Below are 72,089 nucleotides of genomic sequence, written 5' to 3' on the forward strand. Positions count from 1 at the left end.
TCTCGCAAAAAAAAGTATCACATGCCTTTCCCTCAAAAAAAAGTATCACACGCCTTTGCAAGTACATCTTTTACAGAAAAAAAATTACATCCAATTCTTTAGATGTGCCGAAATTTTCTTCGTTCTGCCTTAAGGCCTCCGCCTCACAAGAGCAAACTTGTTTAAAAGAGCGTATCTCCATCCATCACCAAAACACCAACTAACGGGCTGCGAGCTAGCAATCGTTTGTCGACTGCTAATCCCGCGCTACGCAAGTACTTCTGTAAACTAATATAAAAACATTTACATTATTAAAATAGTGATCTAAACATTTTTATATTAATTTACGGAGGGAGTAAATTACTAGTAGGGCTGCTTATTGAGGTCACTTGGTGCGGCAGCAAGTAGAAACGACGTAGAAGCACAAGCACTTTTGCAAGAGTAAATTAACACTACTGATGATTGCACTAGCTTAACTTAAGTGGCATCCATCTCAACGATCGATGTTTATGTTAGCCATATCGAACAGTACATACCACTCACATGACCGTCCCTTAATACAATATATTACACGCTCTCTTATTATTTGTTCATGGACTAATCTATATGTACGCCTGCCTCTTTCGGTAACACCGCGTATGATATCAATAAAAAAGCGGCGGATCATAATGTATGTCTTACTAATCAAAGCAGGGCGCACACTAAACTTTGATATCTCAAGAGTAAAATTTGATATCTCTATTGATCATCGTCTGACGCTTTTCGGGTCACCTTTAGGTTACTTTATTCTTTTCTTTCCAAGGACACACTTGCCGGAAATGCATTTTGTCTCTAGGGAGCACATGCTCCTGCGCGCCCAAAATGGATTTTACAAATATAAAAAAATGAAAAATAGATGTGTTCATTGTCACACCCAAATGGTACATGTAAATTTTTAGAGAAAAAACTTCAGCATTTTGACTTGTGCAAGAAAACAAGTCGAACGCCAAATGTTACCTACAAATGTTACACTTAATATTTTTTTTGTTTCACCAACAAAGCACTACTATCTCATATGGCATGAACATTGTCGAGCCCATTTTCTACACCAATATGAACATCTAAAAAAAATTCAGAATTTTTAAGTTATTTACTACTCCCTCCGTTTCAAATTACTCGTCGTGGTTTTAGTTCAAATTTGAACTAAAACCACGACGAGTAATTTGGAACGGAGGGAGAATTTATTTTGATTTCACTGTTCATTGGGGAGCATATGCTGCCAGAGCCAAAAATCCGCATCCCGCACTTGCATTATATTTCTTCAGAGTGAGTCTCAGTTTTTACCCTTCATTTGAAAAAAAAAACTGGGTTAATTACCCTATTTAGCAAATTTTCATCCGAACTACCCCATTTAATTAAAAAAATGCTAATTTTACCCCTTATGTATTTTCGAGAGTGATCTAGCGAGTGTGTCCTAGCCGTCGGTACACATAGCATGCCATATGGTGGTTTTCCTCCTAGCTTTTTTCCCCAGAGTATAAACCTGTCAAATGGCTTTGTCGGACGCGAACCGGTTCAGGTGTGAGAAAAATTGCGAGGAAAATCATAACATGGCATGCTAGTGTACCTAATGGTCGAGATCATGGATCACTCCAAAAATTTAAATGGGGTAAAATTTGGTAAGACTTTTGCTAAATGGAGTAAAAATTGGCAATACATTCACTAAATTGGCTAACCCAGATGAAATGCCGTAAAATGGGCTAATCAGCGTCAGAAATGTGAAAGTGGCAAATAAAACTGGAATTCACTCTTATTTTCACGTGGTCACTTTTAAATTAGTTAACGTAGGGGAGCTCATCATGCATGGGACATGGGAGCGTCAACGATGATAACATAACCCCACCATTAACATACTGCCACTTGTACTATGGCGAGGCATTATATATGCATATTTTTTGTTGGTTACTTCATCCACAAAACTGCCCCTAATTATATATAACCTAACTAATGCACCCTTTATCTAGCTTCCTTATGTTAATGCAAAGAGCCATATGTGCGCCACATGCATGTAGATCGTGCTTCATCTGTGCTCTCCTACCAAAATAGATCTGCTAGGCCTCCACAATGCTTCTGTTTGGGAGATACTTTTTTTTGCAGCAACTCACCTTGGAAGACGATTAATTATTATTATTTGTCTCAAAAAATTATTATTATTTGAGAGATATGACATCAATTGGACAACAATTTTGCAGGAAACAGCTGAGTCCCCACTTAAATTTCTCGTACGAAGAACACAATACATTGTTCAAGCCAGCAAAAGCTCCGCTAAATAACTTCCACATTAATTAACACATTGGACTCCACATTGGTTAACAAACTAATCTGATGGCAGTACAACATAATCTTCCTGGGGTGTCCCTGTCAATGGGCCAGGCACGCATGCATCGACCGATCTCACCACCTTATTTTCAACTTACATGACCACTGAAAAGAAGAGAAAATAACAACCAAGCAGATCAAATCGCATATGAATGTAAGCATCAGTTCAAGCAGATAGACAACCAACCCATGATGACCAATCCCCTTTAGTCTGCTCGATGATTCGCTGCAGATTAAGAAATAGATTTGGCCGTGACACACGTCAAATATCACGCTTACCGGACAGATTAGGCGACTAAGGAACAAATTAGTGAGTGTCTAACCAAATCACTAGCTAGCTAGGAGCTAAGCTATCTGCTAGTGAGGGGTCACACAGTCTAGACACACATGCTAATTACTTCCAAATTCTAATTAGCAATTTCTTGTTAGCTTGCTAACTACTATACTACTTTGATCTTGATGATACTCCCTCCATTCCACAATGTAGTGCCTATAGATTTTTATGAAAGTCAAACTTTGCCAACTTTGACCAAGCGTATAAAGAAAATTGTCTACATCTAGAATATCAAACATGTACATTTTGAAAATATAACTCACGATGTATCCAATGATGTACATTTGGTATTCTAGATGTATCTATTTTTTTCTATAAATATGGTCAAAGTTTGTAATGTTTGACTACTGCAAAAATCTATAGGCACTACATTATGGAACGGAGGGGGTAACTCTTTATATATGTGCACCTGTCAGTCTAATTGTGACACAAATCTGCAGAGAAAAGGATGTTTGAGGCAAACATGATGCAACGCAACTTGTTGTCTTCACACATAAGTGATTAGTTGTCAACTGAAGGCACAGAAAGGCAACCCGTGATGCATCAAAACCCACCATGAATCATGTCTCTTTTTTTTTGGTGTGGTGTTGATGGATGTCTTTCTTCTTCCAATGATCATCTTAAAGTGACATGTTGAGTGGAGAGGAGAGAACTTTACAGGGAAAGCTAATCAAGCTGATAAACAAATCATAGTACTTGCTATAACACTAGTTGTTTAGTTATAAATTTGTGCAACATAAGAGCCTCAATGCACGCATGCATGCGTAAATGGTGCAGCAATAAATGGAAAACGTACATCGCTGCCACCACTATGACAAATTGACACTCCACCATTGTAAGGACAAACTGATGTGAAATATGGAAATATTTGAATAGTGCTGTTTGACCTTCAGTGCTGTGTCAGCTTCTAGCACTGGTAAAAGTTGATGAAAATCATAAAACTGTGTCCGGACCAGTAATGGAACATAACGTTCCGACAATCGTATCACGGTATCACCTAAATCACCCAAAGGGATGTATCACCAGATATGTTCTCAAATTAAACTGACACCACAAGATTCTCAAATTGCCGTAAATTCATCTGATGAATCACACAGCAGAAACACTAAGGAAGTCCAAGCTCTGGGGAGGTGCTTGGGTGGTGGTGGTGGTTGGTTTCCAAGAAGCCAGCAACAGTTAGTGAACTGATCATTGATCGTGATGCAACGCCTTTAGTTAATTAATTAAATGGGTTCACATGTTGAGATCAACTTGTGTGATGGCTACTTGCTGCAGCGATCAGTGCTTTTGTGATGGCGATGACCTGCGGCGATTAGCAAGTAAACACGGCAAAAAGGAAGAAAGAAACTGAGCTTGCTTGCTCAAGGCATACATGCATGACGATTAGTGGCTGATGGTCGTTGGTTCGACGGCCATGTGTAGTACATTAGCAGGTTTCTTATTTACTCAGTGCGCATGGACGGTGCTGATTGATAAAACTATCGATCTCTACTGCTCTTGTTTGTTAGTGCCGGTACGTGCAACACATTCGCTAATTATGATCTCTTCGATACGAAGGCGCTGCCTCCTCGGCAGACAAAGGCGTGCCGTGCAGCATTGTGGAATGTTCAGGCTTGTGGAACTGAAGCCAGACACTTGGGAGTTTTCTGGTTCTTGTAGGAAAACATCTGCTAAGTAACTACTCCAGTACGTGTCTAGTGTTCTGAAAGTATAGAGCACGTCTGACAGTGTTTTATTGCTGTGAACTCCCTGGTAATAACAGGTTAAGAAAGAACCTGGAACTGCAGGGCAATACGTCCAAGCAAGTGTCACGTGAGTCAGTGGGGGGGTCTCCCTAGCTAGTGCAGCCAGCGGCGGATGAGCAGGGGAACCCGATCTGCAAGTATGTCTTGTCAATCATGTGAATGACTCATGATGCCTACGGGAGTACCTCCTGGTCAGATCAAGATCGGGCGAGCAATAAAGAACCAATTATATCCACACATCCATTCTTGGAGATTCAGGCCTCTTTTGGTTCATAGGATAGGATTATCGTAGGAATAGAAATTTTGTAGGAAATGAGATGACATGTATCTCAAATACTATGAGTAGAAATAGGAAACGAGATGTCATTTGGTTGACGCCAAAGTAATTTTTCCATTGAGTCTAAGCTCATTTTTATTTTCCTATGAAATGTAGAGGATAGAAACCAATCCTATGTAGAAATAGGAATCCATTCCTATGAATCAAAAGGCTCTAAAGGAAAAAATCCTATAAGAATCCTATCCTCTAGAATTCCTATAAAATTCCTCCAAACCAAAGGAGGCCAGCATGTATACAGTACCAGGCATGTTCATGCAAGGCTCATTCGCCCAGACCCAGCTGCATCCGGCAGCTATATATCGTCTTGAACAAAGGCCGCAGTAAGGCCTACATATTGCATAGCATAAAAAGCAAAATTAAACAAGTTTGGTTCCAAGCTGCAGTTGCATGGTAACAGGAGGGAGTCCTTTAATACCTCATGGGGCGGTTTCAGTTGCTGCTTCAGTAACTGTCCGTCACACTCTTGGATAAACATGCTGCAGTCTGGTTTGCTTCATAGCATGCAATGTTCCCATTGTAACTCTTCTGGCTGCAAATCCAGGCGGCTTAGAGTATGCGGCGTTTATCAACCAACTGCCACATGTGTTGCATTCCTTTTTCATCAAACCAAGTCCAGGCAGGGTTCTTGTGAGCCTAGATCGAGGTCCAGAGCGATTTGCAGCTTGTACACACACACACACACACACACACACACACACACACACACACACACACACACACACACACACACACACACACACACACTCACACACACGGTCATCCTTAGCTAGGGGAGCATCATTGCTAGTATGCCGACAACAAGATCAGGGTCTTTCCTTTGTTGATTCTTGTAACTGAACCCAGATAGAGGTCTAGAGTGCTTTGCAACTTGCACACACTGAACCAAGCACGAACAAGCAGTCCTCGTGAGCTGCGCGGGGCTGCCGAGGAGGAGCGAGACTGACCGCGGGGTCACAGATTTGAAAATGTGTTCATGACATTTTTTAAGAAGGTCATGAAAATATTTAAAAAATCGTGGAATGTGTAAAGAAAAATGTTCGTGCCGCTGAAAAATCTATCCATGACATTTAAAAAATGTTCACGCATTTAAAAAGAATCATGACATTTAAAATTTTGTTCATGCAAATTTTATATGATATTCAATGTGTGTTTAAACGTTTTCGCTGTGTATTTATAAAATATCTAATGTGCATTTTACAAATTTTCAACATTTATTCTGGTAAAAAATTCAAAATATTCAACATGTATCTAAGTTAGACATATATATGAAAAATATTCATCGTGTATAAAAAAATAAACATACATTTTGAAAGATGAAAAGGATAAAAAAAAGGGAAGATGAAGAAATACAAAAGAAAAAACGATGAAAACTGATAAAGAAAGGCCTATGAAACTGATAGAGAAAAACACATAAGAAGACAATAAAAAAACACGTGTGGAACCTTCCCAAATCTGATGGAAGGTTCCACGAACCACTCTTTGAGGCTTCCCAAAACCGCTCGCTAACACACTTATTGGGTCAGCCCACTTTGTCTAGCAATAAGGTTGACATAGTTTTGTGATGAATATCACGTTAGTTAGCTAGATTTATTCGCTTTATTAATTTGAAGTCGGGCTAGGTTTGAGCCTTTTCTCAATTTCAAAAAAATTGTGTGTGGGCCGCCATTGGTCCTGATTGGGCTTGCACGATTGCTGGTTCCATTGACCCGAAATCGCTAGATGACGTGCCTCTCGTGCAAGCAAAACCATGTCTCTCGTGAATGAAAAAAAAAGTGTTTCCAAGAGGCACGACAGCGCCTCTCACGAAGTAAAACCGTGCCTCTCATGAAGGGAAAAGAATAGAGAAAATATTTTTTTTCGTTTTCGAGAGGCACGTCTGTGACTCTGCGGAAGCAAAATCATGCCTCTCACAGCAACAACGCCGTGCCTCTCCTGAAAGAAAAAAAAAGAGAAAACTCATTTTTTTTTGTTTCCGAGAGGCACAGCCGTGCCTCTCGCGAAGCAAAACCATACCACTCACGGAAGAAAAAAAGAGAATGCACATTTTTTCTATTTCTGAGAGGCACGGTCGTGCCTCGTGGAAGCAAAAAAAACACGCCTTTTTGCAAAAAAAAATCATTTTTTTGTCGAAAAGCTAAGAAACGCCGGTGAAAACCGAAAAAAACATCTAAAAAGCAAAAAACACGTGCAGAAAAATAAAAATAAAAACAAAATCTAGAGGAAGCGCCCAGAGCGCGACACGCGGTGCACTCTCAGCCCACTCCAAATGATCCTTGGGGATGTTCCCGAAGAAGCGCTCCTCAGTTAGTTGCTCCCTCACCAAACATTTGGTGGTGTCCCTGTGAATATCCTACTTCATGCATGGGTCATCAGATAGTCAGCAAGTGCGCGGTCCAACGCACTTCAGCAAACCTAGTGGGGCAGGGTGTCCGTTTTTCCCATTATTTCTTTCTTCTGATTTGTTTCCTTCATTATTCTTTGTATTTAGATTTTTGTTTATTGTTTATTTAAAAACAACTTACTTTCAAAAATATAATGTTCTTTTATAAAAATTCATCAATATTCTCATAATAAATAAATTATCAAAGTTTTATATTCATTAATATTTTAAAATTTTGAATATTGTTATAAATTTCACAAACCTTTCTTAAAAAATTTCAAAAAATATATTAATTTGTTAAAATTTTAAAATTCCATAATAAATTTAAAATTAATTAACATTTTGAAATAATTGAAACGTCTTTTAGCAAATATTTTTGCGAAAAAAGACCCAACCAAGAGCATCTGCTTGGCCACAGGCAAAGATTTTTTTTACAAAATATATTGTTATCATATAATGGAGAAAATGTGCTCAAATAGTTTAAAAAATGTTGATGTAATTTTAAAAGTGCCCACTTTCAAAACTATTCATTTATTTTGAAAAGTGTTCACACTTTAAGAAAAATAGATGATGAAAAAGTGGTCACACCTTTTAAGAAAATGACCGCATACAAAAAAAAAGGTTCAATACTTTGAATTTTTTTTTGGCACTGAGGATCTCCATTCAACAATTTTGCCATCGCTCCATTCGGTCCATCATAAAAATGGCACTGTCAGACTTTGCCATCTAATCAACGCCCGTGACCACATAATTTGTCTAAAATGCCCTTGGACCCACCTGTCAGTAAGTCTTCTCTGTTGTGGAGTTATCAGCTTATTACAAGGGAGGCCCACGTAGTCAGCGCACAATTTTAGCTGGGCAATGTCGAGCCCTAACTGGTAATAGACAAAGTATGCGAGGTCAAAAAAAAAAGAATTCATCACTTGATCAAAGAGTAGATAAATAGGGGATGCTCAACTAGAGCGGAAAGACCTTGATATTTTGCTAAACTAGACTGCTTTGTGATGTGCCATCAGTGGTCCCATTATTTAGCAGTGTCCCCTTTCATTCGCCAATTCCTCTATTATATGTTAACATTTGAATATTCTAATATGAGTTGGTATGGAACGTAGTTAGGTTGTTGATAGCTAATGGTCAGTCCGTTCATCTGAAAAATCTGAGATACTAGAAAGCTAAAGTTTTTCACCATCTTCACCTAGACACCTCAGCCACGTGGATACACTGTCCATGATTATTTCGGTGGTTATTTTAGCAAAAGCAGGGTCAGGGCATTCTCCTCCGTGAGAAATGGACAGACCTGGAGCAACCTATGACAGGGACGTTGCAGGCCAGGGGGAGGGCACGTCTCCTCAGCGCCGCTACAGTACAGCAGGGAGATCTCCAACTACATGGTGTACCTCATGTTCGTGAACCCGGAGATGCTCATGACCGGCACAACCTGCCATGGAGTCAAGCACATGCTCGATGACGGCGATGACAAGACCCCGCTGGAAGACACAGAGATGATGAAGAAGATAATCCAGCGGCTGGAGAAAGGCACACGATGTCCAGCTGGTATCATTCTCGAAGCTTGGGAGCTATCCAAGTCCCTCGTGGGTCTGCGTGACAAGAGGATGTGGAGGGTGATGCAGGGCGTGTGGGTGGAGATGCTCTGCTTCTGCTTCTCCGCCGGCAGATGCAGAGGGTACTTGCACGCCAAGAACATGGGAAAGGGCGGGGAGTACCTCTCCTACGTCTTGCACACCGATTTCAAATACAGTGCCTTCTGGAGGTACTGCTATCAACTTTTCTGATCACTTTGTAGTTGATTCGTTGTTGCTAACGATCAATCAGTACCAGCATTTTTTTTCTTAAGATAATTAAGTTTCTTAGACAGAATCAAGTTGACAGAGGCGGGTTTCTCTTGTACTGCGAAATGCGAATGGGGGCCCTAAATTTCTAGAATATAGGTTGCTTCATGAAATGAAAATACTAAAACAAAAAAGATTGAACCTGAATTTTAAACGAGCAACCATCTCACTAATATAATCATTCAACGGAACAAAATAGTCTAAATTAAATAGGGTTTCGGTTTGAGCGCACCTGGTGGACAGATCGGTGGTGCCCTCGCCTTGGTATGGGCCACTGGCTGTTTCTACTTGTGCATTTTTATATTCAGAATATGCAAAACATTATGTTAAAAATAGAAAAGACTATTTACACGATGCTGTTATAGCGAAGAAAAACTGGATGGCCTACACTGTCGAAACTTTACATTAAGCAACCCCTTGAAGAAACCTGCCAGATTGGGTCACCCAAACGTCCATTCACCATGACCCTTGTAGTAGTAGCAGAGAGGAACAAAGCCGTGCATCGAATCCAATTGTTCCCAAAACTAAAACGCTGCATAATTTCAATCACCGTGCGGTGGCGCCACACGTTGTTCGTCTCGGGAAGATGGATAGGTCGATCGATCGGCGGCAGGCTGCGTCAATTCGGAGTCAGGAAAGGGTCATTCGGGAAATTGAGGAGAAGGCCCAGCTGGGGAGAGAGCCATGGGCCTGTGTTAGCTGTAAAATTGGCCCAAAATTAAGGAGACATAGGCCTAGAATCGGGGGCCCTTGGAATTTGGGGCCCCTGTGCGGTCGCGCAGCCCGCACAAGCCCCTGGACGGCCCTGCCGAAGAGACCTTATCACAGTACTCCATAAGACCATCACTGCCACCACCATATCATCAAGGAAACATAACCTATATAAGAAAAATAAACGAAACAGAAGGGTCCCTACTCCTCTTTGCCATTGACGAGACCATCAGACATGGGAAAGGAGAGGGACCGAGGCGACGGTCTGCAGAGGCCTTTAGTGGCGGCGGCTAGGGTTAGGAACGGTAGCTTTGCTACATCTACGGTACAATTCTCACGGCGAGGAGGTTACGGGCAGACATGGACCAGTTAAAATCAAGAGGTGGGGTCAGTTTACAATCACAAGGGAAAGAATTTAAATCGAGAGGATGACGCATTCTCCCGTAAGATCAGTCCGTAGTGGTTTTCCCGTAAGTGTTGGATTTTCGTAGGAACGGCGGTAGCCTCCGAGTTCAGTCCCCTTGGCCTCGGGCAACCAACGTGTGTGTAAACTGTGTTTGCGTGGTCGGCTGAATACGTCATAACGAAACTACGTCTTCGTCCTTGGTCAGCGTAAACATTTGGCATAGCGTTCGTAGCGTCGTGGTTGCGCTGAAAATTCCCCAGAGGAGGACAGCCGCCCGAAAACCCCAAGCAAAAGAAGCCCCTTTCCTCCTCCTCCTCCGCCGCCGCTTGTGCCGCCATGGCCGACGAGCTGGACGAGCTCATCGATTTCCTCTCCAACAGCTCCCCTCAGGTGCGCGTGCCGTCCCCCAACCCGCGCCGACTCCCGGCCGCCACCGCCGGCTCTAACTCGTTCCCACCTTGCTCCCCCGCTGCAGGTGCGCGGCGCCGCGGCGGACATCGTGCGGGGGCTCACCGGGGACAGCGACGGGCTGCGCTCCCTCGCGGCGCGCGCCGACCGCGCGCTGCCGGCGCTGCTCCGGCTGCTCGCGTCCGTGGGGGGCGGTGGCGCGGGCGAGGCGGCGGCCGACTCGCTCGTCAACCTCAGCCAGGACGGCGACCTCGCCGCGCGCCTCGTGGTGCTCGGCGCCGTCGCGGCCGCCATGGACGTGATGGTCAAGCGCGGCGGCGAGCAGCCCAAGCTCGCTCGCAGCCTTGTCATGCTGCTCGTCAACCTCACCCAGGTCGAGTCCGGCATCTCGGCCCTCCTCCAGGTTCAACCCGCCTGCCTCTCGTCTTAAATTAGCTGTGAAATTGCTGTGTTCCTTTTTGTAGTTCGAGTCCTCACTATGCATGTCAAACTGTCAATTATTATCTTTCTATACGGTGGCAATCTCATCCATTCACCATCTTTTCGAGGGCCATTGAATTTGCCCGATGGTACAATGCTTGTAGCTTGATCATATTCCTTTCTATACTTAATAGAATGTGCAGAGCTCCTGCCAGCTTCCAAATAAGACCCGCGTTTACTCATGTACTCCCTATGTCTTTCTAGAGATTTCACTATGAACCACATACGGATGTATATAGATGCATTTTAAGTGTAGATTCACTTATTTTGCTCCGTATGTAGTCTATAGTGGAATCTGACTTATATTTAGGAACGGAGGGAGTAATTGTTACTGTTCATCATGGTGCTGTTCAAATGTTTTATTTTGGACAAACTTGTGATCACTGTATGATTTAGGAGCACTAGCTTGTCAAAAGAAAGTAAGGAAGAAAGGCTTGAATTCTGATGACTAAATAGAGTTGCACCGCCTTGGACTATTTGGATCACATGTGCTGTTGTCAGTTGTTCTGATGACTTAATCCTTTTGTTAAAATTCTACCCATGGTGCTGTTCAAGTCTTCATGCTAGGGTAGTCGTAAAGTGCTCTGTTAATAATGTGTATAAAAACAGGGGAGGTTTAATAAGGTGTATAAAAACCCCTGATGCTGTTCAGTTTATTCAGCTTACTGGTTATGGCCTGACAGTTGACAAGTGATGAAGTTACATGTGAGACTAGTTTGGATTAGTTGAGTTTTCGACATTCCTACGTTAGTGTGTATGGCACAACTCCCTTCTTCACTAGGTGTTACTACATTGACAAAGAAATAGACTTTTGAGTTTTTTTCTTCCAGTAATGATTTTAGAATTACATTGGTAAACTATTATGCTTTTGTTCAGTTGAATTTGGAGTGAAGCCTACTGTTAACATCAGTACATTCTGGGAAGACTAACTCAGAGAAAAGCATGTGGAATGGATGTACTAGTTTTTGTTTCTCCTTTGCATTCAAAATGAACATAGTAGTTGTCAATTCACTGAGAATAGCTCTCTTCTTTCTGAAAGGTTGGTGATGAAAAGGTGCAAGGGTTGTATGTTGCAAAGCTTGTGCGCTCATTCTGCAGGTCATCTTGTGACTCTGAAGGTGAATGTGCTCTATTCTTTTGTTTCTTATTTTCGTTGGTCGTGTAAGTACATGTTATTTCTGTTGTGAGTTAACAACTATGCTTTATCTTACTATTGTTCATCTGCCAAATTCTTCAAACGTTCATCTGTCAAATTCTGCAAATGTTTAGTTTGCAGAGTTTGGAACATGGAACTCCTAAAATTTTGGCAAACCAGTATCACAATTGTTGTGGGAATAGCTAATTCTACCCAGGGTTCCTGCCTAGATCTACATGGTGTCTACGTGGCAAATTGTCAAAGTCAAGTCAACAGAAGTCCAAGCAACTAGTCATGTTCAACAAGTCAAAGAAGCTTAAGTGGAAACTCCAAGAATGATGAGCCAAGAGAATTAAGCCCATTAGGTGGAGGGATATGTCACCACCTCCTATTCCCTAGTCCACCATGGACCAGTGGACCAAAATTTACCGTTGTACCGAGGATACCTTATCATTGATCAGTGCCATAGTCGAGATGCTCCCTTCGTCGACTCTCCGACTAAGTCACGCTCCAATGAGGCGGCCAAACCTATCCGAAAAAACATCGATGTGTCAACCTTGTCTTGGTCTACGACGACCTTTTTGCATAAGGCCCCCGTACACACCCTCGCTAACCTTACATTGCACTCACCAATCGACTATATATGTTAGAGCAAACTAGCTAACCACAAGTGCATTGCTATAGATCTGATTAATGAACACCAACACGTTGAACCATATGGTGCTCCATGCCACATTCTTGGCCAGGCTTCACCTTGAGAAAAACTGGGAGTTGTTTATGAGGGAGGAACACCATGGTTGCATTTGAAATTTTAATTTAGAGTCGGTGGATGAGAAGGACTGGAGTCTTTGCATGGGCATATATGGTTACCAAAATGTTGAGATGGTCCCACATATAAGAAGAGAAAGGAAAGGTGAATGACCCGCCATCTATATAGGAGTAAAGATAATGTATGGAATATGGCTGGCATACCGCAGCTTCGAGGGGACAGGGTACTGGAATAGGTAGAGGTGAACCAATTGTGAGGGAAAGACTCGGGTGAGGGGGAAACTCTTATTTGTTACTGTTTTGCCTCGCGGTACAGTTCCTCTCTTTATATGGATGAGGTTAGCCCATAACAATAATATCTAATAACTAATGCAGTCTCGTCTCAGTCAAATGATAGCAATGCAATCTTTCTACTACTAATCAGTCATCCATAGAAAGGTGCAGTGGTTGTGTCCTGTGCCATTTAGATGGAATGGACTGGTATTCCTAACAATCTGGTCTTTTGACATGTTATTGGATACCCTTTTTAGTGTCAAGGAGATATCTATATTTTTTTGCTAACTGATCCATTTTCTATCTTTCTGATCTCTTTTGTATTCTTTGGCTTGGGTGAGGAGTCATCATCATATTCACCTCATAAATTGTTTTAGTTTTGCCATTGGTATGCAGATGAAGATATATTTGAACACATCGCCTCTATACTTGTGAATATCTCAAAGGTTGAAGCTGGACGGAGAATACTGATGGAACCTAAGAGAGGTCTTCTAAAGCAGATTATAGGACAATTCGATTCAACAAACCAACTTAGAAAGAAAGGGGTATGTGCAGCTTATTTCGAATCTTAATGTTGATGCTGGTGTTAGTACGACAATATAGACAGCCCCTATATATAGGACTATCAGTCCCTACGTATCAGTCCCTATATATAGGACTAATTTCCTGTACTCCCACATTCAATATATACATACTCCTGGGAGTATGTACTACCACATTCAATATACCTCACACAGAAACCTATTATACCTCTTTATCATTCCAATATACTACAGATATTCAAAAGTTTTACAAAGAAATATCATCAAAGCCCTTAGTTTATGCAGTATGGTTATTTTATGTGCAAATTACTATCAAATATATGGTCTAAAAGACTAAAACATATATTTCCATGAAACTCACTTTGGGTATCTAGTTATTATATTAAAAGTAATAAAGAGGTATAACTGATTCATCTACTCCCTCCGTCCCAAAATAAGTGTCTCAACTTTGTACTAGCTCTAGTACAAATTTGTACTAAGCTCACGACACTTATTTTGGGACGGAGGGAGTATGTGGTATATGAGCAGTGACAGTACAGAACCATTTCCCCAAGGCAGAATATAATGCATATAACCATGTGCGCAGCGATACTAGCGTGTAGTGATGGTGGTTCAGTTTGTAAAATAAAATCACATTATTTTGTAACTCTTCATGATGTTTGTTCACACATTTTCCATTTTAGTACATTCCCAGTATATGAATTGATTATGTTGGACTTCAGTGTTTCCAGGTTCTTTGCAATCTAGATCTGCTTATCGCATCTTGAACTATATTCATATGCTGAGCAACGAGTGTGTTCTGTTCCTGCGTAATTCCTTTTGTAAATATTTGCAGGTTGCTGGCACCATCCGTAACTGTTGCTTTGAAGCTGATACCCAGATACAAAATTTGCTTTCTATAGCAGAATATCTTTGGCCAGCTCTACTTTTGCCTGTAGCTGGAAAGAAGGTGCAGTTCTTTTAACACGGTGGAATCATTATTTATGTGAAATTAGCTTTGAGTACATTTCCTGTCCCCCTTTTGGTAATTGTCATTTTTATGTGGTAATTTCTATGACTATGCATTGGCTCTGATTACCACTTTTCGTTGTGCCCCCTGCCCCCCTCTGCCCTTTCAGAAGCACCCAACCAAATAAAATAGAACTGTCTAGTTTTTATACACCTTTAGCTTGTTAGCAAATAACAACTTATATTCCCATGGAGCCATAGGCTAGTACATATATATATATATATATATATATATATATATATATATGTATAGGTGAAGGAAATATGCAGAAGGCTCCTTATACAACAGGAAAAATACAAAGGCTGCATGGCTATGTACATATAACTCTGAGGCTCTGTTTGGAACACTGGACTAAAAACGTAGGAACAGGAAAACACAGGAATCGAGATGCCACGCATCCTGGATTTCTACATGAGCTAAAACCACAGGAAAACCCAAAAAATTGTGTTTGGATATGATGCAGGAAAAACACAGGAATTGTAGACACAAAGAGAAGAAAACATGAAGTATGACCTCATGTTTGGTTTCCTCCAAAATTCCTATGGAATAGCCCAATTCATAGGAATTTCAAAGGAATGTAGTATAACATTTCCTTTGTTCCAAACCGTACCTAAGGAATATTTCCTGTAGGAACCATATCCTCCAAAACTTCTACATTCATGAACAATATCAGAGCTGGACGTCCAGGAACTTAAGTGCTCAAGCCTCAATTACACACTATTCCCTCTGTTCCTAAATATAAGACATTTTGCAGTTTAAATTGAACTGCAAAAACATCTTATATTTAGAAACAGAGGTTAGTACTTGTCTTTAAAACTAAACTGATGTAGAAGTTAAGGTACTCCAGGACATCACTATGGCATACTTCACTTTGCAGGACAATCACTTGCCTATTTGAATTAATGCAACTGAAAGAAACTTATAAAAAATTCTACTCCCTCCGCCCGGAATTACTTATAGTGCTAAGATACATCCGTTTGAGTGACAAGTAATTCCGGATGGAGTAAAATACATACAGCCACCCTTGTGGCGCAAGCGATCAAATTGAGAAGTTCAGAAATGCTCAGCATTACAGCTGAGAAGGCAAGGGAAGAAGCATACTTTTTTTTTTGAGTGGACAAAAGTCATGATGTTTCAAGTTAGCCATAGTTTTCAGAAATTGGTAAAACAATTAAGTACCAGCTATATATATAGAATTATAGAGGCATCAAAGCAAGAAATAATCAACACAACTACACACGTAACCTCCATGAACTGTCCTTTGAATGAAGACAAATACTGTGTAGTATTTTTCCTAACCATACTGTCTGTACTATGAACTCGCAATTGTCATCTCTCTCAGATATTAGTAGCTTGGCCAGTTACTGGAAAAGTTAAAGAACATATTCTAGGTCTGTTATGGTAGATGGCTCCATGGCAGCACCAGCCACCAGGAAGAACCTGGACTGAAATGTCTTGTCTAAATGAGAATCCATGCAATAGCATGGCAACATCAAAAGTATGCATGTTCTCTCCACAGATCTGCACCATACAAACAATATGCTCACAGATCTGGGAAGGAAGAGGATGAGAAATTTGACTGCTCACCTTCCTGAGTTCGCTGAGTGGGACGCAGGGGGCAAACCCTAGCGCATCCATAGCATGGCAGCATCAACAATATAAGGTTGCCAAGGAGCCCTAGCGCTGCCTGATCTTAGGGGGCAAACCCTTGCATGCCACGGGGGATGGGGCGATAGATGACCATAAAGGGTTGCTGGTTGGGGTGACACTAGGGTTTGTTCGCCTCAATCAGGTTAGCAGTGTTTGGGGTGTGATGAGTTCAGCTAGGGGCATTTTGCAGTGGCAGGAAGCAGGTAATAATGATGGGCACGAGTCTGGACAGAGGAACCCTTTCTCAGCAGCATGGAAATGTACTAGGGCTGGCTCCACTTCACCAAAATTAAAGCTGGTGTGTTTCGGGAAGTCTGCACCTGTTCCACTGAAGGATTATGGAACTGGAGCCTCCCTTCAAACAGAGCCTTACTTCTATATTTTTAGAATGCACTGTCGTGTTGTGATGCTCCTTACTCATTCCATCCTTCCATGTATTTACTAAAGCACAAACGTATTGATCCATAATGACAAGTGTGAATCTGCTGTTTCGAATGGTACGTCCCTGCAAAAGTATTTATGAGAATATCTTGCTTTTCACCATGTTTCTGTGTTCGGTGATGAATGTTCATATGCTAGCCTACAGCTGTGGCTTATACTGCATGATATTTCAGATCTATAGCGAAGAAGATAGATCGAAAATGCCTCCCGAGCTTGCAAATGCACTTTCTCATGAACGAGAAGCTGTTGATGATTCTGAAATTCGTGAACGGGCACTGGAGGCTATCTATATGATCGTGATGCAGGTGAGTCTGATATTCCAAGGGAATGACTTATGTTCTACTCCCTCTGTTAGTAAATACACGCAGTTTTGGACATTGGCACAGCCTCCAACACGCAACTTTCACTAATATACTTTTCGTACAAATAAGTTAGTAATATACTCCCTTCCTTCAGAAACACATGTTTTGGAAGTCGGCAGTCCCTGAATGCAACTTTGATAGTCAAAATTTGAAAATTACAATTTTATAAAAATATTTTGCATGTCAAATTTAATTGTATTATTTTCAACTGTTAGATCATAATATTTCCTGTATGTATCGTGAGTCAAAGTTGGTGAAGTTAGACTGCACATATTCTAGGAGGACATGTATTTACATAGTAGTATAAAATTATCTTACTACACTTTTTTCATGACAAAACTACTGATGATATTGGACATGGCAGTTAGTATTTTGCATATCAGTAAAAGGTAGAAAGTTTGACTACACACTTTCTAGGGCGTCATCTATTCTGAACAGAGTAGTATTTTGCATGCTTGTGTCTGAATATTTAGACTCCCACATATTTAAGTCTATCAATATACTATAAGTAAACTCCTTATCCACCCTACTAGCTCTTTTGAAACTGCCTGTATTTTACAGTGTTCAGCATCTCTTGTGGAACCCGATGAACTGAAACAGTGATGGGATAACGATTATCTTATAAAACACTCTTAATAATGATCTGTATTACTATCTCTTAACGAATGTGATGAAACCTACATGCTGCGCTTAGTTGTATGTTTGGAAATAAAATTCTCAGCATAATGAAGATCTTCATGTTTTGAGCTATAATGCTTACATTCTAATCTTGATCTGTTGATGTACTCTTCTCTTACCAGGATGATGGACGAAAGGCCTTTTGGTCAGTCAATGGGCCACGGATACTGCAGGTTGGTTATGAAGACGAAGAGGACCTGAAAGTGATGGGAGCATATGAGTTGATTGGTTCTTTGGTATTACCACTGAACTTTGGAATGTCTATATTTGCTGTACTGCACTTAAATAATGAATGCTTTGCTTTTAGAATAACATATTTTGTTTGCGCGCACCTTCAGTCTTCCTGATGTTCAATTCAGCATGTAGAATAACTTTTGGCCATTATAAATTATGAAATCGATTTCAGCATTCCTTCACATGATTCTGTTCAAGGGCACTCCTACCATTTCTTGGGGAAATACATTTCTTTTTTGTTCAAGTTCTTTATTTTTAAAAGTGATATTTGTGAGTTTTACCCAGTCTTACAGATTACTGGAGTTTTCATACCAAGTTCTTTATTTGTGAAAGTGATATATTTAGAAGTTCTGTTCAAAATCTTATTTATTTTTGTTAAACTCCAGTAATCTGTCGGCATTCTTTATCTCCGCCATAGTACTTTATGTAGTTCAAATTAGTTATTTGAAATCCATTCCAGGTATCAAAATTTCATGGTTCACTATCTGAATTACCCCTTCTATATGGTTTGCCACCGCAAGTTGAACATTGAAGATCTAGTGTTGTTTTGTTCTTGAGCTAACTTATACTTTATTGCTTGATTGGGTGTTAACAGCTTGTCGGTAAGGGTGAAATTGAACAAGATCAAGAGCAAGGAGAAGATAAGCCTCAATGATGGGCTCAACTATGTACAATTTGTAATCTGTCTTATCTACTTGCTGCAAGAAAACAGGGCTGTATCGCTTCCAATCTTAAGAATGTTCTGTCGTATGGATCCAAATTTCTTGCAGTAGCTGGCTTGTTCTATCTCCTGGTTTCAGTTTTGTTGTCCACAATTTCAATGCAACTATGTAAGAGCATTAAGAACATGTTCGGTTTTTGCCTCTGATGGACAGATTGATTTACAGCATAATGTGTAGGATGATAGATGTGGCCGACTAGACCTGTGTTCTTTTTCTTCTTGAAATATATGTGCTCATGGTGTAATTGTTCAGAGATGTGCAAATTGTGTTCTCATCAGTTCTAAAGGGAAAGTAGAGATCTTGATGTTGCATGGATATGCTTAGTTGTGGATATAATGCACAATTCTTGCTGATTTTACAAGATACATCCATTTGAGCACGCGACTAGTAATTGACAGTAAATTTAACAGTACTAATGCAAAAAGTTAATGTTGACTTTTTGGCGCTTTGAGACGACGTGTCCCTTGACTACGAGATGCTCATGTTTTAAAAAGGGCTAAAATGTTAATGTATTTTGTGTAGGTGCCAACTGAAAATCCACAATCAGTGAAAACTTGAAACTTCTATGTAGAGCATTGGATCAGTGATGGACGATGGCAGATCACATGTGGTTTAAACCATTCATCTAGGTTCCTCGTCGATAACCCTGTCCTCTTAATACTGAGATTATTCGAGTGTCTCAAGCTCCTGTTTGTTTCTACTACCTCCATTCCTAAATATAAGACGTTGCCCCAACGTCTCTCTGCCCTGACTTGGCGGCCACTCGGCGGTCGTCGATAACCCTGTCCTCTTAATACTGAGATTATTCGAGTGTCTCAAGCTCCTGTTTGTTTCTACTACCTCCATTCCTAAATATAAGACGTTGCCCCAACGTCTCTCTGCCCTGACTTGGCGGCCACTCGGCGGTCGTCGATAACCCTGTCCTCTTAATACTGAGATTATTCGAGTGTCTCAAGCTCCTATTCGTTTCTACTACCTACATTCCTAAATATAAGACGTTGCCCCAACGTCTCTCTGCCCCAACTTGGCGGCCACTCGGCAGGCGGCCACGGCTTTGCCCACATCACGGTGGCCTCTTGCTCGCAGAAGGATCCTCTTCTGCCTAGATGAGCTGCACAAACTTTTCTTGTCCTTCAGATTTGGTGAAAGCCTTGTCGCTTCGGTAAACATGGGTATTGAAAATCTTAAAACTTAATAGGTTCCCAATTTTAAAAGAATTCCAGACATGATGACAGATCCAGCCGTAGACCCCCGAGGGAAAATAGGGATGTCTCTTACGTTACCCGCGATATGTGGAAGTATCGACGTAATCAGCCTCATGAAAATCTTAATATTACCCTGAGGTGGTTCACCACGTGGAAACACTCTTTGTTCCATTACAGTTTCTCCAAAAAATAATAATCCCGAATTGGATTGAAGATTGACATGAAAAAGGAAGGAGGTTGCAGCAAAGCATGAAGATAGAGAAGAAGCTAAATCATTCATCTTGCAAAGAGATGATTCAGACAAATTAAACTACCCTTAGTTTCATAAAGTAAGCTTTGCCAGCTTACTGAAATTCTTTCAGAGTGCAAATTATACAAGGCGACATGTCTCTCCCGAGAGAATGTTGAAGCTCTTTGAAGAAACATAGACGAGGCATACAATTGCTGACTGCTTGTTGTAATCAACTAATGTAGATTACATGAATACTCCTACATATTACAGTTGTCATGTAAGAATATACTCCCTCCGTATCAAAATATAAGAGGTTTTTTGACACTATCATATTGTCAAAAACGTTTGAATGTCACAGAGGTAGTACTTCCAATTTGAACTAAAACCACGACGAGTAATTTGGAACGGAGGGAGTATATCACAAGAAGGACTTCTAGACCACCGAAACAAGCATCAAATGTTGGAGCTTCAGTAACAGGTTGCCGATCAAGAGAACCTGTCATGCATAGTTCATAAAATTTACATAATCAATCATCCAGCGAGAAATGGCTCATTCGGCCTGGGGCTGAGCCGCGGCTGGCGAGTCGTCGTCAAGTTGGGGGCAGCGGTGCGGTTCGCTCACTTCAACACCCGCGAATGGCTCGCCCAACTCCTCGAGGGCGGTGCAGCAGCATTCGTCGGTGGCGGCAGTAGCTTAGATAGGAACGGGCGCATGGCATAGCCAAACAATTTGTCTATAATTATCTACAAAACAGACTTAAGTGAATGGTTAGGAATCCCACCTGCGTTCTGCCACCGTACGTCGCTGATCCAATGCTCTACTTACATAGCAACTTCCCAAATTTTCATTGATCGTGCATTGTCACCGGATACATGGCCAAAAAACAGATCGGAATTTGACAGCGCCTCGCTTGTTGGCTACAACAAGATAATAATAAATAATAAAACAGAAGATCCATCTTTGCCACGGTTCAGTACAGCCTGCACAAATGATTCCTTTCTTTGCTACCACTCTAAAGTACAGTAACAAATCTCACCGCAGACGAGGCTGTCACAGTTTGAGGTACTCAACACGGTGGTAGCAGTAACAGCCCTCAGTTCGTCTTCCTCCCTGAGGCCTGAGCTCGGAGCATCATGAGCGACTCCAGTTCCCATGGCGACGGCGGCGGCGGCGGCGACACGAGCGGTCCTCAGTTTGAGGTACTCAACACTGGGCTTCATCGTAACCACGGGTTAGTCGACACTGACCTTCACTTCAACAAGACTATATGTACTACTGCGCTTCCCACACGGTCGACTCCCACGGCTCCTGTATAAGCAACACGCTCATGGCCAAGCTACCACTTGTGCGGCCACTGCTGCCCTCTAACCCTGGCTCATACGGCTATGTTCCGGGGCTCGTGGCCGGTGCTGCCGTGCCGCCTTGGTGCCCCATCCTTCCCGAACCACCATCACCGTCCAGCTGTTGTCGTCCTGGCCATCCCTCTACGCCTGGAGGGCTTCCGGTGCCGTCGTGCCCTCGTACCAACCCCTAAGGGCCCCTTTGATTTGCAGAAATCTAAAAACGTGGGAATAGAAAAAACATTGAATTGAAATGTCATGCTCATGTTAGTCCTATGGAATTTTGTTTTGTTTGATTACATGCTGAAATCTGAGATGGGCTCTAGGCCCATATTGCAATTTCTGAAAAATCTCTAAGGGCCCATGTGGGTTATATGGCACTAGGTGTAGTTGGAAGTTTAGTCCCACACCGGAAGTGAAAGGAGAGTTGGAGTGATTTATAAGGGTTTCTCTTCTACATGCTATTGGAGCTTAGAGAAGAGAAAAGGCCCTCGCGCACTCCTCCTCCGCCGCCCGCCGCGCCGCGCCGCGGGAGTGAGCCGAGCCGAGCCACGAACAGATCACATCTGCTCACGCGCACGCCCACCGTCGTTCCTTTGCTGCTGCTGCCGCCGGTGACTCCAGCACGGTCGACGGGAGAGCAGGTCTTCGAAACCACGCCCTTCTGGTTCCTGTACGGGGTGAGGGGCGAATAGGTTTTTGGGCAGCGATTACGCGACTGCTCGCTTCCGATCATCTACTTCCTCTACGTCCGCGTCGCCTTCATCATCACCATGTCCACCAACGCCGACCGTGCCGCCGCCGAGAAAGCTGAAGCCGACAAGAAGGACGCCACTGTTGCCACCAAAGCCGCGGCCTCTGCATGGCCTACTGGAGGGTATAACTCGTTTATCCCGCTCCTGATTATTTTCATATTAGCAGTACTAGCAGTATGTGTAGATTTGTCTACTGTTTGCCTAGTACGTGCATGTTTAGATCAGAGTCAGTACGTCATCAACTTAGTCAATGCCATGCTAGTGATTTACTCATGGATTAATTTAATCGAGAAATTGCCTATTTACTCAACATTACATTATAGGAAAAACGAAGGATTTTTTTAAGGATGTTTGAGTGGATGCTAAAATTCCTATGAACTGTGGCATAAGATAATTCTTAGGAATAATTCATATATGATTTAATCCTATGAATCAAATAACACATCTAGAAAAAATTCCTAAGGATTCTAATCCTCTAAAATTCCTATAACAATCCTTTGGATTCAGTATAGCCTTGTCTCCCCCCTCTCTCTCTCCCTCTCACCTAATCTTTTTCTTATTTTAGTATTTGTTAGATCCACTTTTGCTCATTTATATTAAGTCTCTTTTATAGAAGACTACAAAATAAGCACATCATAGCAAAATTCATCGAAGCAGACTGAGCCTTCGGATAAAGACAAGGTTTGCTGGATAGATAGTGGGTGGGCCCACAAGGCATCCAATTTTTCACGCCGTATCATGCTCTCGTTCTCACCCGCTTTGCTCCAGTCGGTTCGACCTCACTACATGGCCGACCATTCGAGAGAACTCTCGCATTGCTTCTGGTAGTGTCAGCCACAATGTTTCACAATATAAGAGAAATTGGGCCCCGTTGATGCAGGCCCTCCTTTGTCTAAAAGTAGTTACCAACATTGTCACTGACAATCATGTTAGCAATGTCAGCGTAATTTTAATCATAACGCTACATTATTTCGATGTTAATTTTTTGCAGGATTTTATGTTAATTTTGTAGAGACGTGATTAAGTTTTCACTGCCAGCACAAGAACAACCTGAACTTAATGGTGCCCTCTCCAGGAACCTCCAAACGCATACAAGAGGTCCAGGTACATAACCTTCTCCCTCCCATTTTACCCAAACAGAAGTGGATATTTGACTAGCTTTGTCAGATGGCTAATATAGTTCATGATTTCTAATTAGTCTAAATTCCACTATTCATGATGTCCTTTTCCCTGCGATGGGCATAAGAACTATACTACTACAAGTTGGCACGTTGATTGAGATCGATCAAACAGGTGGGGAATCATCCATTTGCTCAACTTTGAGGGTTGAAATTTCCATGTTAATTAATCAGGATAAAAAGGAAGAAAAACCTAAATGACTTACTCCCTCCGATCCATTATAAATGTAGCAGCTTTGAACTAAGGTTGAACATGCCATTGATACCGAAAATCTGCTTCTGAGCTCGGGCTCAGATGATCCCGCAATCCACACCCATGGTTTTGCATCAGGATTTGTGCTTCTTTGGGTATTTTAGGCCGTATTTTCGTTGTCTGGCGCGGCGGACTGTCAGCATTTATTGCTACGGAGCGTTGGGCTGCCGTCGCGGGACAGATAGAGGCCCGATGGCTCGTCATCTTATCTGAGCTAACGTCGTCGCGGGACAGCTCTACGATAGATGGCTCGACACTTTACCTGAACCACCCTGAGCCGTATGACTTAAGTTTTAACACCGACGGCGTCAACACGTCTGGAAACATAAATGCATTGGCCTACCCTCAGCCCATCTGCCCAACGCTCTCATTCACTCTCCCATTCCCCCAGTCTCTCCATTGTTCACTCATACCCAGCTCCGTCCCCATCTCCGGCGACATGTCCGCTTCGTCTACATCATCTCTCCCCGTCCCGGCGGACTGGCTGCTACCCCTGATGGCATGTCCACTCTGCGGCGACGAGGTAGTGACAGCCGTCGCAAGGAGTGGGAACCAGGTTGGGCATCATTTCTACAAGTGCATCCGTTATGATGCAAGTATTTTTTGATCCGATCTTGTCAGGTTTTTCATATTGAATCAAGATTTCACACACATCTCACCGGACTGACATAGAAGAGTTTTCACACACATCGTTTCGATGGACGCATGTTGTCCAAGTGTCGCTACGTCAGACGCATTTACATGCCACGAAGAAATGCTTGATCAAGGGAAAAAACAAAGGCCTCAACATCCAGACGACGCTGCTAGTCCCAGTCAGCATCAGCCAAAAAAAACTGCTCAAATGAAGTTGTTTCGCTCAAACATATTCAGTAACCATGATCATGGATACAAAACGCAACTCAACAGGATGCAACCACTGTAAATCAATTTTTAGCTTTCGAAATGCCAAGGCCTCCCATATAAAATTATGTATGATTCAAATAGAGACGGCAGGAATATATTTTTTAGAAATCAAATAGTGCAGAAACAACAATGAACATGGTAACAATACTAAAGTTTACGTGTTGATATCATCTCAAACAGCAGATGGTAAATTCAGACTAGCTACCAAATTTTTCAGAAAACCATAAATCCTTATGCGTGCTCTAGGACACAACTCTAGATCGTTACAAACATGGACAGTACATCTCAGACTAGCTATCAAATTGTTCTCACAACATCCCACATTTTTTTCTGCTTGCCCAAGGAATGCAAGACCATGATATCTCATATTGGAACAGCATACAAATCCTGATCCGGGACGGACTGCAGATCAGACCTCATGAAAAAGACAAATACATATTCATCGACCGAAAATTGCACAGCTCAGCTCTCGGCAAACCCAAGAGGCCTCTTGCATGTGTTCCCCGGTGTCCTTCTATTCCGCAGTTCTGGCATCTGCCGTTTCCGTGGCTTCTTCGGAGCATCCCCTCGCTCTGGACATGTGGTCCTCTTGTGCCCCTCGCGGCGGCAAATGCTGCAGAACCTGGTACTTTTACTCAGCCCTTCGTACAGTGCCTTCTCCCTGTTGCTTGTCGGCCTGCCAGATCCTCTACGCTTTTCTGGTGCTACGAGGCACTGAAGTTCATTCATGCCTCATGCCGACAGAATTCACAGCACTGTTGCATTGGTCAGCCTCCTGATCAACCAAAGCAGGATCGCGGTTGCAAGTTACACTGGCATTTCCATTTTCAATGAGACGATCCTTGAATGCCAATCCATCCCGCGCGACCGCCAGAGGCGCTCCACCCCGCAGCAGAGTCCAGCCCAGAATGCATGTAGTCATAGCATGCAACACTTGCGTCCCCATTCACACAACTTCCATGGCTTTAAAATATAATGTTGCATGCCTGTACGCACGACAAATTATGCGATTTGTCGTTCTGGTATTGAACCAGGTGATCCGGTAGTATAACCCTCGCATCTCTTGTCCACCTTTTCAGGATATGGTACTTAGGGATTTCATCAAGATGTAGAATCTCCATCACCTACATTTTTTTCATAATTAACATATGTTAGTGAGACATGTCCTTTTTTTCCTTTGAAAAACTGAATTATGTACATCAATACACTTATGCAGATTACCCTCAAAGCATGGCAGCAAAGCATTGATTTCCTGTGTGCTCAAATTGACCACATTCGCATGTGAACATTGATTTGTCTTCGTTAACTGTCACCTCTTACTCCACTCTACTCCACTTCTCTCTCTTTGCTGCATTATTGTGAGTTGTGATGTATTTCCTCATCCTTTCTACTTCAGTCACATTGTATGCAGTTCCTTCTATTAGGAGGCGGCCAAATTCCTCAAACATATTCCTTGTATATATTTTGCTGGCATGGCGCTCTATCGCAAGGTTAGCCTGCCGCACGGCGCCTCCCTGACATAATGAAAGTATTAAAATAGATTTCTGTTTTTTACTGATTTCTACTCAAGAACTGATCTTTTTTTCCCGCAAAAAAAGATCAGTTCTTGAGCAGAAATCAGTAAAAAACAGAAATCTATTTTCTTGAATGGGAGCAACATATTTACAATCATTGTCCTCTTCTCCTCGTAGCTTTCATTGCGCTCACGGTCAAACTGAAGCCTCATGTATTGCCGGACAAAAACATGCATCGGGCTTGCGGGGGGCATGTATGACTTCAGCATATGGTTTGCACTCTCACTCCTCTGTGTACTTGTCATTTTTTGCACAAAACACACCTCTTAAATATGGTTTTGCCCATTTATGTCTTGTCTCATATATTTGGGTCATATAGTTAGGCCCCCTCAAGTTGTACTTATCAAGCAGCGCGTCCCAGGCTGTTTCAAATTCCTCCTCAGCTAACATGTGGTTAACAACTTTGTGAAATTCAGCTTGGAAATCACACTTTTTCGTGTAAAACAGCCCCAGTGTTTCCTTCGCCTTCTTCAGAACATGCCACTTGCACCAACGGTGGACAGTGTTTGGATAAATTTTCTTGATCGCAACCTCCATTGCTCTGCATTGGTCTGAGCAACCAAAAAACAGTTTCAATCAGAACCATAATTCAAGACTTATTTCCTTGCATGTTTTTATGTCATAATTCATTACTGCGTCCAGTGCAATTTGAAGGGATCTACAATAAAATATGTACAAGCAAGGGACATTTTTAGTGTTCAAATCAATCACCTGTTAGTATTGTTTTTGGTGCAGGTCCGCCCATCATGCGAATGAATTCTGAAAACACGCCATTCGAAGCTCTCTTCCTGCTCGTCGCGCATCAACACTCCTGCCAGGATGATACTCTGATAGTGATTGTTAACTCCAACAAATAGACCGAATGGCATGTCGTACAGATTTGTCCTGTATGTGGTGTCGAATGTGACCACGTCACCAAAGAACTTGTACTGCATCCTGCTGCTCCCATTAGCCCACATGAGATTCTTCACCTTGTTGTCTTTCTCGGCGAGCACCACAAAGGAGAATCCAGGGTCACTCGACCGAATGTAGGCAAACACCTGTAGTGTCTTCCGTACATCATCTTCAACCTGCTCACGACTAATCTTCTCACAAATGTTCCTCAGTGTCCTTTTAGTGAAAGGCACCTTCTCAACCGAACCAAAGAAGCTCCCAATTATGATGTATACATTGCCAAGGTTGACGTTGTTCTCCCTCAACTGCCTTATTAAATCTTTGGTATAGACGTCTATGTGTTTATGAGATGGCTAGTGCACTTTCTCTCCCATTGTAAGCGACATCGAATGATTGTGGCTCGCCCGGTGCTCTGTTATGTACCAACTGTTGTCTGATGCACGTAACAGTCTGATCAGAGCCGGGCACTCGCACATGCACGATCTGCTGTTTTCAGCGTCTGGTTTCCCCTGCATACCATACAACAGAGCTAGTCAAAGAATATCCCAGCAATTTGATATGTACAACCAAATTCACTTTGTACACTTTTTTTTCATTTTAATCTGAAACTGAAAGGCCGCTCACCGAACAACCACAAACTATCTCCTGTATGCTTTTGGTTCTCTCGGCGTTCAGCCTGCTTTTTCCATATCTTATCCCAAAACAGATTTCCCAAGAATACAAGTTGTAGAAATCATACGCCTCGCCCAGTGAATCAAAACTAAGACCTAGCTCAGGTCGGACCACATTCTTGTCAGGTTGCTCAGCGTATTTACTTGATAGCTCCAGGGCGCTCATCCTTGATGGACAGGGCACACGGTCCGGTGGCACACTCCCGAGACGAAGCCTGCAGCGAGTTGCAAGCCCCACAATTTACATGCTGGATGTCTATGAGATTATCAAACAAACTGATTGTCACGAACAAATGTCAGAGAACCATCTCTCCCTGTATAGTCTTGCAAAGCACAGTTTTTCAACCTCCCTGTGTCATCATATTATTTTCTAATCTAAAAAAGGCAAAGCCTAGTTCGTCTAGAAACAAAAAACACAAAAACCAATTTTGACAGTTCACACCCGTACCATCAATTTTTACATGTCTGCATTTCTATGTGAGAGAAGATTGGTGAAACAAGTAATTACCCCCACTCCCCCCCCCCCCAGCACACACACACACACAAGATTTGTTTCATCTGAATATGTAACCAAGGATCAATCCGGCGCCTACTTGTAACGGCAGTAACAGAAGATACAGATGGTCGTCGTCGGAGCCTCACCTTTTAGTCCAGCCGGGGGCCTGCCGATTTACTCTTCCCGTCGACTGGGCAGACCTCGTCGGAGATTCATCACGCCTACGCTGGCCACCTACCTGAGCGTCGGTGAGCACACCATCGCACACCATCTCAGTTATCCCGGAATCAACATCCCCCTGGCGAATATCCTGATTAGCAGCCCCATTATCCAGAAGGTACATCAGCGGGACTGGATCTATGTGGTCAAGGTTGTCGGCAAACTCCTCCCACACGGGGAACCTGCGTACAGAACGGCGAATCAGTCGCATAAGATTAGTTATCTTTCACAGATCAAGCTTATCCTATCGTCGTTCCTAGGAGAAAAACGGACCAGATCTGCACGGGAACGAACCTGTCGACCGCATCCAGTAGGAATTCCATTCCCTCGATGTCCATCCGCACCCAGCTTCACGGTCAAGCACCGTCGACGGCACCGGCGCCGCCACCCGCGACAGCAGCCTCGGCGAACTCTCCTCCTTTTTTTCTTCGACGGCGGCGAGGGGCCTCTAGAATGAACCACCGAAAGGGATATCTCTTTCCTATTTTTTCATAACACACGGACGGGGTGCGGCCGACAAGCGGCTCAGACAGCGTAATCCATCTTGCACTCCTTATCTGATCCAGGCCCAGACTAGAAAAGCTAACGTCATGGTCCACGGCCTACTCAGGATTGCACTTTCCTGGTCCACGGCCCATTTCGACTACCCGCGACGTCCGTTCGACCGCGGGGGGCCAGCCCCACTTACGGTGCACTGTTCCATACTGTATTGGGAGGTTTTCTCCATTTACCAACGCTCGCACAGGACAGGCCAGCTGGCTTTCTCCAAATCCCAAGACTGCAACGGACGACGCAGATTATGGGTGCAGCTGAGCCCGAGCTCCAAATCGACGCACTCCATTGATACCTCCTTCATTGTGCATGCCGTTGTTGCACTATCCGTGCTGATGGAGTACGTGATGGGACCCAACAGAGTGTGAGATGGGTGTCAGAGGCATTGTTAGGTGCTGCTGACTGGTGGTGGTGAAGAGAGTGGAGAGAATGCTGATAGGTGGGACCGGCTGAAATGTTTACTTTACTTAATTAGTTGGAAGCAGCTAGCAAGCAAACGTTGGCTACCTACTCTATTTGGGCACACACTAAAAAACAGTATGTTCCTGCCCCCTCTATGTTCGGGGTCGAGTCTTGGCAACCTGAGGTTTGAAATTCCTTTCCTTTACTTAGATAAGGCCTAAACATAGAGTAAAGAACACAAAATAAAATTTCTCAACTCAATTTTGCCGAAAAAGGTTCTTGCTCTTACAATTTAGATTTGAACTGTATGCACTAAGTGTCTAATAAACACACTAAATGACTACTAAAGGAAAAAAAGAGGATGAAGAAAAGAAAAGAAAATAAATAAAAATAGACTAGGCAATTAATGGTGCGTGGCAGGAGCTCGACAAACGTGCAATTTGCTGAGTGTCGTCTTTTTGCCTAGTGTTCTTTCTTCCTGGTACTAGCAAATGTCATGTTTGCCTAGTACGCGATGAAATGCACTCGGCAAACAACCTGGCACTGGGCAAAGTTCCAGATTCCAGTATTGACATGCATATTTGAAATTATAATTTGTCATCTTTATTATGATTGTTATACATTGATTATTTATAATATAAATATCAGATCATTATGTGAACTGTGACTATGTTATAACAAACTAAAAAACAACTATTGATATTGCCCGTGAGACATTGTACTAGTTAGACCAATAGTACATAATTTAAATGCCATAACAATTCTACTATTGAAAGTTTCATATAACTAATAGTTTGTTAGTCAAATTGATGGTTGACTTTGATGATTGCAGCTGCATTCTTGGCATAAACATGACTTTTGAGGGTTTTTTTATTATCTATGTGTTTGTTGGTGTTGAGCGTGCACATCATGATTATGTAAACGAGTGTGCGTGTGTGCGCGTGCTCATGGTGCTCCTATTCTCTTGATGCGACATTACAAGTCAATAATATCCATCATTTATTGGAAAAAATGTGTGGTACATAGGTGCTCCACTTGTAGGCAGTTGTAATTATTTTTACATATTCAAGCTACATGTTAGTTAATGAGAGGAGGGAAGAAGGATCTTTTGCCTCTATTTTAGAAAGAACAGAGAAAAACTTACAAATTTGGTTTTTCTCAGGAAGTGGCGATGTCCATGTAGGTCCAGGCTATTTGATGAAAATGTTGGAGCAGTTGTGCGGCGCGGCTCCTGCAGAACACGGTGACTCGAAGCACCAGCAACCCATCATGTACATTATCCCCGAGGAACTTAAAAACTCGGATCATAACCCCAGCGGAGAATATGAGCCGGTTGCTGTTCGTCTGGGAGGGCCCAAGGGACGAAGAGGCCGAGGCGACAGGGACGAAGAACCTACCCCGAAAGGGGCAAAGAGCACCACCACCGATCCATTCGACGGCAGCGCGCTCACCGCAAAGGGGAACACGCGACCGCCGAAGGGGTCGGCAGGGGCGCAGCCGCTCCGTCCATCTAGGTCGTCCTCGGGTGGCACCTGCCTCTCTCTTCTCTCAGGGGAGGTGGTGGATGGAGAGTTGAAAAATAAAGGAAGAGACAGTGGCCGGGCTCGCGCGGCGCGGTGGTGGATGCCGTCGCCGGCGGCCGGCGCTCTCGCGCGGTGCCTGGACGGCCAGAGCGAGGACGGCACTGCAGGTGTCTCTCTCTTTTTCTTCGTCACAGGAGGCGGATTTAGAAAGGAATGGAGAAAGGGGAAGGAAGAGGAGGCGCGCGCGGTGTGGTGGCTTCCGCCGCCGCCACCGGCGGCCGGACAGGGCGCCCGGGGCGCAGCCCCGTGCTCATGCGAGCGGGAGCGGAGAGAGCGAGAGCGGCACGTGCGGGAGAGAATGACCCTAGGGTTCGATCGGGGCGACCGGGCGCCGGTTTTTGATCCAGCTAGAACCGCGGATGACCGTCGGATCGCGATGGACGCCTCAGATCTAAACCCTAGAGCGCCGCGGGCCTTCTGGGCCGAAAGTGGACCAGGCCGGCGGCAGAGTCGCGCGCGCTGGCGCTGGGCCGAGGCCACAGCCGCAGCTGGCATGCAGGTCAGGCCGTGGGCTGGCCTTTTCTGTCAGGCCATGGGCTGGCCTTTTCGGTTACGGGCCGCGCGCGCTGGTTTCTGCTGTGGCTAATTTTTGATTTTCCAGAAAAAGAAAAGTCTCTGAAAAGTAAATAGAAACGTTTCTGATATATTCTTTGATTGTTCAGAAAATATAGTGTTTCTGAAAATGAAAATATAAAATTTTCAGAAAAAGAAATGTTCATGAATTTTTACAAAGAAAATAATAAAGTTCAAGAATTTTTCTTTAGTAAAAGAAAAAAAGTTGCTGTAAAGAGTAAAAGTTCGTGAATTTTTATTCATGATTTTCCGCTGCGTAAATAAATAATTAATGCTCTTTTACACAGAAAATACAAGTTTATATAGTATTAAGATTTTAAGAGCATGTTAAAGTGATTATTAAAATGAATATGATTATGTTATTGTTTATGACCAACGTTATTAATAACATGATCATGTTTTATTATTGAAATTTAAAGGTGCATTTATTTCTAATATTTTGCCCAACGGTAATATAGATTTAATTGCATAGACAATTATATGTTTAATTTGACCAACGTTAGATTAATGCATATGATTGTTATATTGATGTCATTTAAATTGTGATTTCAGGAGGCTTTCACTTGATGAGTTGCCTAAAAGAAGTTCCGACACTCAGAGGTGACGATCACACTGAGTGGAGGAAGAAAGTTGAGCTGGCATTTGTTTGTGCTGATTTGGACTGGGTTCTGGATGAACCACAGCCGGTCAGACCTACAGAGCCAGTAAGAGAGACCACTGATGATGATGCTGCATGGGCTAAAAAGAGGGGGGATTATGCTCCTTTGGAGATGTCCTACATCATAGACAACCAAAAGTGGGTCAATGCAAACAAAAAAATGCATGGCCTTTATAAAGAATACAATTGAGAGCATCATTGTGGGCTCCATTGCAGAGTGCAATTACGCAGGGGAGTTGCTCACAAAGATAAACTGGCTCTTCAAAGATATATGCCACCCAGGTGTTAAAACAACTGGTGACAGAACAATACACAGGTGGTGGAATAAGAGAGCACATCCTCAGAATGAGCATATGGCAGCAAAGTTAAAGCCCGTGGATGAGGATCTGGAGATCAAACCAAAGCTCCTGGTCCACCTGGTCATGGCTTCACTGTCAAAGGAGTTTGAAACTTTTGTTGTGAACTACAATATGTCACCTGGAACATGGGACATTGAAAAGACAATTGCAATGTGTGTCCAAGAAGAGGATAGACTAAAAGCCTCACATGGTGGTACACTCAACTATGTGAAGGATCACAAGAAAAAGAACTACAATCAAAACAACAAAAGTTCTCCTTCAACGCCACAAGGAAAAGCTCCCTATCAGCATCAGCGTCAGCAACAGTCTTTCCCAGTGGACAAAGACACTTGTCTCCACTTTAAGCAGACCGGGCATTACAAGAAAGACTGCCTTGTTTGGCTGAAGTCCTTAATGGCAAAGCAAGGTAACAACATTGTTTCCTTTGTTAATGAATGCTTGTACACACAGTTTTTGAAATCTACTTGGTGGATTGACTCAGGGGCAACTGTTCATGTTGCAAATTGTTTACAGGGATTCCATTCGACCCGGACTACGCTAAGAAGAGAAGGAGGCATTGAAGTAGCCAATGGAATAAAAGCGGAAGTTGAAGCTGTCGGCGACATCTCCTTGGAGTTAGCTGATGGATTCAAGCTTCTACTTAGAGATGTTCTTTATGTTCCTTCATGTAATAGAAACTTAATTAGCGTTTCATGTTTGGACAAAGAAAATTATGAGTGTTATTTTGGACATGGCAAGTGTGCCATATGGTATAATAATGCTTATGTGGGTAATGCTTTACTACATGATAAGCTTTATTTGTTATCACTTCATGAAAAAGTGCATTCTGTATGCAATGTGAATGAACATGTTTCCGCGTCGAATAAAGAACAAAAGAAAAGAAAGAGAACATTCGACTCATCGAAATTATGGCACTGTCGCTTGGGCCATATTTTGAATGGGAGAATAGAAAGATTAGTCAAAAGTGAAATTATTCCTCCGTTAGAATTCTTAGACTTAGAACAATGCGTAGATTGCATTAAAGGAAAGTATATAAAACAAATCAAAAAAGGTGCAATCCATAGCACATGCACACTAGAAATCATCCACACTGACATTTGTGGACCATTTCCGGTGAAAAGTGTGGATGGATATGACTCGTTCATAACATTCACAGATGATTACTCTCGCTATGGTTCTCCTTATCCAATCAAAGAAAGATCTGAAGCGTTGGATAAAAGAATAAAGATAGTAAGGTCCAACCATGGGGGAGAGTACTACGGTCGGCACACTCCATATGGCCAAGTCCCTGGACCTTTTGCAAAGTTCTTATAGGAGACTGGCATAGTAGCCCAGTATTCAATGTCGGGTGAACCTTAGCAAAATGGAGTAGCTGAAAGGCGCAACCGTACACTTATGGATATGGTGCGCAGCATGATGAGTTATTCCAACTTGCCATTGGAATTATGGATGGAGGCGCTTAAAACCGCCATTCACATTCTCAATAGAGTACCAAGCAAGTTGGTGCCCAAAACACCGTACGAGCTATGGACAGGAAGGGTGCCCTCCCTACATCACTTCAGGGTGTGGGGGTGCCCTGCTGAGGCCAAAATGTTTAATCCAAACATTGCAAAGTTAGATCCCAAAACAGTAAGTTGCCACTTCATTGGCTATCCAGACAGATCAAAAGGTTTTCGTTTCTACTGCCCAGACAGATATACAAAGTTTGTAGAAACGAGACATGCAATCTTCTTTGAGGACGAAATGATGAGGGGGAGTTTGGTAGCTCGGAAAATTGATCTTGAGGAGAAGAGGGTGCATGCACCTAATCCGATGATTCAGGAGCCATTTTTCTGACTACCACTTGCAACTCCACCCATGACAACTATGGGGGTAGACCCGGAACCTGTCCGTCAGGAGCCGACTGAACCCGTTGTTGAGCATGAAAGGGAGGTGCAATAGCAAATTTTAGAAGAAGTGCCAGAAGTTGAGGCACAGAATGTGCCAGAAACTAAGGCCCTTAGAAGGTCTACAAGACCAAGAAAGTCAGCTATTTCTACTGACTTTAAAGTTTATAACACAGAAATGGTTCATATGGAAAAAGATCCCACCTCATATGAAGAAGCCATGAGAAGCTCTCATTCATCAAAGTGGATGAAGGCAATGGAAGACGAGATGAAATCGATGAGTTCCAAAGATGTTTGGGACTTAGAGGAAATTCCTAAAGGAGCCAAAACAGTAGGCTATACATGGGTCTATAAAATTAAGTATGACTCTAAAGGGAATATAGAAAAGTATAAAGCACGACTTGTGGCAAAAGGATTTACACAAAGAGAAGGGATAGATTACAATGAGACATTTTCTCCCGTCTCATGTAAGGATTCCTTCAGGATCATAATGGCATTAGTTGCACATTTTGATTTAGAGTTACATCAAATGGATGTTAAGACGACATTTTCTGAATGGTGATTTAAAAGAAAAGGTCTACATGAAACAACCCAAGGGTTTTATCATGGAAGACAAGGAAAATATGGGATGCCGCCTGAAGAAATCCATTTATGGATTAAGACAAGCCTCTCGGCAGTGGTATCTAAAGTTTAACCAAACGATTAAAAGTTTTGGATTTAAAGAATATTGAGGATAATTGCATTTATGCAAAGTTTAAAAATGGGAAATATATTTTCCTAATCTTGTATGTGGATGATATCCTGCTTGCTAGCAGTGATGTCAGTCTACTACAAGAAACAAAGAAATACTTATCCTCAAATTTTGACATAAAAGATCTTGGTGAAGCATCATATGTTTTGGGCATAGAAATTCACCGAGATAGGAACAATGGAGTCTTAGGACTATCGCAGAAAGCATATTTAGAAGAGGTTCTTAAAAAGTATAATATGCATGCGAGTAAAGCCACGCCTGCTCCCATAGTCAAGGGCGATAGTTTTGGGAAATTCCAATGTCCCAAAAACTAGTACGAGATCGATCAAATGAAAGCAGTACCATATGCTTCGGCAGTTGGCAGCTTACAGTATGCACAAGTGTGCACTCGCCCTGACTTAGCTTTTATCACCGGGGTGCTCAGTAGATATCAAGAGAATCCAGGCATGGAGCACTGGAAGATGGTAAACAAAGCATTGCATTATGCGCAAGGCACGAAGGACTAAATGCTAATATACAAGAGAACTGATTCCCTAGAGATAAAAGGGTATTCAAACGCAGATTTTGCGGGGGACAGAGATGATAGAAAATCCACGCTAGGATACGTCTTCACTCTCACTGGGGGAGCTTTTTCGTGGAAAAGCTCCAAACAGTCGATAGTTGCATCATCCATGATGTATGCAGAATTCATAGCATGCTTCGAAGCCATGTGGCAAGAGATATGGCTAGAGAAATTTGTACCCGACTTGAAAGTGGTAGATTATATTCACAAACCACTAAAGATGTACTGCGACAACCAACCCGCAGTATTTTACGATCACAACAACAAGTCGAGTAATGCTGCCAAAACAATAGAGATAATGTATTATGTTGTGAAAGATAAAATCCAGGATCAAACTATAAGTCTCGAGCATATAAGGACAAAGGATATGCTTGCGGATCCGCTAACGAAAGGCTTACCACCCAATATGTTCAAGGAACACTTAGCCAGCATGGGTTTAAGGGAAAGCCTTATGATTCCTGGATAGGCCCGAAAGGAACAGAATTTGTTTCTGAACAAAACGTATGTTGTAGCTGTATGATTCTATCGGCATTTAAGCTGTGACGATGCAACATGCTCTATGTACCAATATGTGATGAAACAAATAAACTAGAAAGTATAAGGTTAAAAGAAAAAAGTTGAGATCAAGGGGAGAATGTTAGGTTGATCTCTCCACCGAGTAGGCCCAACGGACCATCGAGCCCTGATCTATTCGCACCCTGATCGGGGGTGCCCAACCCTCTTATGGTTGGTGGGCCCCTATGACCTGCGATATATAGAGAGGTGGGGGCCGGGGCACACGGTACGAGGTTCACCGCGCCGCCAGTCTCCCCACCGAAATCCCCTTCCGATCTAGGGCAATCGCAGTGCTCACGGGAAGCACCTCTGCCACCCCTCCATCTCGATCTCTCTGTCATCACCGGCCCCTACTTCACCATGGCCGGCGCTGGATCGAGCTCATCTGCACCTAAAGAAGGTAGGTTCACCGGAAGATCTAGCCTACCCCGATCCAAAGGATATAACACCTTATTGTATTGTATTGGCGGATCCAGGAATTGAACTTAGTTGGGGCGAGCATTTGAGGTCTATTTTTTGTTTTTTACAAGTACAAGTCTAGTCACCAAAACTTATGGAATCTAAAAACATATAAATAACATGAAAAGGCATACAGAGGTCTTAGGAACTACTAACATAGAGTCTTGCCATTTGTAAGTTGAAATGCTTACTTGATGCCATAATACAACCCCACAATCAGTCATTGCCCACAATAACAACTGACACTTGCAACATGTTAAGCAAAAACAAAAATCAGGGTAGCATAATCCTCAATTTGCTTCCAAAGACCGGGATCAGGATTGGCATTAGCTAGGTTAAATATTTCATCTCGTAGAACAACCCACAACATATATATATAGGTAAAACTGTGGGGGGAAAGACCTGCTGCTCCTACTGATCATTGCCGTTGTCACATATGCGCTTATGGCTGCTTGCGGTGCAGATGCCATTGCCATCTCGTGCCATCGTTGTTGCTGCAGCTTCCTCCTTCCCAAGGCGATACATTCGGCCTCCTCCGCCGAGTCCATCATCGGCGGCTAAACGTTAGAGAAAGACAGAGAGATGAGCGGCGAGCAGCCAAGAAGGAAGCAAGGTGGCAAGCAGCTGGTGGAAAATGACCGTCACCTACCTGCCGAGGCCCGAAGAGGAGGCAGTCTTGGAGTGTGGAGGAGGACGGAGGCGTGCCCTGTCCGGCTGCGGCGTGGAGGAGGAGGCCGGCGGCGTGGCGGCGACGGCGTGCAGCGGCGGCGCTGGCATTGGGGATTAGTCGAAAAGGAATCGATCGACTGATCTTTCTCGTCGCTCGGCGAAGCACCTCCTCTCGGCTATTGGGCTAGGCTACAGCATATCTATATGGGCTAAGTTAAGCCCGTTCGCTCCATTTTTCACCCTCAAATGTGTTGCGGGGGACAAATACTCCCCTCAACTTGAATTTGGTACAATTTCAGCCCTCAAATCCTCAAAACCGGATAAATCTCCCCCTTCAGTGGTTTTGCTGATGACTTATCAGATTTTAGGTGGTTTTGACTCTTTTGACTTGGCAGTAGACCCGTTTTCTTGGTTGTATCAGGCCACTTCATCCTTGCTCCATTCTTTTTTCTTCAATTCGCAATGGATGTCTAGACGATGGTGACGAGGAAAACGCCATAGAGGTTGCTGCTATCCAAATCCTCAACCAAGCTGAAGAAGAAAGGGGTTACAATTTCTTTTGAAGATTGGCTGGGAGATCTACCATCTTATGATTTCTTGACAGATACTTGTGTGGTGATTGAGGGATTATCTCCTAAATGGTTCAGTTGGAACACATTTGTGCAGATAGCTACCATCCTGGGGATCCTGGTGAATGTTGATTGGCACCTGATCTTCAGAAGCATCTATGAAAAAGTGAGAATTCAGGTGGCTGTCAGAGATCCAGGGAAAATTCCTACTGATAGGGTTGTTGAAATAAATCATGAATTGTACTTGGTGAAGTTTACTGTGGAGGAGGAAGCAGGGACTGGGCAGAGTGTTGATGATCCTTCTGATCCAAAAAAAGGGGATAAAGAGACTGGTTAGGAAAAAGAGGATGAGTTTGATGATGATGATCTCCTAGGGGAAGAAATGGACACTGGACATGATAACAATACCAGCAAAACTAATCACACTCTGCTACCTCTTGATCTTGCGTTGGATTTCCCCGAAGAGGAAAGGATGATGCAGCAGAGTAGCGTAAGTATTTCCCTCAGTTTTTGAGAACTAAGGTATCAATCCAGTAGGAGGCCACGCTCAAGTCCCTCGTACCTGCACAAAACGATAGCTACTCGCAACCAACGCGATTAGGGGTTGTCAATCCCTTCACGGTCACTTACGAGAGTGAGATCTGATAGATATAATATTTTTGGTATTTTTGGTATAGAGATGCAAAGTGAAAAGTAAAAGGCAAAGTAAAAAGCAAAGCAAGATTAAAGTGATGGAGATTGATATGATGAGAATAGACCCCGGGGGCCATAGGTTTCACTAGTGGCTTCTCTCAAGAGCATAAGTATTCTACGATGGGTGAACAAATTACTGTTGAGCAATTGACAAAATTGAGCATAGTTATGAGAATATCTAGGCATGATCATGTATATAGGCATCACGTCCGTGACAAGTAGACCGAACCAGACCGAAACGATTCTACATCTACTATTATTACTCCACTCATCGACCACTATCCAACATGCATCTAGAGTATTAAGTTAATGAAAACAGAGTAACGCCTTAAGCAAGATGACATGATGTAGAGGGATAAACTCATGCAATATGATGAAAACCCCATCTTGTTATTCTCGATGGCAACAATACAATATGTGCCTTGCTTCCCCTACTATCACTGGGAAAGGATACCGCAATATGGAACCCAAAACTAAGTTAAAAACAGAGTAACGCTTTAAGCAAGATGACATGTTGTAGAGAGATAAATTCATGCAATATGAAATAAACCCCATCTTGTTATACTCGATGGCAACGATGCAATACGTGCCTTGCTGCCCCTTTTGTCACTGGGAAAGGACACCGCAAGATCGAACCCAAAGCTAAGCACTTCTCCCATGGCAAGAACTACCAATCTAGTTGGCCAAACCAAACAGATAATTCAAAGAGACTTGCAAAGATAACCAATCATACATAAAAGAATTCAGAGAAGATTCAAATATTATTCATAGATAGACTTGATCATAAACCCACGATTCATCGGTCTCAACAAACACACCGCAAAAAGAAGAAGATTACATCGAATAGATCTCCACGAGAGAGGAGGAGAACTTTGTATTGAGATCCAAAAAGAGAGAAGAAGCCATCTAGCTAATAACTATGGACCCGAAGGTCTGAGGTAAACTACTCACACTTCATCGGAGAGGCTATGATGATGTAGAAGCCCTCCGTGATGACGACCCTCTTCGGCGGAGCTCCGGAACAGGCCCCAAGATGGGATCTCATGGATACAGAAAGTTGCGGTGGTGGAATTAGGTTTTTGGCTCCCTCTCTGTTCGTTTGGGGGTACGTAGGTATATATAGGAGGAAGAAGTACGTCGGTGGAGTTTCGGTGGGCCCACGAGGGTGGGGGGCGCGCCTGGGGGTATAGGGCGCGCCCCCTACCTCGTGCCCACCTTGAAGCTTTCTTGGCGTAGGTCCAAGTCTCCTGGGTCATATTCGGGAAGAAAATCACGTTCCAGAAAGGTTTATTCCGTTTGGACTCCGTTTGATATTCCGTTTCTTCGAAACACTGAAATAGGCAAAAAAACAGCAATTCTGGGCTGGGCCTCCGGTTAATAGGTTAGTCCCAAAAATAATATAAAAGTGGAAAATAAAGCCCAGTATAGTCCAAAACAGTAGATAATATAGCATGGAGGAATCAAAAATTATAGATACGTTGGAGACGTATCAGGCATCCCCAAGCTTAATTCCTGCTCGTCCTCGAGTAGGTAAATGATAAAAAGAGAATTTTTGATGCAGAGTGCTACTTGGAATAATTTCAATGCAAATCTTCTTAATTGTGATATGAATATTCAGATTCAAAAGATTCAAGACAAAAGTTCATATTGACATAAAAACAATAACACTTCAAGCATACTAACAAAGCAATTATGTCTTCTCAAAACAACATGGCCAAAGAAAGTTATCCCTACAAAATCATATAGTCTGGCTATGCTCTATCTTCACCACACAAAGTATTTAAATCATGCACAACCCCGATGACAAGCCAAGCAATTGTTTCATACTTTTGACATTCAAAAACTTTTTCAATCTTCACGCAATACATGAGCGTGAGCCATGGATATAGCACTATAGGTGGAATAGAGTGGTGGTTGTGGAGAAGACAAAAAGAGGGGAAGATAGTCTCACATCAACTAGGCGTATCGACGGGCTATGGAGATGCCCATCAATAGATATCAATGTGAGTGAGTAGGGATTGCCATGCAACGGATGCACTAGAGCTATAAGTATATGAAAGCTCATCAAAACAAACTAAGTGGGTGTGCATCCAACTTGCTTGCTCACGAAGACCTAGGGCATTTTGAGGAAGCCCATCATTGGAATATACAAGCCAAGTTCTATAATGTAAAATTCCCACTAGTATATGAAAGTGACATAACCAGAGACTCTCTATCATGAAGATCATGGTGCTACTTTGAAGCACAAGTGTTGTAAAAGGATAGTAACATTGTCCCTTCTCTCTTTTTCTCTCATTTTTTTAATTTTTTTATTTGGGCCTTTTCTTTTTTTATGGCCTCTTTTCTTTCTCTTTTTTTGGGCTTCTTTGGCCTCCTTTATTTCGTCCGGAGTCTCATCCCGACTTATGGGGGAATCATAGTCTCCATCATTCTTTCCTCACTTGGGACAATGCTCTAAAAATGATGATCATCACACTTTTATTTTTCTTACAACTCAACAACTCGATACTTAGAACAAAATATGACTCTATATGAATGCCTCCGGTGGTGTACCGGGATATGCAATGAATCAAGAGTGACATGTATGAAAGAATTATGAACGGTGGCTTTGCCACAAATACAATGTCAACTACATGATCATGCTAGCAATATGACAATGATGAATGTGTCATGATAAACTGGATGGTGGAAAGTTGCATGGCAATATATCTCGGAGTGGCTATGGAAATGCCATAATAGGTAGGTATGGTGGCTGTTTTGAGGAAGGTATATGGTAGGTGTATGATACCGGCGAAAAGTGTGCGGTATTAGAGAGGTTAGCAACGGTGGAAGGATGGGAAAAAGTGCATATAATCCATGGACTCAACATTAGTCATAAAGAACTCATATACTTATTGCAAAAATCTAGAAGTTATCAAAGCAAAGTATTACACACATGCTCCTAGGGGGATAGATTGGTAGGAAAAGACCATCACTCGTCCCCGACCGCCACTCATAAGAAATACAATCAATAAATAAACCATGCTCCGACTTCATCACATAACGGTTCACCATACGTGCATGCAACGGGAATCACAAGCTTCAACACAAGTATTTCTCAAATTCACAACTACTCAACTAGCATGACTCTAATATTATCACCTCCATATCTCAAAACAATTATCATGCTTCAATATTTTCTTAGTATTCAATGCACTCAAAAGAAAGCTTCACAAATCTTGAATACCAAGCATATTATTATTAAGCAAATTACCATGCTATTAAGACTCTCAAAATAATTTAAGTGAAGCATGAGAGATCAATAGTTTTCTTTAAAACAAATCCACCACCGTGCTCTAAAAGATCTAAGTGAAGCACATAGAGCAAAATTATAACGCTCAAGATATATAAGTGAAGCACATAGAGCAAAACTACATAGCTCAAAAGATATAAGTGAAGCACATAGAGCAAAATTATAATGCTCAAAAGATATAAGTGAAGCACATAGAGTATTCTATCAAATTTTAATTCATGTATGGCTCTCTCAAAAGGTGTGTACTGCAAGGATGATTGTGGCATACTAAAACACAAAGACACAAATAATACAAGACGCTCCAAGCAAAACACATATCATGTTGGTGAATAAAAATATAGCTCCAAGTAAATTACCGATGGAAGTGGACGAAAGAGGGGATGCCTTCTGGGGCATCCCCAAGCTTTGACTTTTTGGTGTCCTTGGATTATCTTGGGGGTGCCATGGGCATCCCCAAGCTTAGGCTCTTGCCACTCCTTGTTCCATAATCCATCAAAAGAATTCACCCAAAACTTGAAAACTTCACAACACAAAACTCAATAGAAATCTCGTGAGCTCCGTTAGAGAAAGAAAACAAAAGACCACTTCAAGGTACTGTAATGAACTTATTCTTTATTTATATTGGTGTTAAACCTATTGTATTCCAACTTCTCTATGGATTATAAACTATTTTACTAGCCATAGATTCATCAAAATAAGCAAACAACACACGAAAAACAGAATCTGTCAAAAACAGAACAGTCTGTAGTAATCTGTAGCTAGCGCAAGATCTGGAACCCCAAAAATTCTAAAATAAATTGCTGGACGTGAGGAATTTATCTATTAATCATCTGCAAAAATAATTAACTAAATATAACTCTCCAAATAAAAATGACAGCAGTTCTCGTGAGCGCTAAAGTTTCTGTTTTTTTACAGCAAGTTCAACAAGACTTTCCCCAAGTCTTCCCAATGGTTCTACTTGGCACAAACACTAATTAAACACGAAAAACACAACCAAAACAGAGGCTAAATAAATTATTTATTACTAAACAGGAGCAAAAAGCAAGGAATAAAAATAAAATTGGGTTGCCTCCCAACAAGCGCTATCGTTTAACGCCCCTAGCTAGGCATAAAAGCGAGGATAGATCTAGGTATTACCATCTTTGGTAGGCAATTCTTCGATGAGGCATATATCTTTCTTAGAAATTTCTTCCTTTCTAGTAATTATCAAACTTTTAGGCACAAGATCAAAAAAATTCATTCGTAGCATAAGGTTCCTTAATGATAGCAAAAATATCGGGATGAATGCTTATAGATTTAAGATCCGCAGTTTCCTTACTAGATGATTCACCCTTATTCTTAGGAACATACATAAGCTTGGTAATTTTAGTGGAAGGACTAGAAGTATTCTTTACAGAATAAAAAGCGGTTCCTAAGTTGGTAATGATACCCTCAAGTTTATCGATTCTAGTGGAATCTAGATTTATTTTCCCATTAACCATGGGTTCCTTTTCCTTAATATTTTTCAAAGTCATTCCTACCTTAGATCCATAATGGGTAATTTGATTATGGATATTTTGATCTAGATTTATCAATTGATTCAATGGTAGCAACTTTGTTTTCAATAATTTCAAGCCTTTGCATAACATGCTCCAAAGTTAACATAGTTCCATTAACCAAAAGAGGTGGTGAGCCAAATAAATCTATCATAGCATTATAAGAATCAAAAGTGTGGCTACCCAAGAAATTCCTGTTGGGTTTCGTAGTAATTTCAAAATTTTCCTACGCACACGCAAGATCATGGTGATGCATAGCAACGAGAGGGGAGATTATGATCTACGTACCTAGTAGATCGACAACGGAAGCGTTTGGTTGATGTAGTCGTACGTCTCCACGATCCGACCGATCAAGCACCGAAACTACAGCACCTCCGAGTTCTAGCAAAGTGTCGGGGAAGAGTTCCGTCAGCACGACGGCGTGGTGACGATCTTGATGCACTATTGCTGCAGGGCTTCGCCTAAGCACCGCTACAATATTATCGAGGACTATGGTGGCTGGGGCGCCGCACACGGCTAAGGAATAGATCACGTGGATCAACTTGTGTGTCTCTGGGGTGCCCCTGCCTCCGTATATAAAGGACTAAAGGGGGGAGACTGTCCGGCCAAGGAGGGCGCGCCAGGAGAGTCCTACTCCCTCTGGGAGTAGGATCCCCCCCCCCCAATCCTAGTTGGAATAGGATTCGCGGAGGGGGGAAAAGAGAGAGAGGGGCTGGCCCCCTATCCTTGTCCTATTCGGACCAAGGGAGGGGAGGGGCACGCGTCCCATGAGGGGCTGCCTCTTCTCTTTTCCACTAAGGCCCATCATGGCCCATATAGCTCCCGGGGGGTTCCGGTAACCTCCCGGTACTCCGGTAAAATCCCGATTTCACCCGGAACACTTCCGATATCCAAACATAGGCTTCCAATATATCAATCTTTATGTCTCGACCATTTCGAGACTCCTCGTCATGTCCGTGATCACATCCGGGACTCCGAACAACCTTCGGTACATCAAAGTGCATAAACTCATAATATAACTGTCATCGTAACCTTAAGCGTGCGGACCCTACGGGTTCGAGAACAATGTAGACATGACCGAGACACGTCTCCGGTCAATAACCAATAGCGGGACCTGGATGCCCATATTGGCTCCTACATATTCTACGAAGATCTTTATCGGTCAGACCGCATAACAACATACGTTGTTCCCTTTGTCATCGGTATGTTACTTGCCTGAGATTCGATCGTCGTTATCTTAATACCTAGTTCAATCTCGTTACTAGCAAGTCTCTTTACTCGTTCTGTAATACATCATTCCGCAACTAACTCATTAGTTGCAATGCTTGCAAGGCTTAAGTGATGTGCATTACCGAGAGGGCCTAGAGATACCTCTCTGACAATCGGAGTGACAAAACCTAATCTCGAAATACGCCAACCCAACATGTACCTTTGGGGACACCTGTAGTACTCCTTTATAATCACCCAGTTACGTTGTGACGTTTGGTAGCACCCAAAGTGTTCCTCCGGTAAACGGGAGTTGCATAATCTCATAGTTATAGGAACATGTATAAGTCATGAAGAAAGTAATAGCAACATACTAAATGATCGGGTGCTAAGCTAATGGAATGGGTCATGTCAATCAGATCATTCACTTAATGATGTGATCCCATTAATCAAATAACAACTCATTGTTCATGGTTAGGAAACATAACCATCTTTGATTAACGAGCTAGTCAAGTAGAGGCATACTAGTGACACTTTGTTTGTCTATGTATTCACACATGTATTATGTTTCCGGTTAATACAATTCTAGCATGAATAATAAACATTTATCATGATATAAGGAAATAAATAATAACTTTATTATTGCCTCTAGGGCATATTTCCTTCAGTCTCCCACTTGCACTAGAGTCAATAATCTAGTTCACATCGCCATGTGATTTAACAGCAATAGTTCACATCACCATGTGATTAACACCCATAGTTCACATCGATATGTGATCAACACCCAAAGGGTTTACCAGATTCAGTAATCTAGTTCACATCGCTATGTGATTAACACCCAAAGAGTACTAAGGTGTGATCATGTTTTGCTTGTGAGAGAATCTTAGTCAACGGGTCTGCCACATTCAGATCCGCATGTATTTTGCAAATTTCTATGTCAACAATGCTCTGCATGGAGCTACTCTAGCTAATTGCTCCCACTTTCAATATGTATCCAGATTGAGACTTAGAGTCATCTGGATCAGTGTCAAAGCTTGCATCGACGTAACCCTTTACGACGAACCTTTTGTCACCTCCATAATCGAGAAACATATCCTTATTCCAGCAAGGATAATTTTGACCGTTGTCCATTGATCTACTCTTAGATCACTATTGTACTCCCTCTCTTAACACAGTGTATGGTATACAATAGATCTGGTACACAGCATGGCATACTTTATAGAGCCTATGACTGAGGCATAGGGAATGACTTTCATTCTCTTTCTATCTTCTGCCGTGGTCGGGCTTTGAGTCTTACTCAACTTCACACCTTGTAACACAGGCAAGAAACTTTTTCTTTGACTGTTCCATTTTGAACTACTTCAAAATCTTGTCAAGGTATGTACTCATTGAAAAACTTATCAAGCGTCTTGATCTATCTCTATAGATCTTGATACTCAATATGTAAGCAGCTTTACCGAGGTATTTCTTTGAAAAACTCCTTTCAAATACTCCTTTATGCTTTGCAGAATAATTCTACATTATTTCCGATCAACAATATGTCATACACATATACTTATCAGAAATGATGTAGTGCTCCCAGTCACTTTCTTGTAAATACAGGCTTCACCGCAAGTCTGTATAAAACTATATGCTTTGATCAACTTATCAAAGCGTATATTCCAACTCCGAGATTCTTGCACCAGTCCATAGATGGATCGCTGGAGCTTGCATATTTAGTTAACACCTTTAGGATCGACAAAACCTTCTAGTTGCATCGTATGCAACTCTTCTTTAGTAAATCCATTAAGGAATGCAGTTTTGTTTATCCATTTGCCAGATTTCATAAAATGCGGCAATTGCTAACATGATTCGGACAGACTTAAGCATAGATACGAGTGAGAAAATCTCATCGTAGTCAACACCTTGAACTTGTCGAAAACCTTTTGCGACAATTCTAGCTTTGTAGATAGTAACACTACTATCAGCGTCCGTCTTCCTCTTGAAGATCCATTTATTTTCTATGGCTTGCCGATCATCGGGCAAATCCATCAAAGTCCATACTTTGTTCTCATACATGGATCATATCTCAGATTTCATGGCCTCAAACCATTTCGCGGAACTGGGCTCATCATCGCTTCCTCATAGTTTGCAAGTTCGTCATGGTCTAGTAACATGACTTCCAGAACAGGATTACCGTACCACTCTGGTGCGGATCTCACTCTGGTTTACCTACGAGATTTGGTAGTAACTTGATCTGAAGTTACATAATCATCATCATTAGCTTCCTCACTAATTGGTGTAGTAGTCACAGGAACAGATTTCTGTGATGAACTACTTTCCAATAAGGGAGCAGGTACAGTTACCTCATCAAGTTATACTGTCCTCCCACTCACTTCTTTCGAGAGAAACTCCTTCTCTAGAAAAACTCCGAATTTAGCAACAAAAGTCTTGCCTTCGGATTTGTGATAGAAGGTGTACCCAACAGTCTCCTTTGGGGTATCCTATGAAGACATATTTCTCCGATTTGGGTTTGAGCTTATTAGGATGAAAACTTTTTCATATAAGCACCACAACCCCAAACTTTAAGAAACGACAACTTTGGTTTCTTGCCAAACCACAGTTCAGATTGTGTCGTCTCAACGGACTTAGATGGTGCCCTATTTTAACGTGAATGCAGCTGTCTCTAATGCATAACCCCAAAATGATAGTGGTAGATCGGTAAGAGACATCATAGATTGCACTATATCCAATAAAGTACGGTTATGACGTTCGGACACACCATTATGCTGTGGTGTTCCATGTGGCATGAGTTTGTGAAACTATTCCACATTGTTTTAATTGAAGACCAAACTCATAACTCAAATATTTGTTTCCGCGATCAGATCGTAGAAACTTTATTTTCTAGTCACGATGATTTTCCACTTCACTCTGAAATTCTTTGAACTTTTCAAATGTTTCAGACTTATGTTTCATCAAGTAGATATTCCCATATCTGCTCAAATCATCTGTGAAGTTCAGAAAATAACGATACTTGCCGTGAGCCTTAACACTCATTAGACTTCATACATCAGTATGTATTATTTCCAATAAGTCAGTTGCTCGCTCCGGAGAACGGAGTCTTAGTCATCTTGCCCATGAGGCATGGTTCGCAAGCATCAAGTGATTCATAATCAAGTGATTCCAAAATCCCATCAGCATGGAGTTTCTTCATGCGCTTTACACCAATATGACCTAAACGGCAGTGCTACAAATAAGTTGCACTATCATTATTAACTTTGCATCTTTTGGTTCAATATTATGATTATGTGTATCACTACGATCGAGATCCAATGAACTATTTTTCATTGGGTGTGTAACCATATAAGGTTTTATTCATGTAAACAGAACAACAATTTATTCTCTTACTTAAATGAATAACCGTATTACAATAAACATGATCAAATCATATTCATGCTCAACGTAAACACCAAATAACACTTATTTAGGTTCAACACTAATCCCGAATTTATAGGGAGTGTGCGATGATGATCATATCAATCTTGGAACCACTTCCAACACACATCGTCACTTCACCCTTAACTAGTCTCTGTTTATTCTGCAACTCTCGTTTCGAGTTACTAATCTTAACAACTGATCCAATATCAAATACTGAGGGGTTGCTATAAACACTAGTAAAGTACACATCAATAACATGTATATCAAATATACTTTTGTTCACTTTGCCATCCTTCTTATCCGCCAAATACTTGGGGCATTTCCGCTTCCAGTGACCAGTCCCTTTGCAGTAGAAGCACTTAGTCTCAGGCTTAGGACCAGACTTGGGCTTCTTCACTTGAGCAGCAAACTTGCTTGCCGTTCTTCTTGAAGTTCCCCTTCTTCCCTCTGCCCTTTTCTTGAAACTAGTGGTCTTGTCAACCATCAATACTTGATGTTTTTCTTGATTTCTACCTTCGTTGATTTCAGCATCACGAAGAGCTTGGGAGTTGTTTCCGTTATCCCTTGCATATTATAGTTCATCACGAAGTTCTACTAACTTGGTGATGGTGACTAGAGAATTCTGTCAATCACTATCTTATCTGGAAGATTAACTCCCACTTGATTCAAGCGATTGTAGTACCCAGACAATCTGAGCACATGCTCACTAGTTGAGCGATTCTCCTCCATCTTTTAGCTATAGAACTTGTTGGAGACTTCATATCTCTCAATTCGGGTATTTTCTTGAAATATTAACTTCAACTCCTGGAACATCTCATATGGTCCATGACGTTCAAAACGTCTTTGAAGTCCCGATTCTAAGCCATTAAGCATGGTGCACTAAACTATCAAGTAGTCATCATATTGAGCTAGCCAAACGTTCATAATGTCTGCATCTGCTCCTGCAATAGGTCTGGCACCTAGCGGTGCATCAAGGACATAATTCTTCTGTGCAGCAATGAGGATAAACCTCAGATCACAGATCCAATCCGCATCTTTGCTACTAACATCTTTCAACACAATTTTCTCTAGGAACATATCAAAATAAACATATGAAAGCAACAACGCGAGCTATTGATCTACAACATGATTTGCAAAATACTACCAGGACTAAGTTCATGATAAATTTAAGTTCAATTTAATCATATTACTTCAGAAATCCCACTTAGATAGACATCCCTCTAATCCTCTAAGTGATCACGTGATCCGAATCAACTAAACCATGTCCGATCATCACGTGAGATGGAGTAGTTTCATTGGTGAACATCATTATGTTGATCATATCTACTATATGATTCATGCTCGACCTTTCGGTCTCTGTGTTCCGAGGCCATATCTGTATATGCTTGGCTCGTCAAGTATAACCTGAGTATTCCGCGTGTGCAACTGTTTTGCACCCGTTGTATTTGAACGTAGAACCTATCACACCCGATCATGATGTGGTGTCTCAGCACGAAGAACTTTCGCAACGGTGCATACTCAGGGAGAACACTTCTTGATAATTAGTGAGAGATCATCTTATAATGCTACCGTCAATCAAAGCAAGATAAGATGCATAAAAGATAAACATCACATGCAATCAATATAAGTGATATGATATGGCCATCATCATCTTGTGCTTGTGATCTTCATCTCCGAAGCACCGTTGTGATCACCATCGTCACCGGCGTGACACCTTGATCTCCATCGTAGCATCGTTGTCGTCTCGCCAAGCTTGTGCTTCCATGACTATCGCTACAGTTTAGTGATAAAGTAAATCATTACATCGCGATTGCATTGCATACAGTAAAGCGACAACCATATGGCTCCTGCCAGTTGCCGATAACTCAGTTACAAAACATGATCATCTCATACAATAAAATTCAGCATCATGTCTTGACCATATCACATCACAACATGCCCTGCAAAAACAAGTTAGACATTCTCTACTTTGTTGTTGCAAGTTTTACGTGGCTGCTACGGGCTTAAGTAAGAACCAATCTCACCTACGCATCAAAACCACAAAGATAGTTTGTCAATTTGACTCCGTTTTAACCTTCGCAAGGACCGGGCGTAGCCACACTCGGTTCAACTAAAGTTGGAGAGACTGTCGCCCGCAAGCCACCTATGTGCAAAGCACGTCGGGAGAACCGGTCTCGCGTAAGCGTACGCGTAATGTCGGTCCGGGTCGTCTCGTCCAACAATACCGCCGAACCAAAGTATGACATGCTGGTAGGCAGTATGACTTATATCACCCACAACTCACTTGTGTTCTACTCGTGCATATAACATCAAACCATAAAACCTAGGCTCTGATACCACTGTTGGGTTTCGTAGTAATTTCAAAATTTTCCTACACACACGCAAGATCATGGTGATGCATAGCAACGAGAGGGGAGAGTATGATCTACGTACCTAGTAGATCGACAACGGAAGCGTTTGGTTGATGTAGTCGTACGTCTCCACGATCCGACCGATCAAGCACCGAATCTACGGCACCTCTGAGTTCTAGCAAAGTGTCGGGGAAGAGTTCCGTCAGCACAGCGGCGTGGTGATGATCTTGATGCACTACTGCTGCAGGGCTTCGCCTAAGCACTGCTACAATATTATCGAGGACTATGGTGGCTGGGGCGCCGCACACGGCTAAGGAATAGATCACGTGGATCAACTTGTGTGTCTCTGGGGTGCCCCTGCCTCCGTATATAAAGGACTAAAGGGGGGAGGCTGGCCGGCCAAGGAGGGCGCGCCAGGAGAGTCCTACTCCCTCTGGGAGTAGGATTCCGCCCCCCCCAATCCTAGTTGGAATAGGATTCGCGGAGGGGGGAAAAGAGAGAGAGGGGCCAGCCCCCTTTCCTTGTCCTATTCGGACCAAGGGAGGGGAGGGGCGCGCGGCCCATGAAGGGCTGCCTCTTCTCTTTTCCACTAAGGCCCATCATGGCCCATATAGCTCCCGGGGGGTTCCGGTAACCTCCCGGTACTCCGGTAAAATCCCGATTTCACCCAGAACACTTCCGATATCCAAACATAGGCTTCCAATATATCAATCTTTATTTCTCGACCATTTCGAGACTCCTCGTCATGTCTGTGATCACACCCGGGACTCCGAACAACCTTAGGTACATCAAAGTGCATAAACTCATAATATAACTGCCATCGTAACCTTAAGCGTGCGGACCCTACGGGTTCGAGAACAATGTAGACATGACCGAGACACGTCTCCGGTCAATAACCAATAGCGGGACCTGGATGCCCATATTGGCTCCCACATATTCTACGAAGATCTTTATCGGTTAGACCGCATAACAACATGCGTTGTTCCCTTTGTCATCGGTATGTTACTTGCCTGAGATTCGATCGTAGGTATCTTAATACCTAGTTCAATCTCGTTACTGGCAAGTCTCTTTACTCGTTCTGTAATACATCATTCCGAAACTAACTCATTAGTTGCAATGCTTGCAAGGCTTAAGTGATGTGCATTACCGAGAGGGCCCAAAGATACCTCTCCGACAATCGGAGTGACAAAACCTAATCTCGAAATACGCCAACCCAACATGTACCTTTGGAGACACCTGTAGTACTCCTTTATAATCACCCAGTTACGTTGTGACGTTTGGTAGCACCCAAAGTGTTCCTCCGGTAAACGGAAGTTGCATAATCTCATAGTTATAGGAACATGTATAAGTCATGAAGAAAGCAATAGCAACATACTAAACGATCGGGTGCTAAGCTAATGGAATGGGTCATGTCAATCAGATCATTCACTTAATGATGTGATCCCATTTATCAAATAACAACTCATTGTTCATGGTTAGGAAACATAACCATCTTTGATTAACGAGCTAGTCAAGTAGAGGCATACTAGTGACACTTTGTTTGTCTATGTATTCACACATGTATTATGTTTCCGGTTAATACAATTCTAGCATGAATAATAAACATTTATCATAATATAAGGAAATAAATAATAACTTTATTATTGCCTCTAGGGCATATTTCCTTCAATTCCCCCGGTAATGGTATCAATGATATATCTATACCAAGGACTAGCACCTACATAAAAATTGCGAAGAAGGACTGAAGTAGATTGCTTCCTGGTAGATCTATTTTGAGCATTGCAAATTCTATACCAAGCGTCTTTCAGATTTTCTTCCTCCCTTTGTTTAAAATTTAGGATTTCATTCTCGCGAGATAATGGAGAAGAGATAAGATTAGCCATGACGACAAGGCAAGCGAGAAAAAAGGCAAACGGAGAAAGAGAGGTGGAGAAGGAGAAGGAGATTGGGAAAGAGAGGGCGAATAAAACGGCAAGGGTGAAGTGGGGGAGAGGAAAACGAGAGGCAAATGGCAACTAATGTAATGCGAGAGATAGGGATTGTGATGGGTACTTGGTATGTTCACTTTTTGCGTAGACTCCCCGGCAACGGCGCCAGAAATTCTTCTTTCTACCTCTTGAGCTTGCGTTGGATTTCCCCGAAGAGGAAAGGATCATGCAGGAGAGTAGCGTAAGTATTTCCCTCAGTTTTTGAGAACCAAGGTATCAATCCAGTAGGAGGCCACACTCAAGTCCCTCGTACCTGCACAAAACGATAGCTACTCGCAACCAACGCCATTAGGGGTTGTGAATCCCTTCACGGTCACTTACGAGAGTGAGATCTGATAGATATAATATTTTTGGTATTTTTGGTATAGAGATGCAAAGTGAAAAGTAAAAGGCAAAGTAAAAAGCAAAGCAAGATTAAAGTGATGTTGATTGATATGATGAGAATAGACCCGGGGGCCATAGGTTTCACTAGTGGCTTCTCTCAAGAGCATAAGTATTCTATGGTGGGTGAATAAATTACTGTTGAGCAATTGACTTAATTGAGCATAGTTATGAGAATATCTAGGCATGATCGTGTATATAGGCATCACGTCCGTGACAAGTAGATCGAAACGATTCTGCATCTACTACTATTACTCCACTCATCGACCGCTATCCAGCATGCATCTAGAGTATTAAGTTAAAAACAAAGTAACGCTTTAAGCAAGATGACATGATGTAGAGAGATAAATTCATGCAATATGAAATAAATCCCATCTTGTTATCCTCGATGGCAACGATGTAATACGTGCCTTGCTGCCCCTTCTGTCACTGGGAAAGGACACCGCAAGATCGAACCCAAAGCTAAGCACTTCTCCCATGGCAAGAACTACCAATCTAGTTGGCCAAACCAAATAGATAATTCGAAGAGACTTGCAAAGATAACCAATCATACATAAAAGAATTCAGAGAAGATTCAAATATTATTCATAGATAGACTTGATCATAAACCCACGATTCATCGGTCTCAACAAACACACTGCAAAAACAAGAAGAATACATCGAATAGATCTCCACAAGAGAGGGGGAGAACTTTGTATTGAGATCCAAAAAGAGAGAAGAAGCCATCTAGCTAATAACTATGGACCCGAAGGTCTGAGGTAAACTACTCACACTTCATCGGAGAGGCTATGATGATGTAGAAGCCCTCCATGATGACGGCCCTCTCCGGCGGAGCTCCGGAACAGGACCCAAGATGGTATCTCATGGATACAGAAAGTTGTGGCGGTAGAATTAGGTTTTTGGCTCCATCTCTGTTCATTTGGGGTTACGTAGGTATATATAGGAGGAAGAAGTATGTCAGTGGAGCTTCGGTGGGCCCACGAGGGTGGGGGAGCGCCTGGGGGTATAGGGCGCGCCCCCTACCTCATGCCCACCTCAAAGCTTTCTTGGTGTAGGGTCCAAGTCTCCTGGGTCATATTCGGGAAGAAAATCACGTTCCAGAAAGGTTTATTCCGTTTGGACTCCGTTTGATATTCCGTTTCTTTGAAACACTGAAATAGGCAAAAAACTTCAATTCTGGGCTGGGCCTCCGGTTAATAGGTTAGTCCCAAAAATAATATAAAAGTGGAAAATAAAGCCCAATGTAGTCCAAAACAGTAGATAATATAGCATGGAGCAATCAACAATTATAGATACGTTGGAGACGTATCACACTCAAATGCCATCTGCTACCCCCAGGCACAAGTCAAAGAGCAATGTTGTTTGTACTGATGAGGTGAATTTAAGCTTAGAGAAAACAAATATTTGCTAAACTGCAAGGGTCTCCTATGGCCATAAGTTATGTGGAAATAGTGAGGAAAAATCCTGTGGACAACATTAGTACTCATCTCTTACCTCAGTTTGAAGCTGCTGGGAAGAGAAGTGTGCTTAATACCCAGATTTCTGATGCTGCTAGTAAGGACAAAGGAAAATGGGGGCCTGTAGCAGCTACCAAAATGAATGATAGAGTGAAAAGAGATGGCAAACCTGCCTTGCAAAAAGCTCAAGAGCTGAAAAGAGTGAGGGATTTGGAAATACCCAAATACAAGCAGGAGAAAGGTATGGTCAACTCTTTCGCCTGTTTGGATAATGAGAATTTACTTAATATTGCAAGTAGGTCTGGTGTTAATATGGGAAATACTTCTTCTGCCTCTCATAATGTAGCTATCATTAAAGAGGTGAAAAAAAGATTAAGTGTTTTCCATGAAAACAATCTAGATCTGTTTCTTCCTCCTGATATTGATATCACTGGAGAGGAGTTTTGCATGCATCCACCAAAATAAAAGAGTAGTTCAGGGGATGCCCTTGGTGCACATATAGAAGTGAACCAGGACATTGACAACCCTTGGACTGAGGTGGTTAATAGTAGAAATAGTAGGAGTAGAAGAAAGATTGATTTTAAGATTTAATGATAGTCATTTTTTGGAATGTCAGAGGCTTGAATGGCCCTGGAAAAATCCTAAGTGTGCAAGAGTTTATTAGAACTCATTGCCCTGATATTATTTGTTTTTCTGAAACAAAAAGAGACCTTCACTACATTACAATTGGAAGCCATTGATAATAGATGTGGCTTCCTTTGGAAGTGGCTCCCGACTAATAACACAACAGGGGGGCTCTTAATTGGAGTGAAGGAAGACTTATTTGATATTAGTTTATGAAAAATTCATACCTTTGGGATTTCTATGTCCCTGAATAATAAACAAGACCATAAAGAGTGGAGATTGGTGTCTATATATGGGCCCAGCTATGATACTCTTAAGCTGGAGTTTATTAATGAATTACATAATATACTAGCTGGTTGGGATGGTCCTACTATTATAGGTGGAGATTTCAATCTCATTAGAGAAGCTAGTGATAAAAGTACTGGCCAAATAAACCATCACTGGGCTGATATTTTCAATGATTGGATTAATAAATTTGGCCTGATGGAGCTAAAAAATTCTGGTAGGAAAAATACTTGGGGTAATAATCAAGATAATATGATTATGGCTGCCATTGATAGAGTGTTTGTGACTGTTGACTGGGATGCTATGTTCCCAGCTACTCAGCTTAAAGCTTTATCTAGAGTGGGGAGTGATCACACTCCTATGGTGGTTGACACTAAAGCTATTCCTGTTCCTAAGAATAAAATGTTTAGGTTTGAGAAATGGTGCTTAGAGGTGGAGGGTTTCAGAGATATAGTTTACAAAGCCTAGAACACTAAATGTAAGAGCACTAAAGCCATTGATATTTGGCAGTTCATAATCAGAGTCACTAGGAAAGCTATTAAAGGCTGGATGCTCAATTATGAGGCAGCCCAAAATAGACATAAGCAAAGCCTGGTGGCTGAGTACAATTGTTTAGATATTTCCGCAGAATCTAACCCTCTTTCTCCTAGCTCTAAACAAAGAATTAAATGTATTGCGGGAGAATTGAATGAGATTTGGAAGAAGGAAGAGATTAAATCCAGACAGAGATCCAGGGAAAGAGAGATTCTGGAAGGGGAGCAGAATACTCAATATTTTCAAGCCGTGGCAAATCAGAAAAGGAGGAAGAAGCAAATACTTATGCTGGAAAATGAAGATGGAATGGTAACAGACACTCTAGGTATTCTGAAAACTGCTGTAGATTTTTATAGCAAGCCTTTTGGTTTCTAGGACAAATTAGATATTAATCTTAGGGATGATTTCTGGGACCAACATAGCAAAGTTTCAGATGCTCACAATGCTAGTTTAGATGCTCCTTTTTCTGAAAAAGAAATTAAAGAAGCTGTTTTTGGATCCTATGCTGAAGGTGCTCCAGGCCCTGATGGATTTCCCTTTTTGTTCTACCAACAATTCTGGGAGGTCATCAAGGAGGATCTCTTTGCTTTGCTTAGAGATTGGGAGAAGGGAGAATTAGATCTATACAGATTAAACTTCTCCCTACTCACTCTAGTTCCTAAAGAAAGTGAAGCTGTTAGGCTGGAGAAATTCAGACCTCTAGCCATGACTAACTGTAGCTTTAAATTTTTCTCTAAATGTACTAGTAACAGATTTGGGCCTGTGTGCAATGATATAATTGCTCAGAACCAAACTGCTTTTATTAGAGGTAGATTCATTGCAGAAAGTATAGTAGCTGCGCATGAGATTATCTGATACGTCTCCAACATATCTATAATTTTTTATTGCTCCATGCTATATTATCTACTGTTTTGGACATTATTGGGCTTTATTATCCACTTTTATATTATTTTTGGGACTAACCTATTAACCGGAGGCCTAGCCCAGAATTGCTGTTTTTTGCCTGTTTTAGGGTTTCAAAGAAAAGGAATATCAAACGGAGTCCAAATGGAATGAAACCTTCGGGAACGTGATTTTCTCAACGAACAAGACCCAGGAGACTTGGACCCTACGTCAATACACAAAAGAGGAGGCCATGAGGTAGGGGCGCGCCTACCCCCCAGGCGCACCCTCCACCCTCATGGGCCCCCTGTTGCTCCACCGACGTACTCCTTCCTCCTATATATACCTACGTACCCCCAAACGACCAGATATGGAGCCAAAACCCTAATTCCACCACCGTAACTTTCTGTATCCACGAGATCCCATCTTGAGGCCTGTTCCGGAGCTCCGCCGGAGGGGGCATCGATCACGGAGGGCTTCTACATCAACACCATAGCCCCTCCGATGAAGTGTGAGTAGTTCACCTTAGACCTACGGGTCCATAGTTATTAGCTAGATGGCTTCTTCTCTCTTTTTGGATCTCAATACAATGTTCTCCCCCTCTCTTGTGGAGATCTATTCGATGTAATCTTATTTTTGCGGTGTATTTGTTGAGATCGATGAATTGTGGGTTTATGATCAAGTCTATCTATGAACAATATTTGAATCTTCTCTGAAATCTTTTATGTTATTGGTTATCTTTGCAAGTCTCTTCGAATTATCAGTTTGGTTTAGCCTACTAGATTGATCTTTCTTGCAATGGGAGAAGTGCTTAGTTTTGGGTTCCATCTTGCGGTATCCTTTCCCAGTGATAGTAGGGGAAGCAAGGCACATATTGTATTGTTGCCATCGAGGATAACAAGATGGGGTTTTCATCATATTGCATGAGTTTATCCCTCTACATCATGTCATCTTGCTTAAGGCGTTACTCTGTTTTCATTAACTTAATACTCTAGATGCATGCTGGATAGCGGTCGATGAGTGGAGTAATAGTAGTAGATGCAGGCAGGAGTTAGTCTACTTGTCTCAGACGTGATGCCTATATACATGATCATACCTAGATATTCTCATAACTATGCTCAATTCTGTCAATTGCTCAACAGTAATTTGTTCACCCACCGTAGAATACTTATGCTCTCGAGAGAAGCCACTAGTGAAACCTATGGCCCCCGGGTCTATCTTCATCATATTAATCTCCCAATACTTAGTTATTTCCTTTGCTTTTACTTTGCTTTTATTTTACTTTGCATCTTTATCACAAAAATACCAAAAATATTATCTTATCATATCTATCAGATCTCACTCTCGTAAGTGGCCGTGTAGGGATTGACAACCCCTTATCGCGTTGCTTGCGAGGATTTATTTGTTTTGTGCAGGTACGAGGGACTGGAGCGTAGCCTCCTACCGGATTGATACATTGGTTCTCAAAAACTGAGGGAAATACTTACGCTACTTTGCTGCATCATCCCTTCCTCTTCGGGGAAAACCAACATAGTGCTCAAGAGGTAGCAAGAAGGATTTCTGGCGCCGTTGCTGGGGAGGTCTACGCAAAAGTCAATATACCAAGTACCCATCACATACCCTTATCTCCCGCATTACATTATTTGCCATTTGCCTCTCGTTTTCCTCTCCCCCACTTCACCCTTACCGTTTTATTCGCCCTCTATCTCTATCCTCCCTCTCTTTCTCCATTTGCCTCTTTTTGCCCGCTTGCTTTTTGTTTGCTTGTGTGTTGGTTGGCTTGCTTGTCACGATGGCTCAAGATAACACTAAATTGTGTGACTTCACCAATACCAACAATAATGATTTTATTAGCACTCCGGTTGCTCCTCTTATCGATGCTGAATCTTGTGAAGTTAATACTGCTTTGCTGAATCTTGTCATGAAAGATCCGTTTTCTGGCCTTCCTAGTGAAGATGTCGCTACCCATCTAAATAGCTTCATTGATTTGTGTGATATGCAAAAGAAGAAATATGTGGATAATAATATTGTTAAATTGAAGCTCTTCCCTTTTTTGCTTAGAGATCGTGCTAAATCTTGGTTTTCGTCTTTGCCTAAAAATAGTATTGATTCATGGAACAAGTGCAAAGATGCCTTTATCTCTAAGTATTTTCCTCCCGCTAAGATCATCTCTCTTAGAAACGATATTATGAATTTTAAGCAACTTGATCATGAACATGTTGCACAAGCTTGGGAGAGAATGAAACTAATGATACGTAATTGCCCTACTCATGGTTTAAATTTGTGGATGATTATACAAATTTTTTATACTGGATTGAAATTTGCTTCTAGAAATCTTTTAGATTCGGCCGCGGGAGGCACTTTTATGGAAATCACTTTAGGAGAAGCTACTAAACTCCTAGATAATATTATGGTTAATTATTCTCAATGGCATACTGAAAGATCTACTAATAAAAAGGTATATGTGATAGAAGAAATTAATGCTTTGAGTGGAAAGATGGATGAACTTATGAAATTATTTGCTAGTAAGAGTGTTTCTTCTGATCCTAATGATATGCCCTTGTCTACTTTGATTGAGAATAATAATGAGTCTATGGATGTGAATTTTGTTGGTAGGAACAATTTTGGTAACAACGCGTATACAGAAAATTTTAATCCTAGGCCTTATCCGAGTAATCCCTCTAATAATTATGGTGATTCCTACAACAATTCTTATGGAAATTATAATAAGATGCCCTCTGATTTTGAATCTAATATTAAAGAATTTATTACTTTGCAAAAGAATTTCAATGCTTTGATTGAAGAAAAAATACTTAAGATTGATGAGTTGGCTAGGAACGTTGATAGAATTTCTCTTGATATTGATTCTTTGAAACTTAGATCTATTCCACCTAAGCATGATATCAATGAGTCTCTCAAAGCCATGATAATTTCCATTGATGAGTGCAAAGAAAGAACCGCTAGGATGCGTGCTAAGAAAGATGCCTTTATAAGAGCGTGTTCTTCTAGTTCCTATGAAAATAAAGATGAAGATCTAAAAGTTATTGATATGTCCCCTATTAAATCTTTGTTTTGCAATATGAATCTTGATAATGATGGGACTGAATATGATCCACCTTTACCTAGAAGGCGTTCCAAGAATTCGGAATTTTTTGATCTTGATGCTAAAATTGATAAAAGTGGGATTGAAGAAATTAAAATCCTAGATGTTGCTAAACCCACTATTATGGGTTTCAAGGAATTTAACTATGAGAATTTCACTTTGATTGATTGTATTTCCTTGTTGCAATCCGTGCTAAATTCTCCTCACGCTTATAGTCAAAATAATGCATTTACTAAACATATCGTTGATGCCTTGATGCAATCTTATGAGGAAAAACTTGAATTGGAAGCTTCTATCCCTAGAAAACTCTATGATGAGTGGGAACCAACTATTAAAATTAAAATTAAAGATCATGAATGCTATGCTTTATGTGATTTGGGTGCTAGTGTTTCCACGATTCCAAAGACTTTGTGTGATTTGTTAGGTTTCCGTGATTTTGATGGTTGTTCTCTAAACTTGCACCTTGCGGATTCCATTATTAAGAAACCTATGGGAAGAATTAATGATGTTCTTATTGTTTCAAATAGGAATTATGTGCCCATAGATTTTATTGTTCTTGACATAGATTACAATCCTTCATGTCCTATTATTCTTGGTAGACCTTTCCTTAGAACGATTGGTGCAATTATTGATATGAAGGAAGGAAATATTAGATTCCAATTTCCATTAAGGAAAGGCATGGAACACTTTCCTAGAAAGAAAATTAAATTACCTAATGAATCTATTATGAGAGCCACTTATGGATTGCCTACCAAAGATGGCAATACCTAGATCTATCCTTGCTTGTTATGCCTAGCTAGGGGTGTTAAACGATAGCGCTTGTTGGGAGGGAACCCAATTTTATTTTTATTCCTTGCTTTTTGCTCCTGTTTAGTAATAAATAATTTATCTAGCCTCTGTTTTGGTTGTGTTTTTGTGTTTAATTAGTGTTTGTGCCAAGTAGAACCGTTGGGAAGACTTGGGGAAAGTCTTGTTATACTTGCTGTAAAAAACAGAAACTTTAGTGCTCACGAGAACTGCTGCCATTTTTATTTGGAAAGTGATATTTAGTTAATTATTTTTTAATATGATTAATAGATAACTTCCTCACGTCCATAAATTTATTTTAGAATTTTTGGGGTTCCAGATCTTGCGCTAGCTACAGATTACTACAGACTGTTCTGTTTTTGACAGATTCTGTTTTTCGTGTGTTGTTTGCTTATTTTGATGAATCTATGGCTAGTAAAATAGTTTATAAACCATAGAGAAGTTGGAATACAGTAGGTTTAACACCAATATAAATAAAGAATGAGTTCATTACAGTACCTTGAAGTGGTCTTTTGTTTTCTTTCACTAACGGAGCTCACAAGATTTTCTACTTTGAGTTTTGTGTTGTGAAGTTTTCAAGTTTTGGGTAAAGATTTGATGGATTATGGAATAAGGAGTGGAAAGAGCCTAAGATTGGGTATGCCCATGGAACCCCCAAGATAATCTAAGGACACCTAAAAGCCAAAGCTTGGGGATGCCCCGGAAGGCATCCCCTCTTTCGTCTACTTCTATCGGTAACTTTACTTGGAGCTATATTTTTATTCGCCACATGATATGTGTTTTGCTTGGAGCGTCTTGTATGATTTGAGTCTTTAGTTTTTAGTTTACCACAATCATCCTTGCTGTACACATCTTTTGAGAGAGCCATACATGATTTGGAATTTGCTAGAATACTCTATGTGCTTCGCTTATATCTTTTGAGTTATATAGTTTTGCTCTAGTACTTCACTTATATATTTTAGAGCACGGTGGTGGATTTGTTTTATAAAAACTATTGATCTCTCATGCTTCACTTAGATTATTTTGAGAGTCTTAAATAGCATGGTAATTTGCTTAAAATCCTAATATGCTAGGTATTCAAGATTAGTAAAATTTTCTTATGAGTGTTTTGAATACTAAGAGAAGTTTGATGCTTGATGATTGTTTTGAGATATGGAGGTAATAATATCAAAGTCGTGCTAGTTGAGTAGTTGTAAAATTGAGAAATGCTTGTGTTGAAGTTTGCAAGTCCCGTAGCATGCACGTATGGTAAACGTTATGTAACAAATTTGAAACATGAGGTGTTATTTGATTGTCCTCCTTATGAGTGGCGGTCGGGGATGAGCGATGGTCTTTTCCTACAAATCTATCCCTCTAGGAGCATGCGCGTAGTGCCGAGGTTTTTGATGACTTGTAGATTTTTGCAATAAGTATGTGAGTCCTTTATGACTAATGTTGAGTCCATGGATTATACACACTCCCGCCCTTCCATCCTTACTAGCCTCTTCGGTACTGTGCATTGCCCTTTCTCACATTGAGAGTTGGCGCAAACTTCGCCGGTGCATCCAAAACCCGTGATATGCTACGCCTTTCACACATAAACCTCCTTATATCTTCCCCAAAACAGCCACCATACCTACCTATTATGGCATTTCCATAGCCATTCTGAGATATATTGCCATGCAACTTTCCACCATTCCGTTTATCATGACACATTCATTATTGTCATATTGCTTAGCATGATCATGTAGTTGACATAGTATTTGTGGCAAAGACACCGTTCATAATTCTTTCATACATGTCACTCTTGGTCCATTGCATATCCCGGTACACCGCCGGAGGCATTCATATAGAGTCATCTTTTGTTCTAGTATCGAGTTGTAATCATTGAGTTGTAAATAAATAAAAGTGTGATGATCATCATTTTCTAGAGCATTTTCCCAAGTGAGGAATTATAAAAAAAAGGAAAAAATAGAAAGGCCATAAAAAAAGAGAAGGCCCAAAAAAATGAGAGAAAAAGAGAGAAGGGACAGTGTTACTATCCTTTGCCACACTTGTGCTTCAAAGTAGCACCATAATCTTCATGATAGCGAGTCTCTTGTTTTGTCACTTTCATATACTAGTGGGAATTTTCATTATAGAACTTAGCTTGTATATTCCAACAGTGGGCCTCCTCAAGTGCCCTAGGTCTTCCTGAGCAAGCAAGTTGGATGCACACCCACTTAGTTTCTTTTGTTGAGCTTTCATACATTTATATCTCTAGTGCATCCGTTACATGGCAATCCCTACTCCTTGCATTAACATCAATTGGTGGGCATCTCCATAGCCCATTGATTAGCCTTATTGATGTGAGACTTTCTCCTTTTTGTCTTCTCCACATAACCCCCCTCATTATATTCTATTCCACCCATAGTGCTATGTCCATGCCTCGCGCTCATATATTGCGTGAAAGTTTATAGGTTTGAGATTACTAAAGTATGAAACAATTGCTTGACTTGTTATCGGGGTTGTGCATGATGAGAGCATTCTTGTGTGACGAAAATGGAGCATGACTAAACTATATGATTTTGTAGGGATGAACTTTCTTTGGCCATGTTATTTTGAGAAGACATAATTGCTTAGTTAGTATGCTTGAAGTATTATTATTTTAATGTCAATATAAACTTTTATCTTGAATCTTTCGGATCTGAATATTCATACCACAATTAAGAAGAATTACATTAAAATTATGCCAAGTAGTACCCCACATCAAAAATTCTGTTTTTATCATTTACCTACTCGAGGACGAGCAGGAATTAAGCTTGGGGATGCTTGATACGTATCCAACGTATCTATAATTTTTGATTGCTCCATGCTATATTATCTACTGTTTTGGACATTATTGGGCTTTATTATCCACTTTTATATTATTTTTGGGACTAACCTATTAACCGGAGACCCAGCCCAGAATTGCTGTTTTTTGCCTGTTTTAGGGTTTTGAAGAAAAGGAATATCAAATGGAGTCCAAACGGAATGAAACCTTCGGGAACGTGATTTTCTCAACGAACAAGACCCAGGAGACTTGGACCCTATGTCAAGACACAAAAGAGGGGGCCACGAGGTAGGGGGGCGCGCCTACCCCCTAGGCGCGCCCTCCACCCTCGTGGGCCCCTTGTTGCTCCACCGACGTACTCCTTCCTCCTATATATACCTACGTACCTCCAAACGATTAGATACGGAGCCAAACCATAATTCCACCGCCGTAACTTTCTGTATCTACGAGATCCCATCTTGGGGCCTGTTCTGGAGCTCCGCCGGAGGGGGCATCGATCATGGAGGGCTTCTACATCAACACCATAGCCACTCCGATGAAGTGTGAGTAGTTCACCTCAGACCTACGGGTCCATAGTTATTAGCTAGATGGCTTCTTCTCTCTTTTTGGATCTCAATACAATGTTCTCCCCCTCTCTTGTGGAGATCTATTCGATGTAATCTTATTTTTGCGGTGTGTTTGTTGAGACCGATGAATTGTGGGTTTATGATCAAGTCTATCTATGAACAATATTTGAATCTTCTCTGAATTCTTTTATGGATGATTGGTTATCTTTGCAAGTCTCTTCGAATTATCAGTTTGGTTTGGCCTACTAGATTGATCTTTCTTGCAATGGGAGAAGTGCTTAGCTTTGGGTTCAATCTTGCAGTGTCCTTTCCCAGTGATAGTAGGGACAGCAAGGCACGTATTGTATTGTTGCCATCGAGTATAACAAGATGGGGTTTTCATCATATTGCATGAGTTTATCCCTCTACATCATGTCATCTTGCTTAAGGCGTTACTCTGTTTTCATTAACTTAGTACTCTAGATGCATGCTGGATAGCCGTCGATGAGTGGAGTAATAGTAGTAGATGCAAGCAGGAGTCGGTCTACTTGTCTCGGACGTGATGCCTATATACATGATCATACCTAGATATTCTCATAACTATGCTCAATTCTGTCAATTGCTCAACAGTAATTTGTTCACCCACCGTAGAATACTTATGCTCTCGAGAGAAGCCACTAGTGAAACCTATGGCCCCCGGGTCTATCTTCATCATATTAATCTCCCAATACTTAGTTATTTCCTTTGCTTTTACTTTGCTTTTATTTTACTTTGCATCTTTATCACAAAAATACCAAAAATATTATCTTATCATATCTATCAGATCTCACTCTCGTAAGTGGCCGTGTAGGGATTGACAACCCCTTATTGCGTTGGTTGCGAGGATTTATTTGTTTTGTGCAGGTACGAGGGACTGGCGCGTAGCCTCCTACTGGATTGATACCTTGGTTCTCAAAAACTGAGGGAAATACTTACGCTACTTTGCTGCATCATCCCTTCCTCTTCAGGGAAAACCAACACAGTGCTCAAGAGGTAGCATTATCCATTCGGCTGCTAAGAATAATAAGCCAGGTTTTGTGTTTAAGCTGGACTATGAGAAAGCTTATGACAAAATCAATAGAGAGTTCTTAATTGAGGTCATGCACAATAGGGGATTTAGCCCTAAGTGGATGAATAAGATTAAGTCTCTGCTGAATAAAGGATCTGTTGGAGTCAGGATAAATGACACCAACAATGATTATTTCCTCGTTGGTAAAGGTGTTAGGCAGGGTGATCCAGCCTCCCGTTTGTTGTTTAATATAGTTGCAGATGTATTTACTAGAATACTAGTAAAGGCAGCTGACAATAACTACATTTCTGGTATTTTTGCTCCTAATACACCTGCCGGAGTGATCAGTATGCAATATGCAGATGACACTCTGTTATTCCTGGATAATAACCTAGAGAATGCTAAACATCTCAAGTGGTTATTGTTGTGCTTTGAGAAGATGTCAGGGATGAGAATAAATTTTCATAAGTGTGATTTGGTCCCTATTAACATAGACCATGATGATGCTGTCAAATTTGCTCAGTGTTTTGGCTGTAAATTGGGGGGGGGGGGATTCCCTATTAAATATTTTAGGATCCCCCCTTCACTACTCTAAGATTAGAAGAGAGGACCGGCAGCCTGTTATTGATAAGATTATTAAAAGAGGAGCTGGATGGAGAGGGAGATTACTATATTATGGTAAGAGGCTGATTTTAGCACAAGCCTGTCTAGCCAGTATCCCCTCTTACTTAATGGGAACTATTAAATTCCCTAAATGGGTGTTGAAAATGATTAACTCCCAACTTTCCCATTGCTTTTGGGATACCTATGAGGGGCACCACAAATATCATTTAGCTGCTTGGGGGAGTGTTACTATTAGGAAAGAGTATGGAGGTTTGGGCATAACCAATCTTGCTGATTTTAATATTTGTATGCTTGCTTCCTGGGTCAAGAGATATGCCTTTGGGGAGGGCAAGATTTGGAAACAGATTATTGATAGTAAATATGATACCCGCAGCCCTAATATTTTTTGTTGTAACATAGATGGGGCTTCCCCTTTCTGGAAGAACGTTATGTGGGCTGCTAGAGCAGCTAACATTGGGTACTCCTGGAAAGTGGGCAATGGTGAATCTATTCGATTCTGGGAAGATAAATGGTGTGGTCAAAGTAGCGTGGCCACCATCTTTACAATATTGCTACAGAACATAATGTGACTGTTGCAGAAGTGTGGGATGGAACGAATCTAAAGATTAATTTCAGAAGATGTTTTTCCCACGACATGATGCAGTCCTGGAATGATCTGTTCAATTACATTAGAAATGTCCGTTTGCTGAGTGTTGCTGATAGATTGGTTTGGAACTATGAGACCAATGGCATTTACTCAGTTAGTTCTTTCTATAAAATAGTCAATTTTAGAGGGGTTATCCCTGGCAAAGGGCCTAAACTGTGGGAAGTTAAAATCCCGCCTAGGATTCAAATTTTTGTTTGGCTTGCTCTGAATAATAAGCTGCTCACTAGAGATAATCTTAGTAAGAGGCAGCAAGTGGATGATCTGACTTGTTTGTTCTGTACATAACATGAAACGGGTGGTCACCTTTTTTTTGATTGTGTGGTTGCGAAGGAGATTTGGAGAGATATTAATGATATAGCAGACACAACTAATATTGCTAATTTTGCCTCCATGTTAGAGTGGTGGCACAACAACCCAAATACCTCTCTTAAGATTTACCAGGCTGCAGCTATGTGGGCCTTATGGAAACTTCGCAATGACATGTATTTTGGCCGCGCTATGTGGTCTAATATGCAGGGTGTGTGGGGGAGAATGGTGGCTATACTGTCTACCTGGGAGATTCTATACACAGGGCCTGTCAAAGACAGAGTACGTCTACTGATGTCAAGACTGGAGCAGAAGATGAGAGAGCCTCCCCTGCTCATGTGTCCGGATCCTGGCTAGGACGGAATTGCTGCGGTGGGAGGATCGCTGCGCCTGAACGCGGTGGATTCCCCCTTCCACCCCTGGAAACCTACTCTGCAGGGCCGATGAGCCTGATGGATAAGAAGTAACTTCTGTAATATGCTGCCGCAGGGCGTTCTATCAGGCAGTCCGTGTGCAAAAACTCCTGGTTTATCTCTCTCAATTTGCTCTGTAGAGTAGAGTTTGTGTTTAGCTGGTAGCCGTGTAGTGCTGCCTTTCCTGAGACTTGTGGATGTTTTGTAACAACTGGTTGGTCTGGTTTCATTGATCAATGCAATGGAGCCGGGGCTCTTCGAGCCCTTTTCCTCTAAAAAAAAATCCTCAACCCTAGATTTCTTCATCATCCGTGGTTTGCCTCTTCAGCTGAGCGCACCGCACTCCTCATCCAGGGCAAAGAACGTGTCTCCACTGTCTGGGGATGCCACGGCAGGGCCCTTCCAGCCAGCGAGCATGTCGGGCAGCATGTCCTCCCACCGGCTGGCCATGAGGTCGAACACGGCACCGTCCCGCTGCCGCATAGGTTGACCATGCAGACCTTCCCGCCCGAGCAGAGGACCTCCGCGGTGTCCCAGTTGAACCGCCCGTCCCGCATCGGCGGGAGCGCCTCCCTCGACGCGTACGGTGCGACCTGCAACGGGGTCCACTATCGCTCCAGAGCGCGCGCCTGCGAGCTCGTAGCCAGCGCCCACACATCCCGCGATGAAGACATGATCATTTGCAAGACCTGCGGGCCGACCAGCCAACGCAGCACGGGTGCGGCGGCCGTGTCAAACATGAGCGGCTGGCATAGCGCCGGGTGGAGCGGCTCCATGGACTAGGCGGCGAGGGCGAGCCCCACGGCAACCACGGACTGGAGCGGCAGTCGGCGGGAGAGGAGTAACGGGTGGCGGAGCGCCGGGGCCGCCGGCGACGAGCATCATCGACGTCGGCAGCTCGGTCCATCGTGCAGCGATCGGGTCACATGCTACGAAGGACGCGTCATAGTCGTCGGCGCCCTCGAGCAGTGCGTAGAGCGAGAGGAACGACATAAGCGATGTTACGTACAGGAGGCGGCGCTACGGGCAGCAAACGACGTGCATCAGGAACAGGCGAGCTTTCCTCTGTGTGCACACCCAAATCCATGCCACGTCACACGATCTTGGCTCAAAACCTTCTAGAATCAAAGCAAAACCACTTAAGGGAAAGATTTACCCGGTATTAACGATTTGAGGGTTGAAATTGTACCAGATTTGAGTTCAGGGGGGTATTTGTCCCTCGGGTCATATTTGAGGGTGAAAACTGGACTTCTTTCTTCTTCCTTCTCTGTAATACCCGTTTGACGGCAAACCATAGTTTAAAAAGCCGAATCAGCAACCGAACCGGTGAGGCTGTCGGTTCAGGTTTTTACTGGTCGAACCACCGGTTCATCCATTCATTTCCGACAAAAAACAGGTATTCAAGGTAATTTATTATAATTTTAACCTCACATCAAATGAATACACATAATATTGGATGTAAACCATTAATAAATCACAGAATGTTATTAGCCTAGTTGGTTATTGGACCTTTAACATCCTTTGCCTCAAGGTTAGGTGTTTAGTTTCTCGTTTATGCACATGAACAGTATGAAATAGAAGCTATTAGATTTGCGTCACATGAAGGAGTGAAGATTTTCTGTATAACGCGTGCTGAGAGAAAAACTAAATTATACCAGGGGGGTTGTGAAAAAAATTATACTAGGTGGCCCACTTAGTTCTATATGTCATCCACATGGACGGTCCACATCGGGATGAGTACTTGGCACCAAAGAGAGCAGCGTCGCCTAGTTGGCTCCTGAGGGGCACCCAACAGTTAGAATTGGGCCTTGTTTTAAACCAAAAACTCTGTTTTCATATTCCGTGGTTTTCAAGAATTCGGTTAGTGAGACGTGAAAACCGAAATTTGCACCTGAAAAAGTGAAATCGTAAATATGGTTAACCGAATTCCGGTCATATTTCCGGTTTAAAATGGAAACTATGCATGAAACGAATGTGCATACTTTCGGTTCCCTATTTGGTCACTTTGAGCAGGACAAGAAATTAAAGTATATGCATCATGCGACAGTCTTCCTTGATGTGCTGGACTCCAACACTACAGTGCGAGTGCGTTGTAGCGGTGTCACTGTTGACTAGGATATGCGGTGGCACTGGCAACTAGGGTGGGTGGCGGCGACAAAGATTAAGGACATGTTATGGCAACGGTGCTAGCCAGGTCCTAAGGTGGCGGCGGCCCTAGCAAGCATGTGTGTTATAGAGGCAAGCTAGCGAGGTCACGCTTGGCCGGCAAATGTTATATCTCGCTTATTGCAGGATACATCACCGCCTCGCCTATGAGCGCTCCAACATGGACCGACCCAATAACTGACATATTTACTTTCTCTCTCAAAAAAAAAACTGACATATTTACTGGTTTGGCTTTTCTGGCTTTTTCTTAGGCATTTCCTAAACGGCGCCCGTTGCGCCCGTTTCTTCGATTTCCACAAAGCGGCGCACACCCCCCGCGGTCTACTGGGCTTGGCCCGTTTTCTTCTGGCAGTCGATCCTTCTACGCCTTGACTTCTTCTTCTTTCCTTCCGTGTCTCTCCCCCTCTTATCCCCTTCCACATCTTGTCTCCCCCGCGTTTACTATTTCTAGGGTTTTCGTCTAGCAATCAATCCGTCCCCTGTCTCGCGCTGGTTTCACGCGCGAAATCGCGATGGCTTCCGCTGGTTCGTGCTCTTTTCCTCCCTTCCCCCATTCTTTTAATAGTGATCGTGGATCCGCTCACTAGGGTTTATTTAAAATTAGTGCTCGTCATTTTTTAGCAGTGATTCGTGCTTGTAATAATTTTTTAGGGTGTGAGTCCTACAACAAATTGAAAGGATTATCAGTTATAAAATGTAAATATGTTAAGCACTTTTTGATCTGGGAGGTCAAAGGCTCAAAGGAAAGCTACTAATGCTCGCTGGATTTTTGTTGACTTTGTGATATGATAGGGGTTCAGGAGTTCTATTTTGCATGCTCATTGATGTGCATTTTTTACCCTGTCAAGTCCAAGTTCTTTGTGTATGCCCCATTTTTTTTTCTGATAATGAAGAGATCATCAATGTGGATAACAACTACAGAAAACTAGTTCATACATGAACATTCTTTCACGCACTTAATGCTCACTTTGTTTTATTTTATTTTTTGCTTTGCAGAAGAAGAAGGGATTGGACATGGCAAAGTGAAAGAACAACTTGATTCACAACCAGTCGAGCAAGGTGGTCAGGAACAGCATCAAGAAGTCCAAACGCTAGTACAAGGTGCTCAAGCTGACCCGTTTACGCAGCTTCTTTTTTTATATAATAAAAAACATGCCTATGGGAATGATATGTACTAATTATTCCAATGGAGGTTTTCTGCTCTAGTTGTTTTTTTTTCGCCCGTTTTTTAGTATTCTAGTGTTTCTTGTCAATTTTACTTCCTTCAACCTTAAACATGCCATACATAGTTCCTCCTCTTTTTGGTACAGTCATGTTCATACATAATCGTTTCTTAAACTGTTACTTTTCTGAGCGTTTTATTTTCCTTTTTGAATTGATATCTTTTTGGCACATGATTTTGTCTAGTTAGTGTTAAATGTTGCTAACTAGGTTTTCTGTTTTTTATTTTTGCAGCTGAACAAGGTGTCATAGTCGCGCACGTTGAACAACCGGAAAGCGATGAAACATTCCAAGCTCCACCACGAGGTCTTCAGAATGGTCAAGGCGGTATGTTCATCCTGGTTCACTCATAGCTTTTAGAGTTAGGTTCTTAGTCTCTTGAATGATCTTATTTTTTCAAGGCTTAATTTGTATCCAGTGCCGAAGTACTTCCAAAAAGGTGTTGATTTCTTTTGGTTTGTACTATATTGAGGCAGAATCTCGTTGTACTGAAATTTATTTTTTATAATCATCAGCAGCAAAAGCTTGATCAATTAAAAGTGCAAAACACAAGAATTATGTTTAAACCAAACTTTTTCTCTTTTTGATCAGTATCCAGTGCCGTAGTTTTAGGAGTTTTTTTATGCGTTTCATACTATTTTCTGCACTAAATCTTCTTGTCTTCACTGTCTGAATAGTTATTCATTTTTAATTTATGCAGCAAGAGTTTATCCTAGGAAGTTGTGCAATCCCACCTATAAATCTAGGTTGTCAACAATGCGCTTTAGCAAGACAGTGAAAAAGTTCAGTGAGATTCAATTAGGGCACATCAGCAAATACAAAATGGATGCCCTGCTTCACATGCCATATCACCTAAACATCCCAATGAATCTCCTTGAGTGGTTAGATCAGCACATTTTTGGTGTTACAGAGCCTTGTTTCAAGCACAAGAACAAAGTCATCAAGATTACTAAAGACATGGTAGACAAGATTTTTGATTTCCCTGGCGGTACTGTTCCTTTTGTCTTCAACAGCAATGATCCTCAAGTGAAAGCAGAAGTTGCTCAGTTAAGAAGCAAGTATATTGATTATCGGAACAAGATGCCTATCAACAAGATTGAGGAAGTGATGCTAACTGACGAGAGTGAAGATGGTTTCATCAGGAGCTTCGTTTTCTATTTCATATCATCTATACTTTGCCCAGCGTCATACTATTTTGGCAACACCAAATTCCTCTTCTCTCTGAGAGATGTGTCTGTAATCCCTTCACTGGACTTTGGCCAATTAGCATTGGATTTTATGGTTGAAGAATCAGAACGTCATTTCGAAATGATAATGAACAGACCAACACTTGAGGAAATGAACAAGCCTTCCCACATTGGCGGATGCCTTCCTATTTGGGGGGTAATCCTTTTCCCTTCATTTTTCTTGCTTGTTCTGCTTCTTTTACATATTTTTACTTCTGTAATTATTTTGCTTTCGTCATAGTTATTGTTCACAATTCCAAACTGACCTGCTTCTTCTTTTCATTTTTTAATAACAGATCATTTATCTGGATTTCGTTGACTTTGATGTCATCGAGAATCACCAGTCAACTGTTGATTATTCTCTACCCCGGATCAGCCACATTAAGAATGCAGATTTCCAATACCTAGCTTTGGTTGATAGGAATTATGAGTCTAGGAAAGCGTTTG

At 41.9% G+C, this 72,089-nt stretch overlaps 3 protein-coding genes and 1 pseudogene across 5 annotated transcripts; 2 read left to right on the forward strand and 2 right to left on the reverse strand.

The window, feature by feature from the left end:
* The first annotated feature begins 10,302 nt into the window (after positions 1–10,302).
* Positions 10,303–19,079, forward strand: LOC123187452 (protein HGH1 homolog). Of its 2 annotated transcripts, XM_044599330.1 has the most exons (8): positions 10,304–10,490; positions 10,576–10,911; positions 12,028–12,106; positions 13,561–13,709; positions 14,542–14,655; positions 16,980–17,111; positions 17,969–18,082; positions 18,676–19,079. In XM_044599330.1, the coding sequence occupies exons 1-8, from the start codon at positions 10,437–10,439 to the stop codon at positions 18,733–18,735; spliced, it is 1,038 nt and encodes a 345-aa protein (XP_044455265.1). In that variant the 5' UTR covers positions 10,304–10,436; the 3' UTR covers positions 18,736–19,079. The 2 variants fall into 2 exon arrangements, with proteins under 2 accessions (XP_044455261.1, XP_044455265.1); XM_044599326.1 differs by lacking the exon at positions 18,676–19,079 and having other exon boundaries at positions 10,303–10,490; positions 17,969–18,594.
* A 4,984-nt stretch (positions 19,080–24,063) lies between these two features.
* LOC123187480 (uncharacterized) lies at positions 24,064–27,442 on the forward strand. Its single transcript, XM_044599356.1, has 4 exons — positions 24,064–24,322; positions 26,066–26,159; positions 26,361–26,455; positions 26,979–27,442. Exons 1-4 carry the CDS (start codon positions 24,268–24,270, stop codon positions 27,098–27,100), a joined length of 366 nt encoding a protein of 121 aa, XP_044455291.1. The 5' UTR covers positions 24,064–24,267; the 3' UTR covers positions 27,101–27,442.
* Positions 24,802–29,083, reverse strand: LOC123187469 (uncharacterized). 2 transcript variants are annotated; one of them, XM_044599341.1, is made up of 7 exons: positions 28,818–29,083; positions 28,451–28,705; positions 27,762–28,023; positions 26,955–27,646; positions 26,336–26,794; positions 25,891–26,183; positions 24,802–25,793 (listed from the first exon to the last, which is right to left on the reverse strand). In XM_044599341.1, exons 1-4 carry the CDS (start codon positions 28,859–28,861, stop codon positions 27,491–27,493), a joined length of 717 nt encoding a protein of 238 aa, XP_044455276.1. In that variant the 5' UTR covers positions 28,862–29,083; the 3' UTR covers positions 24,802–25,793; positions 25,891–26,183; positions 26,336–26,794; positions 26,955–27,490. The 2 variants fall into 2 exon arrangements, 1 of the variants encoding a protein (XP_044455276.1); XR_006494016.1 differs by lacking the exon at positions 27,762–28,023 and having other exon boundaries at positions 28,818–29,070.
* A 38,270-nt stretch (positions 29,084–67,353) lies between these two features.
* LOC123077033 (F-box/kelch-repeat protein SKIP25-like) lies at positions 67,354–68,073 on the reverse strand (annotated as a pseudogene).
* Positions 68,074–72,089: the final 4,016 nt, after the last annotated feature.

The sequence above is a fragment of the Triticum aestivum genome, chromosome 1A, assembly GCF_018294505.1.
Source record: "Triticum aestivum cultivar Chinese Spring chromosome 1A, IWGSC CS RefSeq v2.1, whole genome shotgun sequence".
In the NCBI taxonomy this organism is placed as follows: domain Eukaryota; kingdom Viridiplantae; phylum Streptophyta; class Magnoliopsida; order Poales; family Poaceae; genus Triticum; species Triticum aestivum.

Excerpts from the sequence above, each read along its gene's own strand:
- LOC123187469 (XM_044599341.1), bottom strand. The coding sequence starts at position 28,861 with ATGGACATCGAGGGAATGGAATTCCTACTGGATGCGGTCGACAG. Across the intron at positions 28,706-28,817 it reads CTACTGGATGCGGTCGACAG|GTTCCCCGTGTGGGAGGAGT; the intron begins GTTCGTTCCCGT and ends TTCTGTACGCAG. Across the intron at positions 28,024-28,450 it reads GCCCCCGGCTGGACTAAAAG|GCTTCGTCTCGGGAGTGTGC; the intron begins GTGAGGCTCCGA and ends AACTCGCTGCAG.
- LOC123187452 (XM_044599326.1), top strand. The coding sequence starts at position 10,437 with ATGGCCGACGAGCTGGACGAGCTCATCGATTTCCTCTCCAACAGCTCC. Across the intron at positions 12,107-13,560 it reads GTCATCTTGTGACTCTGAAG|ATGAAGATATATTTGAACAC; the intron begins GTGAATGTGCTC and ends ATTGGTATGCAG. Across the intron at positions 13,710-14,541 it reads ACCAACTTAGAAAGAAAGGG|GTTGCTGGCACCATCCGTAA; the intron begins GTATGTGCAGCT and ends AAATATTTGCAG.
- LOC123187480 (XM_044599356.1), top strand. The coding sequence starts at position 24,268 with ATGTCCACTCTGCGGCGACGAGGTAGTGACAGCCGTCGCAAGGAGTGG. Across the intron at positions 26,160-26,360 it reads GCATGGCGCTCTATCGCAAG|CTTTCATTGCGCTCACGGTC; the intron begins GTTAGCCTGCCG and ends TTCTCCTCGTAG. Across the intron at positions 26,456-26,978 it reads ATGTATGACTTCAGCATATG|GTCCGCCCATCATGCGAATG; the intron begins GTTTGCACTCTC and ends TTTTTGGTGCAG.